Source organism: Camellia sinensis, chromosome 2 (assembly GCF_055761805.1).
Source record: "Camellia sinensis isolate YWXY chromosome 2, ASM5576180v1, whole genome shotgun sequence".
Taxonomy (NCBI): domain Eukaryota; kingdom Viridiplantae; phylum Streptophyta; class Magnoliopsida; order Ericales; family Theaceae; genus Camellia; species Camellia sinensis.
Genome location: NC_138962.1, coordinates 224,427,706 through 224,499,794, shown reverse-complemented (window position 1 = coordinate 224,499,794; position 72,089 = coordinate 224,427,706). Strand labels below are relative to the sequence as shown.

The 72,089-nt window shown below is 36.5% G+C and overlaps 5 protein-coding genes across 8 annotated transcripts; 4 read left to right on the top strand and 1 right to left on the bottom strand.

Annotated features, from left to right (window-relative positions):
• Window positions 1-12,161: 12,161 nt before the first annotated feature.
• LOC114316980 (pathogenesis-related protein 1C) lies at window positions 12,162-12,770 on the top strand. The gene has a single exon (XM_028263689.2). It carries the CDS (start codon window positions 12,162-12,164, stop codon window positions 12,768-12,770), a length of 609 nt encoding a protein of 202 aa, XP_028119490.2.
• Window positions 12,771-14,246: 1,476 nt separating this feature from the next.
• LOC114316964 (uncharacterized) lies at window positions 14,247-16,386 on the top strand. Its single transcript, XM_028263672.2, has 2 exons — window positions 14,247-14,647; window positions 15,332-16,386. The coding sequence occupies exons 1-2, from the start codon at window positions 14,594-14,596 to the stop codon at window positions 16,016-16,018; spliced, it is 741 nt and encodes a 246-aa protein (XP_028119473.1). The 5' UTR covers window positions 14,247-14,593; the 3' UTR covers window positions 16,019-16,386.
• A 2,080-nt stretch (window positions 16,387-18,466) lies between these two features.
• On the top strand, window positions 18,467-23,362 carry LOC114316963 (cytochrome b561 and DOMON domain-containing protein At3g61750). 2 transcript variants are annotated; one of them, XM_028263671.2, is made up of 5 exons: window positions 18,467-18,887; window positions 19,759-20,158; window positions 21,091-21,413; window positions 22,619-22,923; window positions 23,010-23,362. In XM_028263671.2, exons 1-4 carry the CDS (start codon window positions 18,666-18,668, stop codon window positions 22,895-22,897), a joined length of 1,224 nt encoding a protein of 407 aa, XP_028119472.2. In that variant the 5' UTR covers window positions 18,467-18,665; the 3' UTR covers window positions 22,898-22,923; window positions 23,010-23,362. The 2 variants fall into 2 exon arrangements, with proteins under 2 accessions (XP_028119472.2, XP_028119471.2); XM_028263670.2 differs by having other exon boundaries at window positions 22,619-23,362.
• Window positions 23,363-24,456: 1,094 nt separating this feature from the next.
• Window positions 24,457-47,571, bottom strand: LOC114316962 (protein REDUCED CHLOROPLAST COVERAGE 1). 3 transcript variants are annotated; one of them, XM_028263667.2, is made up of 26 exons: window positions 47,326-47,571; window positions 46,428-46,534; window positions 46,259-46,320; window positions 44,572-44,664; window positions 43,777-43,849; window positions 43,349-43,675; window positions 42,135-42,202; window positions 41,909-42,040; window positions 41,110-41,151; window positions 40,456-40,980; window positions 40,186-40,343; window positions 39,559-40,090; window positions 39,397-39,459; window positions 39,198-39,299; window positions 37,727-38,044; window positions 37,075-37,167; window positions 36,858-36,959; window positions 36,612-36,716; window positions 35,498-35,631; window positions 34,620-34,803; window positions 33,675-33,806; window positions 33,116-33,228; window positions 32,899-32,989; window positions 30,071-32,446; window positions 29,720-29,847; window positions 24,457-24,738 (listed from the first exon to the last, which is right to left on the bottom strand). In XM_028263667.2, the coding sequence occupies exons 2-24, from the start codon at window positions 46,486-46,488 to the stop codon at window positions 30,287-30,289; spliced, it is 5,670 nt and encodes a 1,889-aa protein (XP_028119468.2). In that variant the 5' UTR covers window positions 46,489-46,534; window positions 47,326-47,571; the 3' UTR covers window positions 24,457-24,738; window positions 29,720-29,847; window positions 30,071-30,286. The 3 variants fall into 3 exon arrangements, with proteins under 3 accessions (XP_028119468.2, XP_028119470.2, XP_028119469.2); XM_028263669.2 differs by having other exon boundaries at window positions 29,720-29,795; XM_028263668.2 differs by having other exon boundaries at window positions 46,428-46,488; window positions 47,326-47,564.
• A 19,960-nt stretch (window positions 47,572-67,531) lies between these two features.
• LOC145819456 (uncharacterized) lies at window positions 67,532-68,542 on the top strand. Its single transcript, XM_082913454.1, has one exon. The coding sequence runs from the start codon at window positions 67,532-67,534 to the stop codon at window positions 68,540-68,542; it is 1,011 nt and encodes a 336-aa protein (XP_082769580.1).
• The last annotated feature ends 3,547 nt before the right edge of the window (window positions 68,543-72,089 follow it).

Sequence of the window (72,089 nt, the reverse complement as noted above, 5' to 3'; positions counted from 1 at the left end):
AACCATGATACCTAGTTTTGAAAACATTATGCGTTCTTATTCCGGTTATTAGCCTAGATTTACTATGTAATGCGCACAGCATACAAGTATAGACTGGATCGCCTGAATTGGAACAAAACATCTCATGTTTGTTTTGAAAACGGTTTGCTACTCGTAAGTAGGCTTAAAATGCAGATTTTGCCACCCTCGGGTGGGCTTAGAAAACATGGTTTTGCTACTATCTAGTGGGCTTAAAACTCACAGTCAATACATTATTCCAATTCAGATAATCCAACCTTCACCCACAGGCATTCAGGCAGGTATATCACATAAGCACATAGCCTCATGGTAAGCATGCTATCATGGCAGTCACTCACACACATGCAAGGATGCTAAAGCATAAACACTCACCGAGTACTCCAAGCCAAAACAGAAGCTATGTTAGAAATTCATGCATGATCCTAACTATACAGAAATGCCTAATACAACAAATACAAAAATGCAACTACAGTAGGCTCGGCTATTCTAAACATGGCATATGAAATGCAACGGATAACATGTATTCAACTTGGAATTGAAATACGATGCAGTTAGTATGATGCGCCGAGCCCGGTGTATGCAAGACAGATGAATGATGCAAACATGCGAGCATAAGTATGCTAATTGAAACATGCCCTAATCTAACCATCATAAGCTGGTAAATAAAAGGGAGAAAGACGTAGGGTTGGAAGACATGCATCACACACACGCACACTTATTACAGTTATACCCTCGCTCGGAGGGTCTAAATAAATAATACAGTCCGAATAAATAACAGCTACAGCTAATTATTACACAACATTAACTAATTAACAAACTAGCTAAGTAAGCATGTAAACTACATGAATATGACTGCCTCGGCTCTGTTTTGGGTGACGATGGATGCATACATGCTTGAGTCGCCTCGTCGGGAAATTCCATCGCGATGTCTCGTCTCGCCTTTGTTTGCAATTGATTTCCGAAAGTTACACAAGGCTCCAGAAGGCTGAAACTCCACCCTAGGAGGACTGCCGACCAGCTATTGGCTTGGGAAACACCTGCCAACCACCCTTTGTGGTGGATACCAAAAAAAGGTGGTCAGCCTACCAGAAAACCTGGTCGGCCGACCACTTTCTGCCCCTGGATCCTGGTTTTCTGCAACACAAAGCAAGAGAGAGACATGGCAAGGTATTTTCAACAAATGTGTGCACGACCACACTCTCCGTCCTTGCATAAGCTCTAGGGAACGTAGTCCTCGATCCTCGGGCCACCAATCACGCATCTCGATGCATGATGGCCAAGGGACCGAATTGTACGACTTGATATGGAATGAATGCACCAATGAACATAACAAGGCCTAGACTCCATCATGGTTAATCCGGAGTGTCGGCGACCGAGAATTGAGACACGTTTCGTCACTTGGAGTACGGAACGTCCCTCGTTTCCCTTGCTTGGGCTAACTCTTATCCCAAACACAATGCAAATGAGATGGCATACGCAATGCGACTAACATGTAACCTAACATACGCAATGCTATGGACTAAGATGGCATACACAATGCACGTGATGTAACATGGCATACACAATGCTCTAACATACAACTTAACATACGCAATGCTATGGACTGAAATGGCATACACAATGCACGATGGACTTACACCAACATGAGTGCACCTTAGCCACACTCACATCAGTGGCCATATGATGGAAATGAGACAACCGAAACACATGCAAACATGCACGATGCAAGGGATCGATCCTAAGGCATCAAATGCCACTCTACCAAAGCATGGAAAATGATGCAATATGGCATACAAACACACAAATTCCAGCTCTGAAACATGATACAAAATGGTCCCGAAATATGCAAACATGGCACACAATGCAAGCTAGGGGGCCCGGGTACCGAAACTAGTGAAGTGCGTTACTCTAGAGGTACCCAAAACAATGCACTAATGGCAAAATCAACCCCAAACAGACCCTAGGAAGGTCTGAAATAGTGGGAAAATGGCCTAAAATGATGGCTCGGAATGCAAAGGAATGGAGCTCATTCAATGGTCCGAAAACAAGGCATTCATGGACAACTCTCAAGCACACTTAAGGAGTAGAAAACATGGCAATATGGCATTCATGCAAGCTCTGAAATATGATGTGTAATGGACTCGAAACATGAACACACCTCAGTATATGTATGGAATGGACCTCAAATCTCAAAGTTAAGCATGGGTATTGAACTACAAGCATGCAAAACAAACATCATTCAATCATGAGACCCAAAAACAGAGCTAGGGAAGTCCAAAATAAGCACAATATTAGTTTATGACATGGCCAAAAAGTGCTAAAATCAAGGGCCCACAAAGCATGCAAAGAAAGCTAGTGAACCATGAGTTGTTCTACAACTATATGAAGCATATGAAAGCTCATTAAACCAGCCAAAAAAAGATGTATTCCATGCCAAAATATGCCTAAATAACCACTGAAACTCAGTCAATGCATGCAAAAATGATGAGCTCCTTTGGAAGGCCATGCAAGGGGTAACTCTACACCTATATGATGGACACATAAAAGGTCAAAACCACCTCTGGAAATAAGTTATGACAACCTTAAAACTCACCAAATAGGCCCTGGAATTGGTCTAGGAAGCATGCAATGAAAGGTCCCTTTGAAAGGCCTTGAATAGGATTGCTCTACACATGCATCATAGACATAAAATATGGCAAAATGGGTTCCGGATAGAGCTAATGCAGACCATAAAACTCACAAAATAAGTCTTGGAATGTGACTTCACAACATGCAAAATGGAGCTCCTTTGGAAGGCCAACAAAGCTAGTAAAGAGAATGAGGGGTAAGAGGGTCACCCCTCTATGATTTTGGAGCTCAAAGACACATCAAAGCCACTGAAAATCCACTAGATTTCAATGGCTAAGAGACCAAAACAAGGCCAATGCAAATGCTCAAATGCATGCCTCAAAGCATGAAGAAATGAAGCATGCAAGGAAGAAGATGACTCCAAACAGAAAAGTGACCTCAATCAAACTTAAAGAGGAGGTCAAAACAAGACTTTATTCAATTTAGGTTGAAGTCCAAAAATGCTCACAAATAGGGCTAAGATTTGAAGCAAAATAAGCCTTAAAAGAGAGATGGAGCAAACAAGGAGGTAGATGGCCTCAAACAGAAAAGTGTCCTTAAAAAAAGTTCAAGAGGGGCTCAAAATAAGACACTTTTTAGTTCATTCCAAAGCTCGAAAATGCCTGCAAATGGAGCTAAAGTATAGAGCAAAATAGTGCAAAAAAAGGGGTAAATGAAGACTTACCCGTGTAGCACAGCAATGCAGCAACTTCTGGACCAAGAATGTGAGCTCTCAACCTCTGCAAATGACCTCCAAGGTGCTGGAATGGATGGTGGAGGTGGTAGGCTATGAGGTGTAGTGTAAAATGGCCAAGAATATTAGGGTTTGGAGGCTTGAAGTATAGAGATAGAGGGAGTTATATGTATGTTCCAGCCAAAACTTTCTAACCTTCCAAAATGGAGTTGAGAGCTTGTCTTATAGAAGACAAAGGGCCATGGCTTCTCTAGGAAGCCTCAAGTAAAGGGTGCAAGCTTCTAAAGGAAGCTAACCAAAATGGGCAAGCTTCTTGAGGAAGCTAGACCAAAATGGTCAAGCTTCCTCAAGAAGCTTAGCCAAAGGGTCAAGCTTCTTTTAGAAGCTAAGAAAAGGGACCAAAGCTTGCTTAAGAAGAGAAACAAAGGGCTCAAATCTCAGACAATGGGTCAATTACTTCACAGCTGGCACAGTTGGAACACACTCAAAGAGACAAAACAGAAGGTAGCTGGCCGACCAGTTCAAGTGGTCGACTGACCACTTTCCCTGGTCGACTGACCAGGGTTCAAAAGTTTTAAGGCCTAAAGTTGGTCATCCATGAAGCCCTTGAAGTTAGCTTTCCAATGCCGCAAACCTTGCATTAAAATTCCTCCTGTGCAAAAAGTTATGCCTGTTTGGTGAAGCCGCGCAAATTCGGTCCAACCGGACTTCAACCAACCATATCTCCCCCACCCGGACTTGGCTTTAGGATATTTTTGAGTGAAAAATGAAGCCCTGGAAGTCTCCTTTCCAATGGAGATGGCCTCACATCTAAATTCCTCATGTGCAAAGAGTCATGCCAATTTCAGTGAAGCCGCGCAGTTTTGGTCCTCCCAGATTCATGCCGAACCACTTTTGACCACCTGATTTTTCTGGTCTGCCATCAGATTTTCTGGTCGGCCATGTGGCCACATTGAAGCCCCAGAAGTTATCTTTCCAATGGCACCAACCTTGCATAAAAACTCCCCCTGTGTAAAGATTTATGCCCGTTTCGGTGGAGTCGCGCAGTTTCAGTCCTACCCGGATTCATGCCGAACTTCTCCCAAACTAGTTTTCCTCTCTCTTCTCCTCTTTTCTTCAACTCCAAACCCCTAGACAAGGTGTTTTGAAAGTTTTTTCAAAGATTTCATCTCTCTTTCATTCATTTCCACTTTGTCCTTGCTCAGTTTACCGAAAAGCGCTACATTTGACAAAATGCGAGCCTCGGAATATCGTAAAAACTTTATTTCAGAAACGTTTTGAAAGAGAGGGTTTTAAGGTCTAAAATCTTTTGATCAAGAGTGTTTTGGTCCAAAAAGGGGTATGAAGTTGAGATTTGACTCTCTCCTTGCCGAAGAAACGGAACCTTTCCCCTGCACAACTTCCAAAACCATCAGTCGCATCCAAGTCTTAAAGGCGGTCAAAAATGGGGTGTCTACACTGCTACATAGTTTTGTAGGATTGAGTGGTTGCCACTTGAGGATTGCTTTGTTGAGGACTGCTTTGTTGGACTGGTTTTCTTTTGTTCTCTTCTGGACTAGTTTTCTTTTCTTTTGCTCTGTTGGTTTCTCACCAACTAGGAGGTTGGAGCTTTGATCTAGCTCCTAGCCCCTCTTTATTGATGTAATTTTCATACTCCGTATGTTTTCTCTATGACCACAAGCTAATCCGTTTGGTTTGAACCCATTTTGCGAGTATGTCGACGCACTTATTGCCTTCTCGCATGATGCTGCAAATGGTGCAATTGCATCTCCAAATAAGATGCCTCGAGTCTTCAACAGTACTGCGAAATGAGCAGTTTTGTAATGGCCCTTCAGTCAATAGATTTTCACCCAAGGATGAGTCAGTTTCAATGATTACTTCATGCAATCCTTTCTCTAGGACAATCGTCAATCCTCTGTAGAAGCCCCACATCTCAACTTCCAAGCTTGAGTAAGAGTCGAGCTTTCCAATTACGCTAGATACATAGGGTTGTTTGAAAAGTGAAATTTTAGCCTAATTTAGGCTAAAATTCACAAAAGATAAAATAGATTAAAATAGTCAATAAGATAAAATGTCACATCAAATTTATAATCATTTCACTTTTTCTCTCACAAACATCACATCCAACTACAAAAAAAATCTAATAATCTTCCTAAACACAAAAATTTTAGCCTACTAAAATAGTAAAAAACTAAAATAACTTATTAAAATAGTAACTTCCCAAACACCCACATTATTAGGTAATTTTTTTTTTATCAGCAAAAAAACTTTATTGATGAAAACATACATGGTATGGTAGAATACATCAATAAAGAGGAGCTTGGAGCTAACACAAAGCTACAAGCGCCAGTTGGTGAGGAACTAACAAAAAAGAGCAAAAACCAGAAAGAATAAATAAAGAAAAAATAAAAGAAGGACAAATCCTACAATCAGCCCATGCAACTACCTAGCACATCAATAATCAGCCCAACCCAGCAGCCCACCATACATCTCTAACAAGTATCCAGTATCAATGCAGAGCAAAGCAGACCAGAATAAGCCAGAGCAAAGTAGCCAGAGTAACTCAACACCAACCAGAGCAAAACCATAACAAAAGACCATACTAGATCAGCCAGACCAGACCAGACCAGCACAAAAGGCCAGACCAGCACAGACTAGCCAGAGCAGAGCAGACTAGAGCAAAGCACAGCAAAGCAGCCTGGAGTAAAGTAGACCAGCACAATAGACTAGATCCACACTAGATCAGCCACCATGTCTAAGGCAGAATAAGACCTGTTGGAGGTTTGAAACAATGTCGCTAACAGAAAACACCAAAGAGGGTGATGAGGCCTTAACCCACAGTGCTATTCTCACCTTAACAAGATCACAAAGCACCTCCTGGTTAGGTTGAGAGCCATTAAAAACACATTTATTTTGAAGTTTCCAAATAGACCAGAGGACAGCAAGAGGAATAACCAACCAGATTTTCTTTTCTAGTTTTTTTATCTTGCAGCCAGACCACCAGTGCAGTAGGTCAGGCACAGAACTAGGTAAAACCCACTGAAAACCCCACCATCGTATAATGTTAGACCAAATCAGCCAGAAAAATGGGTAGAATAGGAGGATATGATTCGCAGATTCAATCTCACTATGGCAGAAAATACAAGCTTAATTGGCATTTATACTAGGACCCCAATTCTGTAGAGAAAGCTGGCAGTCTTGACCTTGCCATGCCAAGCTAACCATCCAAAAAATTGGGCTTTGTGAGGAGCACAGTTATTCCATAGTATATTGGTGCAGCTCAAAGCATACCCAAGAGAGGATTCCCACCAATTGTAAGTTGAGGACACAATGAAAGAGCTTAAAGGGCCAGCAGTCCAAGATAATATATCTGGTTGGGAACTGCATGAATCAGGCGCAATTCTAAGAAAATCATATAACCTATACACATCTTCTTCCTCTCAAGCCAATAAAGCTCTTCTAAAACCAAGGTTCCAGTCAACAGGACTAACTTTTCTTTGATAGTAGACATCAACCACACCCATCTTATCAATGGATAAGGTGAATAGCCTGGGGAAGACCTCCTTAAGGCAAACATTTCCTGCCCATTTATCCCACCAGAATAGAGACCTCCTACCATCCCCCAACACAATGGTGGAATTATTAATATAAAAGTTATGTAGCTCTGTGTTTTATAGGACAGAGGTTAAAATATCAGACCAGATTCTGGAGCCACTGCCACCCAAACTAGGAGTCCAGCTGCCACTCCTTAAGTTGTATTTGTTATAGATTACTGCTTTCCAAAGAGAGTGATTCTCAGTCCCAAAGCGCCACCACCATTTTAGAAGAAGGCAAACATTCATAATATTAATTCTTCTCACCCCCAAGCCACCAAACCTTTTGTTTAATGTGACCACATCCCACTTGATCAAATGCACCTTTCTTCTTAGATCAGATCCACCCCAGAGGAAAGAGGATTGCAATTTCTCTATCTCCTTAGCTACTCCAGCAAGTACTTTTAATAGAGAAAGATAGTAAGTGGGTAAACTGGGCATGACAGATTTTATTAAGGTCAACCTTCTAGCAAAGGAGAGTAGTCTCTTCTTCCATGAAGCCAATTTCAACTTGAGCTTCTCAAGAACAGGTTTCCAGGTGCTTTTACGGCCTGGATTTGCTTCCAAGGGCAACCCTAAGTATTTAAGAGGTAATTTATGGTGCAGACAATTAAGTCTACTAGCAAAGTTATGCAACATACCCTCCTCCACGCCAATACCACTAATTACACTCTTATGATAATTAATTTTTAAACCCGAGAATATCTCAAAGCATCTTAAAATTCTTTTGATATTCACCACTTCCTCCCAATTAGCTTCACAAATAAAATAGTATCATCCGCAAATTGTAGATGGGATATAGAAAATCCATATGGTCCCACTTGAGCTCCTTTTAAAAAACCCAACTCTTTTGCTTTAGATAACAGAATATTAAGGGCCTCAACTACTATATTGAAAAGGAAAGGTGACAAAGGATCGCCCTGTCTTAAACCCCTTTGCGGATGGAATTCAGAGGTTGGTGAACCATTAACCAGAACTGAAATCCTAGCAGAAGACACACATGTTTTGATTCATTTATCGCCAAACCCAAAATTGGAGAGCATGGAAAATAAGAAGTCCCAATTAACGGAGTCAAACGCTTTTTCAAAGTCCAATTTGAGAATAAGGCCTTTACTTTTCGATTTTCTCCACTCATCAATAATCTCATTTGCAATCAGAACCCCATCAAGTATATTCCGGCCACCCACAAAAGCTGACTAAACCTCACCAATGGTCCTAGGCATAACCAATTTCAATCTATTAGATAACACCTTGGCAAGAATTTTGTAAAGGGAACCAATCAAACTAATTGGCCTAACGTCATTGAAAGAAGAAAGGCTATCCGATTTTGGAATCAAAGCAATGAATGAGCTGCTTGTTCCACCAACAAAACATGTAGTATGATGAAACTCGCTCATGAAATTGGCCACATCGGATTTCACAATGCTCCAGCATTTCTTAAAGAATGCCATGTTAAATTCATCTGGCCCAGTGGCTTTATTACCCTCACAAGTCATGATAACATGTTTGATTTCCTTTTCAGTGAACTCACCCTCTAAATGAGCTACAACTTGTGCACCACCAATGTTCTTAAAGGGGCCAGATAATTTGGGTCTGGATCTCCAAGATTCAGAAAAGAGCCTGGAAAAGTGATTAAAAACTGCAGCCCGAACCTCCTTAGGCTCCTCAATCCGAGAGCCATTCACAAACAGTGAGCCCAAGGTGTTTCTACTATTTCTACTACATGCCATGATGTGAAAAAACCTTATATTTCTCTCCCATTTTAGAGCCCAATTTTGTCTAAATTTCTGCAGCCAAATCCATTCTAACATTTTGTTCAATCTCCAAGTTTCACCCCTAATTTCCTGTCTTCTACATGATTCTGTGGAAAGTAGTGGCTTTTCCTCTGCTAGCAAATCCAGAGCATGAGCTTCCTCCTCAAGACTTTTTAACTTGGATTCAACCCTCCCAAACACCTCCAAATTCCATTATTTTAATACCTGTTTCAGAGCTTTGAATTTCATAAGACATTTATATCCTACCCACCCTTCTACATTCATCTCAAACCAGCTTTGTTTCACAAAAGGTATGAACTTCGGATAGCATTGAGAAATCTAAATGGTCGAGGGCCCCAATCTCTATCATCCTCCATCAAAATAATTGGGCAGTGATCTGATAGTTGTCTAGGAAGACCCCAGAGTTTGAGAGAAAAGTTTTGGATCCATTCATAATGGACTAGGAATCTATCAATTCTACTCCAATTATCCCTATCCTGAGAGTTGTACCAAGTGAATTTCCTCCCAAGCATGGGCATGTCCATTAGATCCATTTGTTCTACCATGGTGTTAAAGTCCCTCATTCCTCTATCCCTACTGGAACACCCAACTCTCTCAGATAAATTCCTAATTTCGTTGAAAACCCCTCTCATATACCAAGGCCCTGGGAAATTAGATTTAAGCTTCACTAAGCTGACCTAGAACTCTTGTCTTTTTGCCACATCATTAGGAGCATATATATTAACAATGACACAAGGGAAACTGAAGAATAATGTACCTGACATCAACAAGAAGCTATGGTTGCAGCAGGAAGCATTAAGTTGGAAGACCTCTGGATTCCAAATGCACAACAGACCCCCAGCTCTACCAACAACATCAACTGCCATAAATTCAAATTGATCACCGGGCCACATGGATCTTATGAGACCTATGCTTGCCTTAGACTTTTTAGTCTCTTGAAGTAAGATAATATCCACTTTTCTTTCAAGAACACTTTTCTTGATCTTTCTTCTTTTCTCTGGTCTGCCAATCCTTCTTATATTCCATGACTGAATCTTTATTTAGACAAATTTACACTCTTGGTTCCCTGACAGCAGTAGCCTGGTTGGCATCCCCTACTCGAGCTCTAACTTTCCCCAGATCGTTATCTTCTAGCTGCTGCAATTTGCTAATAACCTCCTTATCCTTCCCTTCAAAATCAATGCTGAGAGTTTTACCCAAAACCAGGGTAACTTCCGGCTCAGACAAAGTGATCCTCCTTCTACTAGATTTGCTTGCCATTGAGAGTGAAATGGCAGCTGTTGTTGATCTAAAGACAGCCTCCTTTTGCAGGTTCAGTGTCGATTTCCCGAATCTAGAAGATCTAATCTGTAGGATTTTCATTAGCCGATGCTTCTTTCTTGTTTCTTTCCTCTGCACTGGTGAGTCCCAAGATGAGAGCCGTTGATGGTGGTGGGAGGATCGAAGGTGAAATTCAAACTTTTGGATTGATCAAAACTCTGTGTGGGCCTGAAAATATGGGCCGAGGGATTAATTTAGTAGTGGACCTGAAATCGACCCATGAATGTATTGGATTAGATGCGGTTTCAGTCTTGGATCACTCGGCTGTCAGCCCAAGTAGGCTAGCTCCTCTCACTGCTGGGTTTGTCCCTATAGATATATGCAACCAAATTCTTCATACTGCTCCGATAATCCAAAAGCGTAGGGGATTTGGGTCATCTTCATCCTAAGCAAACATGGGGGTTGAGTGTTACTAGCTCACCCCCAAATAGCTCTAGCGGCTCTCCTGACATACGTAGTCGATTTCTTCTGACATGCCTTTCTGCAGATCTGATTCAGCCACCACCAAAGTATCCTTGAGCTGATCATCCTCCACCATGACGTTACTGCTATCATGTGCTTCCACTGTTGCTATTCGATCCATCTCTGCTCTCTTGTCCACCTCATTGCCATCAACGATAGTTACATGATCATCGCCTTCCTCATGCTTACTCCCTCTATCTGCAATCTGATTGCCCACTTTTACAAGATTACCATTTCGGATTCCACCAAAATGCTCTTCAGATGAATTGCTGAGACCAGACATCTTCATATCTTTGATGATAATGATTTGTTCCCCACATTATTAGGCAATGTTGTAAATTTATGGGGAAAGGAGGGAGGGAGTGTGGAGAGGGGTGGAGGAGTGTCGGCAGTGGGAGGGAAAGTGATGGGGGTGGTGGTGAGGGACGGCAAAAGAGGGTAGAAGAAGGGGTTGAGGGCTTTTGCAAAAGGATATGAAGAAATAAGGGCATTTTCACTATTTTCTCCAAATATTATAATTTGTAAAAAGTTCTCGCTGTTAGACTCCTTTTTATTTTTATTTTTTTTTTTTGCAATTTCCTCTTACAAATTATGCCATAAAAAATAATTTTAAAAGACTAAAAAAATTAATTATCCTAAAACTGAATAATATTTGTAAATTTTACTTATAAATCATTTGAGCATAGAACTAATCTTGTATTATTGTATTTGTGGATGATAGACAGCTAGTGCTTTATCCCCCAGAGTGATCACTCACACAACACAACAATGCGCTTCTCAAATTTAGTGCGACCCCTCGAAGAAATTACTTTTTATGGCCATCCATTGGCTTAGCTTGCTCCAAGTTCTTATGGCCAACCACACGTACGTATTTATATTTAAAAATATAATTGTTTTTCTGAATACATAAATCGATTTTAGAATTGAATACAGAATACAAATAAACAAATAAAATTTTACGAAAATTATTAGTAAAATTCATATTTCACAAATATTATCCATCCATATATACATTGATGGTGTAATTAATATCATGTCGGTTTGCAAACATTTTCCCTTATATATAATGTAGGGGCTGATGATTAACTTCCAAAGCTATGTGAACAAGATGACCATTGTTCTATCTGTTGATGAGAGCACTGTTCCAGATCCTCATCAACTGTGTGATGATCTTGAAGAATCGCTCAAGCTCGTCAAGGATGCTGTCCAAGCACGAGGGCTCATCAACGATGATACTGTGGCACAAGATTGAAGCGGGATAAGGATCTTCTGTTATGGTTTTTATTTTTATTTGAATTTTATATTTTGGACTTTAACTTTAAATGTAGGCTGTTAGATTATCATAATAATATCATTGCAGAGAATCCTAATCAAATATCTTGACAACTGCTACCAATTTATTCAATTTGTCACAATGCAAAATTAAAAGATGAAATTATTACAAATAAAATTATTCTTGCAATTTAACACAAGGAGGAAATCACATGGGCTTATTATCCAATTTTTATATCTAAATATAATCATTTTCTATGTACTATGATTTGCAAGATGTATATGAGAGCGCTCAAAAGTTTGTGGCATTCCCTTAAGTTCGTCCAACCACAACCTAACCCCTCTCCCCCTCCTCTTTCAACACACTACCAAAACCTAATCCCAAAAAAAAAAAAAAAAAAGAAAAAAAAAAAAGAAAAAATGAACTTTCCAAATTCCAAACCTAAAATCCTCATAACCTTAATCCTCTCATTTCACTTCTTCACAATTTCAACCTCCCAACAAATCCAACAACCCACAACCCCTAATCTCCAAAATGTATTACTTGATGAAGCTATTGATGATGCTATCAACAAGCCTCAAAAGAATTATAAAGCTCTATTGGAGCAACAAGAATTCCTCTCAGCTCACAACAAGGCTCGTCTCCACATCGGTGAACCTGTCTTCATATGGGACACTTCTCTAGCTCTCTTTGCCACACAATTCACTCGGCAACGTGCCGCTGATTGTGCCCTAATCCACTCCAATGGCCCATATGGTGAAAACATTTTCTGGGGGTCCGGAAACCAGTGGACCCCCACAGATGTGGTGAGGCTATGGATCAAAGAACACAAGTTTTATGACCGTACAAGTAATAGTTGCGCGAATGGGAAGATTTGTGGGCATTATACGCAAATTGTATGGAGGGACAGCGTGCGATTGGGCTGCGCCCGTGTTCAATGCAATAGTGGTGATGTTTTCGCTATTTGTACATATGATCCACCGGGAAATTATGTCGATGAACAACCTCTTGTTGACCATCGTTCATGATGCAAGAAAGCACTTTGTTTTGAAGTTTTTTTTTTTTTTTTTTTTTTTTTTTGAGAATTTAACTGTGCATTCAAGATTAGGTTTGCAATACAAAACCTGACAACATTTAGCAAATGAGAACATAGGAACATGTTTCTGAATTTTTGTGAACAATTTTGTAACAAAATGATGTGATAGTAGTATTTTTTGTATTTAAAAAAAATGTTGATAATGATAGGATCACAACTTAATAAGATCATTTTTTATATGTATTTTATTTTTATTTTAAAGTATGCAATTCATTACATTTTAGTCAACAATTTTTTTAATATTTTTTTTTTTTTGATCGGCAACAATTTTTTTAATATACAATCTATTACATTTAATTCATGGCTTTAGTGCCGTTCAAAATTAATAATGGAAGGATGGAGGAAAAATAAAAAATAAAAAATAGACCTCACCAGCTAAAAGGTCCCCAATCCACCAAACACCACCACCATTACAAAACTAACAAAGTAGAGAACTCACACAAACCAACAAAAGAAGTCTGGCAGAGAAAAGAAGAAAAACAATTATTATACTAGTATAGAAATTAATTACAAAATCAGATACAGAACATCAACTTTAATTTGCTACTACCCTCAATATATTTGACCATATCCATAGTAACAAAGTAAATAGTAATCCCAAAACAAGCTTTTATCCAAAACACAAATCGAAGTTTAATCGAGTGCATTGCGAGCTTTCCATAAGGACCAAATTACAACATAGAAAATAGTCATCCAAAATCATTTTTCAAAATCCCGAAAGGGAATATCAAACCACCAAAGAAAACAAAAGCAATATACCTACATCAAAGGAAATACAATAATATGCTCTCTCCATTTTAAAATCAATAAATTTACCACTATCATACTGTCAACATTTATATCATATTGAACTATTTAATACTTAAATTTTAATTTCGAAACGAGGATCACCTCAAAAAGATAAATTAAAGACATGTCATTAACCTCAATAAAGACAAAACAGTTCAATTTAATGAACAAAATAGACTAAAAATGATGTAGGACAAGGTAACCCTTCAAAGTTGACAGGTTTGGGATGGTTTAAATAAGTACACTTTTTAACTTTTTATGAAATATAAGTTGGGTATGGATTGGGTTTGAAATAATGTGGTAGAGATGTGATATGACTTAAATATGATAGTGATTTTTTGACTTTTTTAAGTTATGACAAACGAGGCCTTAATATGAAATGACCCAATGACTAAAACTCATTACTTTCCTAAGGTCAAAGATTTTCGACCACAAAAAATATATATATATATATATACATATATATCAAAACGGATGTTTTGTAGACATGAATTATTTTCTTTTAAAAAAAAATGTGTCAACCACGTGGCTGTGACAATTACAAATTAGGATGGATATCCTTAAAGCTTTATCTTATTTTACATGATGAACGTTTTTTTTTTAGATAGGTTACATGAAGAACTTTAAAAAATGAAAGAGTAAAAATGACATTTCAAAGGTCAAAATGGCATTTCCATATTGAGAAGTTAGTTTCCGGTGTACTCGGCCACGGTTTCCACACTGTCATCAGACTCATCACCACCTCCAAATATATACAAAGAAACATTGTGTATGTCCAAATATACACAAGACAATTGTGTATGTCCTCAATTGTCTCCCAATTGTAGAAGTAGCATAGAATAGGAAAAACCTTAGAAAAATCCTCTCTCACCAACATCATCATCATCATTCTCTCATTGATGGTTCTTTTTGTTTTTGTTTCTGTTTCAATTCAAGCACTCTTTTGCTAGGTTACAAGTAGAGAGAATGGATTGGTCTCCAGTCTTCGCCAAAAATGCATATCTTGATACCCTTAAACTGGTACGTTTCTCATTTTCATCTTTCTTTCTTTTTTGTTATTCAGCATTTTCATCTTTCTGTCTTTGTTTGTTTGTTTGTTTGTTTTTACACATAGATATGCTAATTTGTCTATGCATATATAAATATATTAGCTTTTGGCAATAACATGTGGGTATGATGAAGAAGGAGAATTTGAAAATGTTTTGAGGAAAGAAAAATGAAATGACTATGCAGATGAATTGTGGGTAACTGTTGAAGAGAGGCATGTGCACAGGGGTGACCCGACCTTAATGAGGCCTAAAGAAAAATCTCATGAATAAAGTACGAAAACTAAAATTATTTAAATAGTTATGAATTATGTTTTTTGGGTAAATGAATAGTGTCACACAGTTTCACTTTGTTATTTGCTTCAAACTGTAATTTTGACTTTAGATAATAGTATAGGTTTGTGTCTATAAAGAATTTTTTTAATTATTTGTATATAAAGATTGTGTATTGTGTTCTAGTTAATTTACCACCACAAAAGAAAAGAGCACATTATGATTGGTTGAAGATTCTTTAAGACATGCTTGTGGGCTTTTTTAGGATTGAAGATAGAAGATTTCTTGAGGCTCACTGTTCTCTCAATTCCAAAGGTTTCTATACATACCCTCCAAGACAATGGAGAGAGGCTAACTCTTCTTTTTTCCTTTTGTATCCTTACAGTGCAGTAAACATGAAGAACAATGCGATTCATGTTCGACATCAGAGCCAGAGAGCAAGGAATTCATATCAGCCTTAGCCGCAGGCATGAATGCAAAGTTCATTGTTGAGGTCACACCAACAGCATCCCCATCAACAATAGCCTTAGCAGCGGCAGCACGACAAACAGGTGGCAAACTTGTCTGTATACTTCCTGAGCCAAGGCTAGGTGAGTCCCAAAAAGTCATCGACGACTCAGGCCTAAATGACATGGTAGAGTTCAAGACTGGTGACCCTGCCGAGCTCTTGTCAAGCTATGAGAACATAGATTTCTCCCTAGTCGACTGCAAGACCGACAACTACACGAATTTGCTAGAGATGTTGGATGTGAATCCGACAAGATCGATGGTGGTGGCTGACAACTTGGTGGAAGGGAGGACAGGGTTGGGAGGGCATGTGAAAGGGATGGAAAATAAAGGGAAAGTTAGGTCAACTAAACATCCTATAGGAAAAGGAATGGAGGTGACTATGATTGGGAAACTTGGTGATGAGTTTGGAAAGAAAAGTCATAGCAAAGGATGCCATTCTAGAGGGAGAGGTGGTGGTGGTGGTGGTGGTTCAGGGAAGAGAAGTGGTAAAAGCGAATGGGTTATCAAGGTTGATGAGAACAGTGGTGAGGAACATTTTTTTAGAATGCCTAAGTCTCTTTAGGGGCTTAAGAGGAAAGTGTTATATTCATACAAAATTTGTTATCAGAATGATGAGGCGATGATATTTTTGTAATTAAATGTCATCTAAATGGGCACCTTAGCTTAAAATGACAAGTCGCAATGCAGCTACATCATTTGTATATAAATTTTCCGTACTTTTTTTTGTTTATATATCACTATAATTCTGAAGATTTGATTGGTGAAAGTGAAAGAAGTGGGTTGCAATCAAGGAAGTGCTCAACATGCCACCATGAGATATTGTTATTGTGTCATACTATGTAAAGAAGTCACTAAGGTTATGTTTGGATTTTACATTTGTGGATGAATTTGTAAAGAGAGGAAAAAAAAAAAATTTAGCTTCTACGTAATTATTTTTGCCATATCCTTGTCCTTTTTCTTTCTTTTCTTTTTGTCATCTTCTTTTCTTTCTATTTTTAAATTATTTTACAAATTCGAGATTCGAATACAAGCTACGAGATTCACTGTGGGGACTCTTTTATGATTAAAAGCCATTGCATTCATCAGCAGACTAATCACCATGTAGTAGCATATCTCTCTACATGAAGGCTTCTACTGTGATCTTCTCAAAATTAAGGGGTTAGTGTTTTTTTCTGTTTTTCTTCCTATGATTGGTATGGAGAAATTCTATTTGCACTCAACAAAAAATATTAGTATACTATACACTATTTGTATAAATTTCTGAACACAATTCAAATGTTCGGACATAAATTTATAAAAAAAAAAAGTAATTATTCAAATATATATTATATTCAATTGTTTATATTTAAACAAATGCTTTTTATTCAGAAACTTATGTATGAATATTTGACTTTTATGTGAAAACTTATAATACAAAGAAATGGGTCTTGAGTATTTGTCACCCATGAATCATATGGGTCACCAGTTTAATCCTTAATTGGCTTTTGAAGTTGTTTGATGTATAAGCCTCTAGGTCTCACTGGTGAGGTGGCCCTTCAAATCACATAAAAATTTATCATATCATATTATGCAAATGCAAGCCCACCAACCAGTTAATTTACAAGTTGTTGAAAGTTGGGAATTTTAATGCAAGTTTTGCAAATATGGCATGAAATTTTATGTGTTCATTTGGGTTGCTTTATTGGGACTAAAATAGTCATGTAAGATAAAATATGTTATTTTAATTAAATAAGACAAAATGTCACATTCAACTCATAATCATTTTATTTTTTCTCACAAAAGTTAAAAAGTCTATCACAAACGAGACTTTTTAACCGCAGGCTAAAATAGCTAAAAAATCAAAATGCCAACATACATCCCAAACGAGCTTTGTCTTAAAACATTCACATCTATTTAATTATATATTAAAACTATTATATTTCAAAATGTTCAATAATTTAAAAATTATGAATCTTTTGAGACATGAGAACTCGAAGATTTGGGGAGGGGATCCTTATCACGCAAAATTGAATCCTTCAACTGTGTGGACTAGAGGTTGCTTTGGAGGTTCATCGTGGATTTCTGTTCGGCAATATGAATCGTTCATTCTATAAGATTTCAAATGTAGATAATTCATAATTATATTGATCCAATAATTATTGTTACATGATTTCTTTATATTTATTTTCAAAAAATAGACAAATAGAATTTTAGAAAGTATCCAATTTTATAGACAAGTATAAAAGAAAATTATATAATCATGAATATTAGATCAAAATGAATAGAACATTTTAGAGTGGAGTTGTGGTGGGCTCACGAATCCCAACACCTTTTTATTCTGAAAAATTATTGTTTAGTTTAGGAACAACACTATATACCACGTCGTTTATGAACACCATCCCAATATCATGTTAGTGAGAGCAGTGACACATTATTGTCAATTCGTCAGACCATCCACCAATATAAAATTGTTAAAGTACTGGCTGGCTTGGTCGTGAACCAACAGATAACTACTCATCTTATCCATATTTTTAATCTAATTTTAAAAAAAAATTAAATAAATTACATAGGAGAGAGACTAATAGGGTGGTTGTTGTATAAATTACACTTTGCTTCCTCTATGTTTAGTTATTTTTTCCCTTTGGTCTTTAAATTTTTTTTTTTTTTTTTTTTGTCTTCAACTCTTCATATTTCAAGTTTTTCTCAATTCCTATACAAAATTAAATGTCATGTTAGTTGCCACATAATATATAAAAAAAATTATTATTATATGTGAGTTATATATAATTAAAAAAAAATCATAGCACATAGTTGTCAATATGTCATTTTCTATCTAATTTTAAACAAGTTAGTTTTAGAAATAAATTAAAAATAATTTATAAATTAAAAATAATTTGAAACATGAAGGACCAAAATGAAAAATAAATAAATAAATAAATTTGAGGACTAAAGTGCAAAAATACGAAACATAGAGGGACAAAAGTGTAATTTACCCAAGTGGCTGTTAATGTGTTAGTTGTAAGGATTTGGCGGGAGGGAGGGATAATTACCCGCCACCTCCAACCACCGATCAATCATCACACATTCTCACACACACTTACTCTCACACAATCTTCAACTTCAAGAAACTAACACCTCTCACCAACCACTTCCAATCCAATAATGGCCTTCTTCACACTTGTTCCTGACCACTCAGTCTCTCAAACCCTGGATCCTTTGCTTCTCTTCCAATGGAGGGTTCAACAAGATTTAGAATTTCACATCTGGGTTTTGCATTGGTGGCTCTTCTTTCAGCCCTGGCTCTTTCATCCACCGTCGCCGACGACAATGGCGGCGCAATCGATGAAATTGCGGCTCGGTGTAACCTAGATCTATCCACCTTTATGCCTCTTCCGTACAGTGACACCTCTAATATGGTCTGTAAACCTGTTTGGAATACTTATGTTCTTCAGGTAAATTCTATCTTGTTCTTCAATTTTCTTGCCCTAATTGTATATCTTGAATATATATATATATATATATATAGATAGATAGGCAGATGAATTCAGCTTGAGTTCAAGTGTCCAACAAACTCTGATTTTGGGTTTTTGTAAGTAGCTATGTTGATTGATAAGGAATCTTATTGTTAGTGTCGAATGGCCTGAACTGCATCGATCAGGGTTCATCCACCACATCCGAAGTGAACAACCATTAATTATAAGGGACTTTATGACATAGAGAAGAGGGCGATTATATCTACATCAAAACTTGACTGATCTAACTTGCATAGCAGCTACTGCTTCTCTAACCACTTCCCTAGTTTGATTGAATGGATAAAGAAAGGCCTGGACCACATTAACAAGTTCTTAACGGGGAGTAAAACATTGTGTATTACTGGCCATACTTCTTATTATTCTTATTGTTAGTGTTGAATTTTGGAATTATGGCTAATAACCATATGCAGAATTTTTTATTTAAAAAAAAAAATGCCATATTCAACAGCACACATAATTTTTATACAGAGCCGCATCACAACATTCCTTGTGATAAATCTGTAGGAGCTGATAGAATCCCCTCCAAAAAGTTTCCACAACAGACCAAGCCATATTACTAGAATAATTCCTGGTTTCTAAATCAATTGAAAATTTGTCCAAGTATGACTATTATTTGAGCCGCCCCAGAAAAAAATATAAGCAAAGGTAAATAAATCCTGAATGGCAATCATGTTTCATGGACCAAAAAACTTTTTTATTTTTTTCTTCAGTGAGTGCATTATGAAACTTACTTACATTGATCATATTGTATTATAATTTTTTCCCTGAAATTACGTACTTTCTCTTGTAGTACTCCCAAAGTAAAGATCATGTTGTCACCATTGTACTATCTGCTGCATATACCACTGGATGGGTAGGAATGGCATTTTCGAAAAATGGGATGATGCTTAATTCCAGTGCCATGGCGGGATGGATTAATAAAGAAGGCCAAGCAAATGCCAAGCAATATTATTTGAAGGGATTTGAGCGATTAGATGTTGTACCAGATAAGGGTGAACTACCACTAACTAAAGTTCCACCATTTGTTGCGGTTCGTGGAGCTACGATCTACATAGCATTTCAGCTGAAATTTGCTGCTCGTCTCACTCACCAACCAATTTTATTGGCTTTTGGGAGTAGATATCCAACAAAGCATCACCACCTACATAAACATGATGACAAAACATCCATAATGTTCGACTTCTCTTCAGGTATCGTCATGTGCTCTGAAGCTAGCTTTAGCAGATGCTTCTTGTTTTGGTTTCATAATCTCGTGAGGAACTACCATGGTTCATCAGAACAATAAGATTAAGAAGAAGGTTGTGCATTTGTTATCATCAGCTATACTTGTTATTTTGTTCAATTGAGATTTTGCACACACAAATCTCCAAGATAGAGAGTATATTCTGGTAAAATCAATGTTTCCTCTGTGGCCTTTGCCTCCTGTTCCTTCTGCTCCTTCGTTCTGTCCCTTGCAATTAAATTGGGCTATATAATTTTATATTATAACCCAAATGGCTAGCTCAATTTATCAGATTGCTGTTTTCCTCAGGACATACGTGGTTGCACTTTTACTACAGTTTTTTTTAAGGCCCTGTGAATTTGGAAGTTTATGGAATCTCACTGGATAAACAAGCACTGTGTCTCAATCAATTGGGGTCAACTACGTGAATCTTTTTTCTCCATTCTGCTCTATCAAGGGCCATGTGCTCAGTTAAATTAAGTAAATTCAAATCTTTCTCACCGTCTTTGTGGAATCTCACTGGATATCATGAATTTTTTTGTCTCCTTTTATTAATAGTTTGCGATTGCACTTCCCAAACTTGTACACCAATTTAGTATTCATAAGGTAAACAATTCCTATGGGAGAAGGTAATTGCACCAATTTAGTAGCCATAGTGATTTGTCCTAGTTCTTGAATGGGTGTCTTCATTTTCGTTACCTGGTTAATCATTCTTACTATATAGTTGATTTTGGTACAGTTGAAACCTGAGGGTTTTAGTTAGTTTTTTTTTTTTCTCCAATAAATAAAAGTGAGAAATATATAAATGAGTTTCCCCCGTTAATTGGGATTAAGATCTTTAGTAGTTTAGTTGTTGAGTTCAATTTTTTTATGTTTTATATTTTTCATTTTTTCTTTCAGGTTCTGTTTATTCTGGTTCTGCTGCATCTTCATCTGCATCTGCATCTGCTGCACCTGATAAAATTGCTCAAACGAAGAGGACCCATGGGATATTAGGTGTCCTTGGATGGGGTCTATTTCTTCCTTATGGGACAATTGCTGCGCGATACTTCAAGCATCATGATCCCTTATGGTTTTACCTTCATGTAGGCATTCAGTTTGTGGGATTTATATTAGGGCTTGCTGGTATCGTAGTTGGATTGTCTCTCTATAACAGAATTCATGCCCATTTTCCTACACACAGAGGCATCGGAATCTTCGTTCTTGTGCTCAGTATTCTCCAGGTTTGTTCCTGATCTGATTCAATCTCATTATTTTATCCACTTATGTGAGTGTTAGGCTAAATTAATGTTTTGAGTATGTCTTGAATTCAATCCGGATTATGCTCATCAACTGTTGGTGGCCCCCATGGCCCAACTAATCAATAGGTCTGACCTGGTATATTGTGTTTGAGTCTATTTGACCCAGTTTGGTAGGGTTATTTCAGAGTTCTAGGATTTTTTTTTTATCCACTTATGTGAGTGTAAGGCTAAATTAATGTTTTGAGTATGTCTTGAATTCAATCCGGATTATGCTCATCAACTGTTGGTGGCCCCCATGGCCCAACTAACCAATAGGTCTGACCGGGTATATTGTGTTTGAGTCTATTTTGACCCAGTTTGGTAGGGTTATTTCAGAGTTCTAGGATTTTATGATCTTGAGAGTTTCTATAGCAGAGGGCTGTGTTGAGCGAGCAGGCTCATTGTATTTTCTACATTCCTATTGGAACTCCTTTGCCTTTTCAACATGGTTCCCATCCACCTCTGCTCCTGTTTTATACTCACTAGGATCCTGATGGGATTGGGATCAAGTTACGGCTCAAGTCTGTCTTGAGGGAGCGCTTACAGTTCCCCTGTCTGTGGCACCCCTGCTTTGCTAGGCCCATATAGGCCCTTCCTTTCTGGCTCCCCAAGGGTAGGGGCTCCCTTGCTCACACCCAAAGAGGATTGCTACTGATAGTTGCCCCCTCCTATGCTTCTTTATCAAGCAAAAACTCATTAGCCTTTCTTTGTCATTGGATGTAGGCTTATAGTCAAATCATGTAAATCCTTGTGTGTTTGTTCTTTCTATTATTTCAAAATTTCTGGTTCCATCATATCAATTAACTTGTGAGCCTTCTTCTGGTATTTAAAAAAGAGAGGGCAAGATTGTAGTCTTGAACCACCTCTTTCATGTTCAGGTCTATGCCTAACCAGGCTAGATTTTTCAAAGCTTTTCAATTTTTGTAACACATTAAAAGAACAAGAAGAGAGAATGCACAAAATCGATGACTACAATTTTTTTTGTCCTATAATGGCTGCTTAGTTTGTCGAGCGTGTATTGATTTTTCATACTTCTAAAAAATGTACAAAGTCCATTTTATTTTTCAGTGAACTCTACACATGAACTGATAAAATCATGACAAAATAAGTGTTGGGAAAGGATAACATTTACTTGTATTGACATTCAGATCGTGGCATTCTTTCTACGACCTGACCAGGACAGCAAAATCCGCAGATACTGGAATTGGTATCACCACTGGGTCGGAAGGATTGCCCTTCTCTTTGGAAATGTGAATATAATAGTGGGAATTCAAATTGGTGACGCGGGAAGTGGATGGAAAGCAGGATATGGATTTCTTCTTGGTACAGTTCTAATTGCAACTATTGTTTTAGAAATATTGTCAAGGATAAAAAGGTCGGAGCATACAGATGTTCGTCCAGCTTTCCAAATGAACTCACTTCAATAAGCGATATTCAAGAACTCCAATCATAGGTCCTCTCTCTCTCATCTTTGTATTGATGTTTTGGATTGCTTTGTTCAGGGTGAGTAAGATGTATAGTACTTTTGCTTGTGATTAGAGATTCAACCTTGCATCCAATGTTTGAACATAGAGATTGAAGCCTTTTTAATGTGTGAATTGCCTCCACGCACATGCAACAAGATCACGAGAAAGCTAATGTGGACCATTGAGTGAGCTCTCCCCCATTCCCATGTGCCATCCTCGCTTCTCTCTCTCTCTCTCTCTCTCTCTCTCTAGACAAACATAGAGATTTGTTTGTGTTCATATTACAAACTTCACAGCTTCGCCTGGTTATGAAGGTTTTTGATTGGATGTATTAGTATTTCGTTGCCTCACAGCATTGTTTTTTCTTCATTAACCCTGTTCTTGTTAAAACTATTTCTTGGAAGAAAAGTATTGATCACTCATCTATACTGCAGGCAGAGTTTGCATATACTTGTGTGCGTGCGCGCGCACGTGCACTGCAAAGATTATGTTGTAGTGAGAGTTCAATGGCCAAAACCTCTCCCTGAGGATGGCAAAATAAGACAACTATGAAAAATCTAATTCTTAGGGGTTCCGTTCAGCTCGGTTTCATTTAGTTTAAGAGAAATTTATTACTCACGGTTTTATAAAATTTGGAATCAAACTAAATTATAAAATCATAAAACTAAATCAAAATGAACCATTGAGACGTGATTCGATTCTGTTTGAAACTATGGTTTCTAGCAACTTGCTATTATTCACAATCTGCTTTTAAAATATTGTTCAATATATCAAACATCAAGTAAAATACAATGGTCATGTTTGATTTATTTTTCAAAACTCAACTCTATTTTTAAATTATGATTTGGATGAAATAGGTTAATCAATCATATTTTTAAAATACAACTCAAAATTACTTTCAATCAATAAATCACTTTTTCTCTCTCCTCTCTCTCCACTCACATTCTCTCATATTCTGTACATCAATTAATCAAAAAATAAAAATAAAAAAATTTACAAATCATCCCAAAACTATTTTTAAAATCATAACCAAACAAATTTTCGCTTTTCAAATCATGATTCAAGAACTCAAAACTCAAAATACAACTTTACACTCAAATAATAATTCTAAAATTAAGCCAAATGAAACATTAAGCAATATGCCATAATTGACATTTAAAATAAAATAATAATAAATAATAAAAAAAGAAAATAAAGAAAAGTGCTCACAAACGAGAGTATTATCAAGCAACCATTGCTCGATAAAACTATCTCAACATATATAGGGTTCTGATTGTGTAATTTATGTGAATGGTAAATAAGTTATATATATATGTGTGTGTGCGCGCGCGCGAGCGCGCATGCGCAGAATCAGTCTAGTTCGGTTCCAAGCTGAAACCATATAGAAATTTCCAAACCTAATATCAGCCCTACTTATCTAAACACCACCATCCGCATCCTCTCTTCTTCTAGCATCAGCTGCATGGTCTATCCCGGTCACGATATCTGTCTTCATGGCATACAAAAATAGACAAACAATATGACACAATGTATAAAAATGATATTAGGATTTTGACCCGAATAATGAAACAGGTTAGTCAACTTGCGGATGGATTATGTCAATAACCAACATGCTATCAAAAAAAGAAAAGATTATTCGATGTCATATACAATTAAATGAAATTGATCATCCGAAATAAAATAACTCAGTTTTTCATTGTCAAGAACAAAAACATCAAAACTTCCTAACTAAACTATGAATCAGAGTCATCCCCGCCTAAAAAGACCTTTCAAATCCCAAAAGTAAATTTTCTGTTGTGAACCTGCACATCAGGCAAACCATGCATCAGCCAACTGCAATATGAAAAGCTAAATTACAAGAAGTAGAAGAGCCAAATGATTTACGTAGCCGTAAAAACAATCAAGGATGTACTGAGCAACAAAAAGAAAAACCAAAAAATCAAGGATGATGTTTTTAGTGCGAGGCAACAATGAAGCAGTTGTTTCTAGCTGACTAGTTTTTGAGGTAATTTTGTGCAATCTAAACTTTGACATGCTACATTCTAAGATTCTATTCAACTCAACACGACTCAACAGAAAGCTTTACTTAGAATTGAGACCATTTTTATCAGATAATTCTATAGGAAACTTGTTAGAATTTATGTATTATTGATTTATTTATATTTTGATGTATTGTATGTACATTATATAGGAGATGGAGATGTGAAGTGGAGGTGGAGTGGTGGAGTAGGTGAAGTGGAGTGTGTAGTGGAGTAGGTGAAGTGGAGGTGGAGTGGTGTAGTAGGTGAAGTGGAGTGTGTAGTGGAGTAGGTTTAGGTGTACATTAACAGCCCCCCTCAAACTCAAGGAGGATAGGAACTAACCAACTTGAGTTTGAAGAGAGTAACAAAACAGGAAAGTAAACTGATAAATAAAATAAAACAGGATAGGAGACACGGTATGGTCGTGTCAGACCGATGTAGCAGACAGTTTATGGGGTCATGTCGGACCGTTGTAGCAGACAGTTTACAGGGTCATGTCGGACCGTTGTAGCAGACACTGTGTGGTCGTGTCAGACCGATGTAGAAGACAGTTTACGGGGTCATGTCGGACCGATGTAGAAGACAGTTTACGGGGTCATGTCGGACCGTTGTAACAGACACTGTTGTGACAGTTGTTGTGACAGTTTACGGAGTCTTGCTGGACCCTTATAGAAACTAACCGGAATCAATGTCGGGACAGTTTACAGAGTCTTGTCGGACCCTTTAAAGGAGCGAACCGGAATCAATGTCGGGACAGTTTACAGAGTCTTGTCGGACCCCTAAAAAGTCGCACCCTCAAAAGGTGTGCCCAATTTTTCAAAAGGCGTGCCATCAAAAGGCGTGCCCAATCCATAAAAAGGCGTGCCATCAAAAGGCGTGCCTATCAAAAGGAGCGCCCATGTTGTCGGCGAGCGCCGAGAGGCGCATGATGCGCGTGTCTACCTCGGCTATTTAACCAAGGTTGAGGCGGAGGCTGTGCAAACCAGTCTGAAACCGCCGAAAGTCCTTTGAAAAAACTCCTCCGTTTCTGAGAAAGAGATTCTGGAACACTCTGTTGCCATTCTGTAACCAACCCTTCTCTGAAACACTCAGCAACCCATAACATGGCCTCATCTTCCCGTTCAGCTACCCAGAATATGGCCTCTTCGTCCCGTGGTCTGCTCACTCTCTTTCCCGACCTCAACGAGTCAACAAGAGAGATAACTGGTGCGGTGGCCAGTGAACCTCAACCAAGCGCCTCTGGTTTTGCTCCGTTGAACTTTCCGATGCGGTCGGTGGAGCAAAAAATGGCGGTGCAAACTGATATTGAGGCCAATCAGTATACTTTGAAGTCATGTGTGGAGACCATGACGGCGGTCACAAACCTGTCGCACCGGCTGCAGAGTAGGACAAATGAGGTGCAGCAGTTAAACACCCAGCTGGCTCTGCTCCAACGCATGTATAAGGATGCGCGAGCAGAGATAAGTGTGCTAAAGGCGGAAAATAAGGAGCTGAAGCGGAAGGCCACCGTTATGTTCCGATTTGGAGGTCCGCCATATGCTGTAGTGGAGGAGCAAGGAGGAGTGATCGTGCCCAGTGGAGTGGGAAACACGGAGGCAACACCGTCAAGGGCCTCCCAGGACGGAGGCAAGAAGAAGAGACATGCAGCAGAGTAGAGAAGAAAAATCCCACTATGGGTGTGGGTGTGTTGTTTGTTTGTTTGTTTGTTTGTTTTTTTTTTTTTTTTTTTTTTTTTTTTTGTGTAAAATTGTGATCGGGGTTGGATCCCTGACAGGAATAAAATGAGGTTAGTGTGCAGTTCTTCTTCTTCTGCTTTTTTTTTTTTTTTTTCGGTAATGGAAAAGAAAAGATAAAATAAAATAAAGAAAACGGAACAACGTGGGTGATGGACGCAGTTGCTTCAGAAGAAAAAGAAAAAGAGGTATGGGTGTCTGCAAAAGTGGACATAGTGGGAGTAGGATATTAGAATAAACATATACATATATATATATATATATTAAAATAAAAGAAAGTGGAAGAGAGTGGGAACACGAGATGGGTAAGTGGAGATAGTGATGGGTGTCTTTGAGTAGAGAGAGAGAGAGTGAGCAGTGTGTTTTCAAACTGCCAAAAGGAAAAGAGAGAGAGAGAGTGGGTTGAGGGACTGAACCTGTGGAAAAAAGAGAGATGATGAGTGTATTTGGAGATTGGGTCGAGAGAGCAGCCTGCGGGTTGGAAAGTTCTTGGTAGCTCTTGTACATCTTCAGATCCACCTTTCGAAGGTAAGGTGCGCCATCCATGGAAACCTTCACAAATGCTACACCGTCACCACTGCTCCTGCTAGTCTTCTCGACCTCCTCGGTGGTGCTTTTCTGATACCATGGTGACGGTGAGGTTGAGGAGGAACCGGAGGTGGCCGATGGAGGAGGAGAGAGTACCGGTGAGGTTTAGGCCGGAGAGGTCGAGGGAGCTCACGTGACGGAAAGCGTCGCACGGGACGCCGGACCATGTGCAGTGGCTGGTGGAGATGTTCCAGCTGGAGAGAGAGGAGAGAGAGTAGGGCAATGTCAACAGAACTTGAGCTACTTGATTGGAAGCACAGCTAAACCAAGCGTCCCAAGCAGAACCGCCATGCCAAAGGAGGTTCTTGACACGGAAAATGGACTGGTCTTCTTCATGCTTGTTGTCTTCTTCCTTGGCACCATCATGTTCTGTCTCGTTGTTGGGGTTGGAGACTATGGCTTCCTCTGCTTGCTTCTAAGGCAACATTGTCTTCGATTTGCTCTAAAATTTTTGGCAGATCTTTCTTTGAGACGTCTCTTTCCGTAACCCAGGTCACTTTTTATTTTGTTTTTTGGAAGCAAAGAAAGGAAAAACAAGATGGGTATTGAATGAGGTATAGCAAAAGCACTGATAGGAATTTTACAGATTTGGCAGAACTAGAAAGAGAGAGAGAAGATTTGGACAAGGATGGGAAGGTATGTGTAGAAAATAAGCGGAATAGATTGAGGTCCGGCGGACGGCTAAGGTGAGGTTGCCGCCCGCCGGTGAAGCGAAAATATTAGGTTCTAAACCTGCTCTGATACCATGTTAGAATTTATGTATTATTGATTTATTTATATTTTGATGTATTGTATGTACATTATATAGGAGATGGAGATGTGAAGTGGAGGTGGAGTGGTGGAGTAGGTGAAGTGGAGTGTGTAGTGGAGTAGGTGAAGTGGAGGTGGAGTGGTGTAGTAGGTGAAGTGGAGTGTGTAGTGGAGTAGGTTTAGGTGTATTACTTGCCTTGTATGTCAGCATAATTGTCAAATCGGGATTCGTATCGTGAATCGAAATAGTCTCGTACCGAATCGCGAATCGAATCGAATCGAATCGAATTGTGAATCGTAAAGATTCAGTAACTTCTTCTAAATTATTTAAAAACATATATTTACACATTTAGATGTTAAATATATCTTATAAATATAAACTTAAATCAATAAAAATGTTATTTTGAATAATAATCACGTAGTTTAATAAGTAAGAAGTTAACAAACGTTCCTATGTAAGATCAACATCTTACCTTTTTTTTCTTTTTTAGATATTTCTTATCAACCATTCTTAATAAAAATAATAACCAAATAGACAAACTATCAATTTCTAAAGTAACAATAATTAACGATATTGATATTTGGACAATAAGCATACATACTTTTCTAAGTAACAGTGAGCAAATAATAAGAAAGAATCATTTAGAATCTTTTTTTTTAAAGTCTAAAATATTTTAAAAAGTATAACTGACCTCATAGATGTAATATTTAATTTAATAAAATAGCAATAGATAATTCATAGTGTAATTTTAATCTTAAACATCTTTAGAAGATATATTACGATTTTTTAAAGGGAAAAAAAAAATGAGAAGAAAAGTTAAAAATATGTTGGGTCTGACTAAATCTAATTAAATCCTATTAAAAACTTCATGATTATTAAAATAACAACAAATCATTTATATATGCTGATTATTTTGGTATTAAACACTATTAGAAGTTGTATAATGTCATTTTTACTAAAAAGATAGAGGAAAAATAGCGTCGAAAATATGTCGGACACAATAATTTTAAAAATTGCATGAATCGTAAAAAATGAATCGAATCGTGAATCGATTGTGAGCCATGCGATTCACTAGAGATTCACTTCAAAAATAGATTCACCCTTAGATTCGTCCTTAGATTCGTATCGATTTTGCAAAAATTGCAAATCAAATCGTAAATCAAATCGCGAATCGTAAGATTCTGATAATAGGGTATGTCAGTATTAACTAGGATAAGGTACACATTGGATGACCAAGCCTTTTATGCTGTTTGGTGCAACTTTTCCTACGTTGAAAGTTGATAATCACAAAGAAAAAACTAAAAACACCCGTCCTCTAACTTCTAGATAATCAACTTTTTTCAGCTTATTTAAACTAAATTCTAAATGTAAGTAGAAGTGACACCAAACACCAATGATTTTCAAAATAAAACAAGAAAAAGAGCTATAAGCAGTTCCAATAAGCTACAACCAACAGAGCCTTTAATCCATCTGAAGAGACAAAGAAAGTTCCTAGATAGGGAAGAAAGAGGGCGAAAGAGAGAAATAAGACAGAAACATGCCAAGTGAGGAAAGATAGCAAAGGTAACAGTTTACATCCACTTACTTTATATGAAATTATAAAATCACCTCTTAATTATGTATTTTCTTATTATTTTCTGGGATATTTACTGGAGAAAAATACTGGAGTGGAATACCAATATAGTAGTACCTGATGTTAAAAAGACAGTCCAGAGTTCCTCCATTGACAGTTTATTTGCAGTGAGAAATTTTTGTACATTGTGCAGCTGCATGTTGGTCATGATATGTTGGTATAGTAGGTTAGGAGATCATAGTATTCTGCAATAAAGTTCTATTGTTATTATTCTCTTCTCATAACTAACATTAGTGATGGACATTCTAGTGCTTTTGAATTTTTCACTATTTTTCACCAAATTAGTTTTTAGTGTTTTTCAGAAAATAGATTTGGAAAACGAAAACAAACAGAAAATTGTTTCCTTAAGAATAGAAGAAAACATTTAAAACAATATTAAGGAATAGGCTTTGCTTGTAGGGAACTAACCTGCATTTGTCCATGAAGTGGTGTAACATATCAAGGAAATTTGAAACTAGTTGAATGCTGGAAACTAGAAGGTACTATCATCTTAACTGTATACAATAAAGGAGTATATCTTCGACTCTCTCTTGACCATCCTGATATTCTTAACCGGTAACAGCAAAAAAAATTGCCCTACTTGGCACTAGCTGTACTGTTTTCATTTGAAGAAAAGCTGGAAAACTAGCGAGCTTCGCTCTCTCGGACCACTCTGCTATATACAACTTTGAAAGGCTGTGAACTGTACGGTCTCTTGAGCAAACTTATTGGCATTCGCAAGGTCTGCTTTCGGTTTCTTCTTCCCTTGATCAAAATGTTGAGGGTTTTCTCGCTATCAATTTTCCAAGGGTGTCTTGACACCTGATTATTGCAACTGCTTCCAGAATTATCATCAAGAGTGTTACAGTGATTCAGTTCATTCCCAGAACTTAGAACGCTAATTGAATTTGAACCAACAATTTCTTTCTTGTTTTCTGATATAATCAGAGCCACTTCATTTGTGTTTTCCACTGCCTCTGATGCTGGAAGATTCAATTCTTTCTTAGCTTCATCCCCATTGGTAACATCCACTGGTAAGGTTGGAGCCAAACTCGGGTTCTCAGAATTGTCAAATTGTTCCTTTGCCTCCAAAATGGGATTAGCAATTGGTTCAACAACAGTTGGCGAGACAGGGAACTCCATTCGGTGGAGGCCAGGCCAAACAGTACTAGGCATGTATTCATTAGGGTTCATATTACATTGCCAAGCAAAATGATTGGGATGAAATGGACTGCTAGTCATAGGAAAGGTAGTGGGAGGCACAGCTTGGGGTTGAGTATAGGGAGGGTACAAAAATGGCAATGAGTGTATCATGTTTGGGGTTGGTGGAGGTGACGGGTATGGGTGATGTGGGGAGGAGCACATTGGACTAACAGTGGGTAAGACCGTAGGAGTTCCAGGGTGAAGAGTCATGTTCATCGGTGGCCAAGGGCCAACAGCTTGAACAGCACCGGGGCGAGAAGGGAGCGTAATGTTCATTGCCACCGGTGCGGCACGTACAACACAGGGTGATGGGTTGAATGGAGCGGCCGATGCCGACAACTTCTTGTTGGGAAATTCCCGAGGATCGCCTGATCTTTCCTTTAACTCCTCAAATACATGCAGGGCAGAATTTGAATTATTGTCAGATTTGGGGCCACTAGATGCATTGTTTTCACATATCTCAACTTTGGGAACATCAATTGAATTTGGAATGTCATCGGCTTGAATGCTCTCATGAACCACTTGATCAAGTGGTTGATCAACCACTTCAGCAATCACTTGAACCACTTCCTCACTTGCAGACTCAATCTCCGAATCTTTATCCCCCACCACATTGTTCAACTCATTTTCTTCCTTCTTGTGAACAGATTCAACTCCACCGCTCGAGTCATCTTTGGAATCTAACTCCAAATTCTCAAATTTCTCTTCTGTTATATTTTCAGCCTCTCTTATTGTGTTGGCATTTTCTTTTGCTTCATTTGTTTCCAACCCACGTTTTACAACACTCAGCTCTTTGTTGTCGGGAATATCGTTCTGGGACTCCCTAACTTGCAACATAGAAATAGTACCTGGTGGGGCCAGCGCAACTTCCTTGTACGAAGGAGATTTTCCAAGGCTAACTATCGAACTTTTCTGGGATGTTTGTCCAACTTCCTTTGTTGCAGATACCGGACCAGGTTCCGATTGAGATCTGAATGCCTCGCCTACATTTCTGGAGACCTCTGTTGCAGCATCTTTAGTAGATGAAGGTACGGACTTGACTCTATATGTTACAGTTTTGACTATTCTTCTCCCAAATTTGGTACTCGGGGAGGGACTCTTCGCTGTGTGGTAATCTGCATAATTTCCCGGAGACACCGTTCGCTTCTTTAGAAGGTAATACCTAGTATTTTGGTAGTTACTCTTCAGTTTAGCATAATCCGATTCAGAAACGACATCATTTTTTGGATAACCATAGACCTTGCTGACCGTTGCTAGGCGCTGCCTTAGTCGTCGCCCATATGAGCCTGCCGATCTTGGTTTTTGAACAGGCTGCCACCCATCTTCTCCTTCAGCATGTGGCTCGGCTAAAACATTATCGGCAACTATGGGATTTTCTGCAGCAGTTTCATCCATCACAAGCTGTTTGAACTGAACTGGCTTCTTCTCAGTAGTTTCTTCGTCCACGTGCTTAACTGGTGGACAGGCAGTTTCATCATTCACATTTGTGTCACCTTTGGGTTCGGGAATTAGTTTCTTTTCATCTGAAGAATCTTCGAGGGTATCTTTTGGAGATTCCTCAGAACTCAAAAAGCTGAAGTTTTGGTAAGATTTCTCCTTCATCTGCAAACAAAAATTTGATTAGTTTCACATATTTATGGTAGATGTGGCGTGGGCACACCCTAGTGTGTGTGAAATTTAAAACAGATATGGCAGCTATTTAAAACAATATAGATGTAAGAGAATTGAAGCAGTTTAGATCATGGTAGTTATCATGTTCTGGGTATTTTGGGAAAACCAAAAATCGTGAAAAGCTATAAAAACTCAGGTGTAGGCTTTTATATAACAGTACATACATATATATATATATATATATGTTTATATATATTTAAATTTAGCATCAAACAATTGAATAGGCCATAAGAAAGCTTCAAAAGCAGATGGAAAATACTTTACACCACCACATTATTATTGAAAACTGAAAAGAAACCAATTATTGTATCCCCTATCTCATAGTCAGATGTTAATCTTGCCCTTAAACAATTTCAGTAAACCATAGAGATGAATGAGCATACCTTCATAATATAGGATTTCCTCCTTATGGCCACAGCATCTTTGCCTTTGGCATCATGACTTGGATTGATGTAGTCAAGCAAATCTGGCACACTGCCAAAACACATAAATGTGCAGCAAAAAGAAATATGTAAGAACTAAACTTAGTCATAAAGATAGCCCAGTACCACTGGCCTTGTAGGCCAAGAGGTTCATGTTGTCAGGAGAGTGTTGGTATACCTTAGATGTCCTTTGCTGGCTATGGATGCATCAGGCTTTCGAGTCCCATTCCGTGCAGCTTCTTGCTGTTCAAAAGCCTTGGACTCAAAGTACTCAAGCCAAGCAGCGGCATCCTGTGACATTCAGATGCAAAGTTCACATTTTTTTTTTTTTTTGCAGACAGTAGAAAACTGAATAAAACAAAATTAAAAAAATTTTAACTCAGTTGAAAATAAAAAATGAAACAGAAAAAAAATATACAATATTATCCTTGCCAACCATTTGGTGCACAAAGTCTTTGATTCAAGACATTCACTTGATGAAACCCAAGCTAAACATCAAAGTGATGCTAATGATATCAACTAACCAAGATCTAGCTAATTGTAATTCTTCATACTTCCATGTTTTTATCAAGACAATGGAAAACATTAATGTGGGATAGCTAGCACCATCAAGTTATGATTTACGGGTTTATAGCCACATATGATCGATGATAACTTGCATTGCAAAATAGCCAAGAGGGAAATAGAAGTAAATAATCAATATTTTGGTTTGTGTTGGACCAATGAAAAAGGAATACCTGCGTTCGCAGATCATCTGGACCCAGCTTAGCTCGGAGAATTTGCAAGGTTGTCTGCTCATGCTGAACACTCAAAGGGTAAGCTTCCATCAATGAGAGTGCAATTGCTATAGCATGGTAACTTGCGGCTGTCTGGAAAGAAGTAAAATAGAAAGAATTAGGTCTCAATTGTATAAAAAAAATTAAAAACTCCTATCAGTCCTCATGGATATTGTAATAGCTAGATAGCCTTTACAACAAAGAATGCAAGTTGATAATCAGAGTGATGTAAACCAAAATTAGCAAGCATTATCATGCTTTCCAAGCACAATTGGCATCCTCCAAACTGTCTAACTTTGGTTAAAGATTTCAAGCTAGATTCCATTAATCTGATTATTTAAAAAAATAAATAAATAAATTTGTGATAGTAACTCTGCCACTGATAAAATGCTAGGATGCCAGAAAGTTAAAATTAGGAATGCAGAACCAGGACCTTAGTAACTTGGGCAAACAAATGTTCAAATTCAGCTATTTGTCCCAAAAAAAGGGGGGGAAGTTTTTGAAAATGCCTACATCTGCTACAAGGCAAATCATCAAATAATATTACAGTAAAACCATGCACCACCATATTTATGTGGTCAGCATGTGCCTCTCAGGGCAGTGCCACAGTTGTGTGTGTTTTAAAGATAAAATTTATTTTTATGCTCGACAGGTTGAAGAGAACATTTACTACATGAGAAATTGATATATTAATCAACAAAGTGAATACTACCAACTCTAATCAGACCACAATCTAGAATTTGTGCATTTGCAGTGTATCCTAGTTTACAGAATAGAGAAGCAACCTGTGTTCTAAGTTAGTTCTAGTTCAATATCTCATCTCGTTGCACAATCAACTCATAGCTAAAATTGTATATCAAATACTTGTATAAAATTAGTAAAGGGAGATCAGCAATATAGAAAAACCTGAATGTGGTCTGGGCCAAGTAACTTTTGGTTACACTTCAGAGCTTTGTGGAGATATCTAAGAGCAATATGCACATTTCCCAGGCCTTCCTCCATCATAGCGACATTGATGTATGTTGCAGCAGTGTTCGGATGTGATGGGCCACATGTGAGATGTAACAGATAGAGTGCACGCTTTACATATCTGAAAATGACAACAAAAATTTTCATTCAGTAGAAGCATGAAAACATCTTGATGACAAACAGGCAAGGATCAACATGAATAACATTTTAATCTTGGCATCTCATATCAAACCTTTGCCGAAAGCATTCACAAAATTAAAATTAAAACTCAAAAAATATATCCATATTCAACTCAACAAAGTTTGCAATGGGCTACAAGCCCATAGATGCTTCAGCACATTCAAAAGACTAATATTGGTGCTTATTAGTACTTGGAAGAACATGTGATTTTTCATAGATTGGAGGAGCCTGAGGACAGAGAAAAAAAGCCTTGAGAAAGTTATATATATGCTTAGAGGAAAAAAAGAACAACAGATGATTGATGTGGAGGATCATGCGGCAAAACCAAAACTTGATAAGGAAATCAGAATTTTAATGTCGAACCACAGCTAAGAGTTCATTTACTCTACCATATTGTGCAATTTCAGATAAGAGGTTAAATAAGCTTATTGGAAAAGCACATTTCTTGGGGTTGGCAGCATAATCCACCTCATGTATCAAGTACAATAAATACACAACCTGATTTATTGCAGCAAAAATAGCAACATAAACGGTAAACAATACGACCTAAATAATTATACACAAATGTGAAAATTTCATGAAGACTTCATGTAAATTTTAAACGCAATGCTACAAGATACAAGACAAAAACGTACTTAAGAGCTAGCTCTGTATGCTGAAGTCTGTAATAGAACACAGCAAGATCCCCATAGCTCTTCATTGTATCTGGATGATCAAGTCCTAATTCTCTCTCATTAATATCCAAGGCTTTTTGCTGATAAATTGTGGCCTGTAATTGGGACTACATGAATTAACTATATCTTGATATATCTACTTTAATAAAATACAAAAAGTCAAAACTATAGAAGTATTTGAAGTTTGTATGCCTAGGCAGGAAATATAAATCTAGGCAGCAAATCTAGTAGGTAAATTTTCTAGAAATGGTTCATAACACAAGTGATTTTGATGCAGATCATGTGGGTTGAGGAACAACAATATGAGAAGCCACACTACTGGTATCAGCTGATAATCGGCTTGTGGGGTCACTGGGTGTGTGTTTTTTTAGTTGCTTTGGAGTCTTAATTAGTGTTCTATTTGCATATTGAATAATTAATTATAGTCTTGAGTCATTTGAGTTTAGGGTAGATTGGTCATTTAATTATCTTTTATTTCGCTAGACAAAACAGTAGTCTGCTGATTTAAATAAAGGCTTCATCCCTTTTTTAGTGCAACCCTATTTTAGTGCAACCCTAGTATCTTTTAAAAAGGTTCTTCTAGCTTGTATTCAACAGTTTTTTTTCCTCCCTTATGTATTCAACGACTTTTAGACTCTACAGAAGCTTTCTCCCTCTCCCTTTTCTTTTTTTGATATGAAAATTTTTAATATGAAAACACCACAAAAATTTACCCCTACTCAGATTATCAATAGTTAAAATAACTTCATGTGCAGTCGTCCAAGCAAAGAATACCACTTTTTTGGGGGGAGCTCTCTCTCTCTTTCTCTCTTAGCTATTTATTTTTTTGGCTGACGAGCTACATTTTAGCTTACTCACTCTCGGATTCCCCTTCTTGTCATTTTAATCTTCTTTTCCTTAGAGGATTGCATTATATTTTCTCCTCTACAAGAGATGTTCAATTAACATTAAAATTAAAATGGACAGCAGTTACAATTCCCAGAAATGGGCCAATAGTATTATGATAAAGTTGGCAAATACTTCATTCTGTTTCAAAGATGGCCAGCAACACCAAAAACAAGAATGGATGAAAAACCTGATTGAAGTCTCCCGTGTGATACAAAACCACAGCAAGAAGGCTATAAGCTCCTGCTGTCATTCGATGGTAGGGACCACAAACTGCTACCAGCTTTGCAAGAGCCTGAAAACATCATAGAAGTACAGCCACATAATATACCAATTTACCCAGATGATAGGCCACAGGAACAGATTTGTTGAAGGACCTAAATACTTTTTGATATACCCAAAGGGAATAGATCACATGATTTTGGATATCAAATACCTTTGCCCCATAACTGACTGCATCTTCAAGTTTTCCCTTATCTAAAGCTGTTTTTGATGATTCCAAGAGCTGTCGTCCATCTGCAGATGAGCATGCTGCTTGCTGCAAAGAAACGGAGAATGCAAAAGTTTATACTGAAGCAGTGCCAAATTCATAGATGACAAATTAGACTAGAATGTGTCATTATTCTACCAAGTGACATGGTGTACTGCATCACCTTATGCACTGGTACTAGACTGACAATGTCGACTTTCCGGAAAGGCTTTGGAGAATTCATGTCATAGTCTCTGGGAACCAGTTCAATACCCACCTATTACAGAAACAAAAAGCAATTTGTCATTGTTTATGTTCCATTAACTACTACAGGACCTACAATATCATACAAAAATTCTTTTACACATAAAAATAGTCAATAAATACATCAGTTTCTTTGCATATATTTACAATTTTTCCAAATGAGAGCTCTTCTCAAAAGGAGTCACGGACAATGATGAGTACTCCATGCTATCAAGAAATATGTGATATGTCCATTGCTAACTGTTAACAAGGAGATCTGACTGGCCTAAATTAATTTGATTGGATAGACAAAGCATGCGATGTGAAGATCTTAACACACAATTCAAAGGCCACTTAACTAAAAAAATGAGACAATTCTCAGTTTAACCAGTTGAATGGCAGCCTCCAACAGTCTACCTTTCAAACCATCTTAAATGTATTTCTTGACGAGGCACTAGTCATGGTTATTAATAGAGATTTATGTGTCTCAAAAATGGGTGAGGATAACTTCTTTTAAAAATGCATTGAAATCAGCAAAAAAAAATGCAGGCCATTACCAAAAGTTTGGAACTTAAGAGGCCAATTTCAAGTACCTTATGGCATAAGCCACGGAGAATTGCAAATTTCCTCACATCTTTGTAGTTTAAGCTGCTGAGATCCCATTCATATCTCTTCTTCAAAAATACTTCCAGCCATCTCCAGACAAGAGAATGAATGTTACAGGATTGATTTAATTGCCCATTTTCAGGAACTCCAAGCATCAGATTTAATGTAGCAGCAATGGCCACAGCAATTTCCTCAGTATTAACAACAGCGGCAATCACTGTCTGCAGAATGTGCTTAAAAGCTCGTACTATCATCTCATGAATACAGAGAGACTGCACATGTGATAACTTGTCTGAAAGCTTAACCTGGCCAAGCAAAAAGGAAATACCAATGATCAATCAATTTGGAATGACCAACATGTAGTACATTTTGTAGTTTCAAATTATAGTTCTTATTTTCTCAGCTCATAACTAAGAATCATATAATCCTAACCAATTAATGAAGGATACATTGTAAGTTGACTAGTTGCAATGGGAAAAGAAAGCTGAAAGTTATGTGAACAGAGCAACCAAGAGAAGCACTAAAATCCTATGCTTTGCACTTCTCAGTTGAAGACATTGACTTAACAGGCTGATAAATTGACAAAAACTATATGTTATCATTTTCAGAAAATATCCTTGAAATTTTACCAATGTAAAGAAAAATTGAAATAGATAATGTAGTAGATCTTTAGAAAAATAAAATGAACCGACAATCAATGATTGCATCTTTTTTAAATAAAATACAACATTATCTAGATTATTGTGGATGTTTATGTTAAAAAACACCGGAAAGGAATTACAGGAGTTATTTTATGCTTATACATAAGGAGGACTTACGTATAGGTCCTAATAGGTGGACTTATTATCCAATAGATCTTGTGATAATTAACGGTGTTTTCCATCAAACACTATTAAAAAACATTTGTTAATTTTTAGCAACAGTTTGAAAAACTTGTCACAAAAAAATATCACTAATTTTCAACTTTCAGTGACAGATTGAAAAATTCATCACAAAAAAGTCACTGATTATAAGTTTTAGCAACAATTTATAAAAAAATGTGACCAAAAAAAATCACTAATTGTTAATTTTTAGCGACATGTAAAAAATCGTCACAAAAATTTATTTTTAGCAACAATTTTACTAAGACTAACTTTCAATAGGACTTAATGGAAATTAAGTCCAACTATTAGGGACCTATTAGTAATTTATCCTATAAATAAACATGGGTGATGATGACACTACATGGTTTTGATGTTAGCCTTATCTGGTAACTTCGGTCAACATGGACGGATAAAAGACGCTTTACAAACAGAGGAATATTACCATGGGTACATACACAAGTGTCAAACTTTGAACAAATGATGTATCCAACAGATTATAAGATAGAAATGTCGCCTATGTTACGTGGATAGCAGATAAAAATGTACATGACACGTATAAAGGAATTAAAAGCCTGTATAACCATAAGGTAATTACCACTTGTCCCAAGGAACGCATTCGAAGTCCTCTGGTATGCATGAAATCAGTCAGAGTCCGACCATCAACTGGTGAGAGTTCCAAGGAACCAAAATCTGCAACCTGCATCAAATAATCAAATGCTAGAAATTGCATCATAAAATTGAAATGTGCATGTATCAGATGGATCAGAATTTTGATCAAAGTGTTTTTTAATTACCAGTTTTGGAAGAGCAACTTCATTGTAATATTTCTGAGACAAGTCAGTTAGCTCTTGGACAGACTATCAATAAAACGCGCTAGGTCAGTATGAGCTACACTGCAAGGGGAGAGAGAGAGAGAGGGAGAATCCTGAACCTCAATGATAATTACAAAACACTACCTTGCAATGAAGACTAGTTTCCGAATTTTTTAAACGAGTAAAAGCAGCATCAGACAACAACCTCCTTAGGACAAGTTCATTTTCATTGGCATTTGTCTCTAGCTGAGATTGTAGAGAAGGTGATATGGCATTTTCTGCTTCCCCATTGACAACAACTACAGCAGAATTTGAGCTATCGGACTGTAGTTTCATATTACTTCCATCTGAATTCTTCTTGCTGTTCTTAAGGGATTTAAGAGGTGTTCCAAGTCCCTCAACCTTCATCTCTTTTTTGGGCTTCTCACTCGATGGTTTCTTATCCTTTTCCGTGTTTTTTTGATCTTGCAAATGTTGAATCCAGCAGGCTCCAAGTTCCCACCTCACAAATATGTCCCCTTCTACTTCCTCTTCCTGAAGCTTAGCAAGACTTTTTTCCAATAATCTCTCCACAAAAACTTGGGAAGAATTGAGCTCTTCACATTCCAAAGTTTGTGAATTTGGTGCTGCTCTGATGTCTTCTGAAACTGCTTGTTTGTGAAGAAGAAATCTTAAACTGTAAAACACAAGGATATAAGAATAATTTAGTCAAGAAACAGAAAAGAAAAGAAAAAAATCAAAAGAGCATGTACTAAGCTCCACAATGAAAACCTGTTAATATTGAGGGCATTGGCACCGCCTTCTGGCTGATCAAGAAATTCAGAGCTTTGTGATGGAGAACTCATTTTGACATTGTCTTCCCCCTCAACTTTAACTACAGCAATGTAACCACAGTATCTCACATTAACAACACCTAGAGTGGCAATGTCCTGCACTCAAATTGTTTAATGTTCTTCAACCATGTTAGCGTAAACCAATTCAATATGAATAGAAGACGGTCCAAATTTTGGATAAAATCTCATTTTTTGTATGCTGTCTTACCTGGGCAGCAGTGTTTTCATCTGCAGTGATTCCTTTCAGTAGGTTTCTTTCTACTAAATTCTTTTCATCTGATACAATTGCTTGAATTCCATCTATCTTAGTATCTACTTTAGAACTTGCACTTGAAGAATCTTTCATGACAGTGACGCTCAAGTCCCCTATTTTCTCACTATAAATGATTTCACAGTTTGCGACTGGATGGGTCAATTCTGATCTTCCCATTACATGCCGCACAGCTGAAATTGCTCTGAAAATGGCAACATCTACAAATAGGCTGTGAAGAAGGAAAGCTTTTCTATCTCTGATCTGCCTCTCCTCTGCTGTCTTACAAGGCATAGATGAAAGAGACCAAAACTCGTTAGCCCAAGGTAATAACTCGCTTTTGCCATCTCGGCCCAGGCCACCGCCATTTCCTCCCCATGCTTCATCCTCGACAGGAAGAAGAGGGAATATCGATGGTGATTGTGCTGCAATGGGAGGGATGAGCCATGTGTTGGCTCTGAAGCCGTAGGGAAGATTCCCAAACTGCAGCAAGATACAAAGAAATTGGTTAAAATGTATAAAATCCAAGAATTCAGAAGAATTAACTTATGGAAATTTAGGTTTTTAATGAAGTTTGGGTTGGAAAATAAATTCATGGCAATGGTTGTTTACCTTGTTTCGTTCTGAGAATGCTTTCATGAGGTCGTCATAGGCCTGAAATGAGAAATAAGTAGCGTTAAACCTTCAACAAGATTTTTGACAAATCAACGGAGGGCATGAGGCTAGAAGGGAATGTTGAGAAGTATATCTTATGTTCTGGTTCTGAATGATAAAACAGGTTAATAAACCCAAAATGAATTTCTTTGCTTATACAACTAATTAACTTCACATGCAGGATGTATATATCAATAATTCATCAATTGCATTCACATATTACACATTAAATTTTGCCGAAGCAGCTAAGAAATCAACATAGCATCTGCCAAAGATCCTACCACCATCACCAATTTCCACTTTGAAAAAGGTTGCATATCTCGATGAGGAAGACCAACACTTGCATCTCAAACACACGTAGCGGAAAATCTAATGTAGTATTGGTTTATTGGAATGGAGGTGGAATGGAATGATCATTCCATTAGAATGTCCATTCTCATGCTTAGATCACTACAAAAATGATGAAAAATACATGGCAAATTCAATCATCATTCACCATTGTAAATAAATTGTTATTCAGTAAAGAGATTAAGGAATGAGCAATCCATTTCATTCTAATGAAGTAAACATAGCATGAGTTTTAATAGTACTTGATTCCAGCAAACAACCAAAGAAACCATGTTTATCATGCTTTTAAATAAAGCATCAATCAAGTTGCGGCATGTGAAAAATGTAAGCAATCCAAGATGTAATGGAACAATATCAACAAACACAAAACAAGATATGAACCCAAAATGAACGTGTCTGCAAATCTCACATTATCAAAAGCTCTACTAAGTTGTCGTAACAAATCAACAAGGTTGTGACAAAGAATCTGCTGCTTCCCAACACTATAGAATCCTTTTCTGCACGCTTCAACAAGAAACAGCTTTCCATTGCAGAGCTTCACCTGCCCATCAACAGCGCATCTCACCGTGATTTAAAAGACACTACATGTCATATTAATAGCAAATACAGAACAAAATAGTTCTAGAGGCTCTTACTTCGAGGGAGAAAAGATGATCATCCACTAAAATCTCATCATCATGTTGTCTTGTTGATCTCCTTATAACTACAACATTCGGATGTCCAATAAGTGCACACCTTTATTTCTAGCACAAATTTCCTCATTCAAAAAGAATATGAAACTAGAAGTAATTCTTTTACGCTATGTTTGGTTTGAGGATTTAGAAAGGAATTTGGAAAAAGTAGCTAAAATGTGAACAAACACTTTTTCCTTTTCCCTTTTCCTTTCCAAATCCTTTCTCAAATCTCTCAACCAAATGCACCGTTAGTTTTCACCTGATTTATGTTTTTCAATAAATTTGATGCATTAAAACCCATGTTTACAATTATATGATGTCAAACATTCTTACTCGGCCTCGTTGGGGAATAGATTTTTTTAATAATTTTTTAATTTTTTGGCTGTAATATGATATAAAAAAAGCTAATATGTTTAGGATGACTTTTTAATTTTTTACGAAAAGATATGCAAAAAGTAGAGAGAAAATGAAATCTTTGACTTTTTTATATAAATTGTTAGCTTTTTTGATTTTTTTTAGTGACATTTTGACTTTTTTACTAAAATCATCACTTGTCAGACGAAGAATCACAACTAGAGTGTAAAACGAACCAAACTAAGACCGACTCGTATTCAGCTTGTTAAAAACGCTTTAATATTAACTTGTTACATAAACAAATCAAGTTTGCATACATTTTAAAATCATTAAAGTTTTTAAACTAAATTTGAATAATTTATTACCCATAGCCATTTTAAAAAGAATAAAGATTGAGAGTACTAATTTTAGAACTTTAAAACGGGCTCTGGCGATGTGGTAAAGAGTAAAGCCCACATGTGATGTGAGGTATGTACCTGTGATTTTGTTTTTTTTATTTTTTTTTTTATTCTCTTGTCACATAATTAGAGTTCTATTTAGAGTTACAAAATTAGAACTCTACTATCATTGTTTTTATAAAAATCAACCTAATCAAGCTCGGCCTGTGATCGGCTCAATTAAAGCTTGACAAGGATGAACAAATTTTGAAACTCGTTAAGGTTTCAAATAAAGGTTGAACAAACTACAATTTGATTTGACTCGGCTCGTTTAAAACTCTAATCACACCACACAATCACCTGAATCAAATATAGATTGATTATAAAACTCACAATTAACTGAAACTGGCTAATGTAACCTAGAGAGCGAGAGAGAGAGATTACATTGGAGAGGGGGTGTGAGATGAGAGAGAGAGAAGAACTCGTAGAAGCTACCCAGCTTAGGGCACGAATTGCTCATCTCTCCCTCTCCCTCCACCGACACATCTTTCGGAGACTGCGGCGGCGTTGACGGTGGCGATGATGACTTCTTGTTGTTCGCCGGAGACTTGCCGGACTTCTTCGCCGCCTTGGTATCCTGCGCACCCCGCGCATTCTTACCGGACTCGGCATTAGATTCCTTGATCGCCGACGGACCGAAGCTCGTCGTGCAAGCCACAATGTCCAGCACCCTTCTAACGTGCGCCGTGGCGCTCTCTTCATCGTAGTCCTCTGCTCAGAGAATAAGCAAAAAGATTGAGGGTATAAATGAGATTTCACACTATTGTCGTAGTACAGAAGATAAACGATGTCGTATTGAGGGTTGGATATACCTTCTATTAGAGCGAGCACGTATGGTTTGAGTGCGGCGACATCGACCGTATCTTTTAATCGCGGTCCTCTTATCTGTTTTGGTAAATTGGGCAAAATAAGAAGGGTAAATTTGGGAATTAAAATTAAATGATAGCAATAAATGAAAAAATCACAAAAAAATTAAATAAATATAGGGGTTTGATCCTTTTTTTTATTAATTTAAACTCTAATTTTTTTAATTTGTTTCAATTTAAATTATTTGTGTATTTTCATTAAATAAAATCAATGAAAAAAATGATATTTTAATAATTAAATTCAAATAGTATTTTAGAGATTATATGTATGCCTATATTGAGTTTAACAGTTAAAATATCATTTTTTTCATCGTTTTACTTAAAGAGACAACAAATGATTTAGATTAAAAAAAATTATAATTTAAATTGATAAAATTAAAAATTTATTTTGTTACAGTGATCAAAGTCTAAGATTTGTTCTTGTAATTTCTCCAAAATAAATTTAGTGCTTCCAAATAATTTTTTTTAATGATATTCTCCAAAAATGATAAAAAGAACTAGTTAAAAAATTAGGCATTTGTTAAAGAAAAATGATTTGTGAACAATTTTATTAATATAAAAGTATGATAATGTTATTTTTATAATTCTAAGTCAACATAATTAATGTTTTGACTTAAAATGAAATTATATTATTTCATATAATTTTTTTTTTTTTTTAGATAGAAATTTTATTTCTATAACATTATCCTTTGCTAAATTATTGAAAAAGCATAGATAATTCGACATTATTACTAGAATTACCTCATGGGATAATGAAAAATTGGTGATACTACAAGTAATTGTGTTCACAGACAATAGCCGACGAACATCAATGATCCTGTCTGTTGATATTCCCTGTCCAAAGTCACAATTGTGTCACATTCAACATAGTATTTAATTGTATCACATTATGGTCCTTAATTGTTTAAGGCCACTTTTAGAAATATGGTTAAAAATCAAAAGCCAACTTTTAATTTATTTTACATTGTATCATTTCTCTACACATTATTTTTTTTAAAAATAAAAAAAAAATAAAAAAAAAAATTAATTTTTAACCAACCTCTTAAAATAACCCTGAATAATAAAAAACACTAATACACAACATTAATTATGGGTGTGTTCGGCCAACGGTGTTCGGTCGTGGAGGGTGATGTTTTGGTCATGGGAGTGTTCGATGTTTCAACCCCTCGGCCATGGAAGGCGACAGGCGTGGCAGACACAACGTTGTGCCTTGGGAGATATGGGCAAGGCATGGGAGACAAGTAGTGTGGAGATTTATTAACTTTGGAGTTTCTTAGCATTGAGTGTAGTGTAATTAAGAATTACTTTTAACTTTTTTTCTTTTATTATTTATAATTTAAAAATCGTAAGATTAAGAGGTTGGTTGTGTGGATGCGAATAGCAGTAGAGATAGATCGTATTTTCCAAATCTCTCTCGATGCATTTTGTCTTCTTGTAACTTTAATTTCATATTTTTATAAAAAATTTCACTTTATGATAAAAAAAAATTAGAAGGTAAGCTCTATATTTTCCCATATGCTATTAATGATTTTTTATTTTCAATTTTTTTAAATATATATATATATATATATATATGAAAGAATAATAAGAATAATAATTTTCAACTCAACAAAGTTTGGATTCCAAACATATGAAAAAATAGAAACGATTATAAAAATATGACAATTTCAATTGTCAATAATTTTAAAATTTGACCAATTACTGGTCTCTTACGCAATTATTAATGACCACTCAATTGCATAGTGTGTACCATATGCACCAATTTGATACCAAAACATGTTGACAATGTGAAAGACACGACGCAAGTTAGATTTTTATTTTTACAATTAAATAAACTTTGACAAATAGTGTGTACCATATGCACCAATTTGATACCAAAACATGTTGACAATGTGAAAGACACGACGCAAGTTAGATTTTTATTTTTACAATTAAATAAACTTTGACAATTGCCTTGCATTGGTTCATCAAAACAATTCATATTCTACTGCTCCTAACTTTGTTGTTTTCTCCACCACAATCAATTTGAGCCAACAAGAAGACTTTGAATAGTAGAAGAAAGTGAAAGATGAAGTATGCAAAAGGATATAAAGCATAAAAATGCCATAAAAAATTGAAGTAGTTAAAAAAAAAATTAAAATTAAAAAGAAGTGAAAATGCACACAATAAGTCCACAAACCACTCTTTGCAAGATATAGCAAGCATTACTAGAAAAAAATATGAATATATTGCTTCAAGTTTGTCTTAATGTTTTAGGAAAAACAATTCACAAAATAACCCACTTTTTTCAAGAAATTATTTTTAAAAATTATTTCCACACAAAAAATAGAAAGTATATGAAAATGATGAATGTTTTTTTAATATTTCGGTTGTTTTGTTTTCTGAAAACAAGAAAATGAAAAAGAGCAATGAATTCAGAGTGCCAGACCTTCAAAACAACATGAGTCTCATCCGGAAGCTTCACAGTTACATCAATTACGAGGGGAAGAACTGCAAATTCATGAAGCAAAGAAATTAAAAAGTAGTTATACAAGAACATCAATGGTATAAATATTGAATATTCATCAAAAAGATTGTTCTCAATCACAAAGCCATACCCTTCTCCTCTTTCTTCTTCTTATCCGCTTTTGACTTCCCACGGCCATTCTTTGGTGCCATCTGTAGCTCGATGAAGTGAGTTAAAACTTCAAGAGCTCAACTATGTCTATTTCAGAAGGGAAAAAAAAATGTTAAGTCACATTAATTTTTGAAATTATGCATGATAAGATTTGCACAAGCAAAACAAAATTGTTTCTTAAGCATAAGCATAGCCGCCCCTTGGGGTCACTCAGAACTCGTGTTCCGTAATTACTTGATATGTGAGAGATAGAAAACTGTATGTACTTGAAGAACTGACCGGGGTATTATATTAATGAAAACACAATTTTAGCATAGCCCCTATTGGGACCACCCTCAGGACGTGTATATGGTAATTACAATAATGTTTGAAAATTCTAATTTAAAAGTTCTAATACAGTTCTAACGACGTGAAGAGTGTCCATGTGAAGAGAAAGCTCTTTTTCTATATCTCTCTCTTTCACCTCATTAGAATTCCTATTAGAACTACTATTTTATAAATATGTATGACTACTCCGGTAATTATCTAGTATGTTGGAAATGGAAAATTGTATGTAACTGAAGTACCCAAAGCTCCAGATACCCAAGTTACCAAAAAGTACAATTTTTAGGCATAGCCTAGATATTGTATCTAGTTGGGGAAAAAGAAAAATTAAAGGCTTAAAATCCAATACCCAAGATTAGCGGCTCCGCTTTTCCACATCTTTAGGAGTCGACTAAAATATAAACTGTATTTCGAATACTCAAAAAAATACCCAGAAAAACAAAGGTGTAAAGACTCTGAACCACACTAAATGAATAAAAGAAAGGTCCAAGAATGCAAAGAAAAAGCATCAAAATGACAAGAGAAGACTAGTAGTACTACTTCAGAAGAATTACCAGAGAACTCCAATAATAATGAAGGATTGATAGAGAAGGATCTTTAATGCTGCATTAAATATGAGCCAAACATATAAAGATGTATGAGAGAGAGAGAGAGTTCAGAGAGTCGATAAGGAAGAGAACTTGTTCACCATTAAAGAGGATTGAATTGAAGCTCTCTCTCTATTCTCTCTCATAATCCACCAGAAATAGAGAAAGATAGAGATATGGAGGAGGGAGGTGGTACGATAAGGAAGGAAGGGTGGAGATTTAGTAGAGAACTCAGACTTATATGACATTTTGTGGCATTTTCTGCCCTTATACAGTAATTATCTTCTTCAAGATATTTAAAAATACTTATATAAATAAATAATATTTTCACACATAAATACAAACATATGAGTTTTATATGCTGCTCCACAGCATAACTGCAGGTAAATAGAGATTGTGTAGGGGACCACTTGTTGATCTCTCAATCACAAACTTTATCATACAATTTTTTTTATTACGTTACTTGTGATTTTGTTTTTTGTTTTATTTTTTAAAACAACCCCGCTACGTAGCTTGAATCTGTGGCTCAAATCTGTGGCTCAACACCAAAACGACGTTGTTTTGGTGTCTTTGTTTTTTTTTTTTTTTTCTTTTTCCTGTGTTTTTGTTGTAGAAGGAAGACAAAGAAGAAGGGTGGAGAAGAAGAGAAGGAGAAGAGAAAGGAGGAGGAGGAGGAGGACTGGAGGGGGCATATTCACAAGGGGAGGAGGAGGCGGAGGTGGGGCCGGAGGCGACGGCGGTGGTGCTGCGACGACCGGCAGCGGCGAGGCGACGGCGGTGGTGATCTCCTCTCCTCCTCTCTCTTTCTCCCTCTCTCCTCCTCTTTCTCTTCTTCCTCTCTTCTCTCCCTCTTCCCTCTTCCTCTTTTCTCCTTTCTCTCTGTCTCTGTCTTCGAATTCGAGCCATTTTTCGAGCCACAGATTCGAGCTACCAATCTTTTTCCTTTTTAAAAATATACAAATAATAATAATAATTTTTTGGCTACTTGTTTTTGATAAAATTTTCTAAAAGTTACTAAGCTATGTTCGTTCTGGTGGAAAACGTTTTCAAAAAATATTTTTGGTAAAATTAAAATTGTTTTCCTATATTTGATTGGGACCTTAAAATTAATGTTTTAGTAGTTGTGGTACTGGTGGTGAGATACCGGTTGCAACGGTTGGTGTGGTGGTAGTGGTGGTTGGGGGATGGTAATATAGTGGTGGTAGTGTTGATGGGGGGAATGGTATGGTGGTGTTAGTAAGACTATCGTCTAAAAAATATTCTTTTATTTTTCAAAATCAAAAAACATTTTCTACCTAAATAAACTTATTTTTTTGTTGATCATCTAAAACATTTTCTATTGTAGTAAATGTAAGAAAATGCAAAAAAAAACATTTTCTGCCAAAATAAAGGAATCGCTGGAAGCATCACAATCTTATTTTTGAATTTTTAAAAATTGCTCACAGAATAATGAGCATGATATAAAACTAATGGATATTTATAAATTTTTAATATTTACTAGTGTTCAAGGATGGATCTATATATATAGTCCTAGATATAGTATTACTATGTTAAAATATTCTCTCGAGTGTCAACCACTAATTTAATCAAGAGTAAAGACAACAACAAAGTGAAATTCTCATTCAATTCCTAATTAACTATGATTTTGTTTTTTAATCTCATAAATAAGAGTTTTTCAACGTCTCCATTTTATTTACTAATCAACACCTTACACATTATCTCTTAAATGAATAATTATTAATTTGAAATACAATTTAAACTTATTTCAATAACATTGAATAATTTCTTCGAGAATTGCCTTATCGTATAAAAACATTAGTTTAATATAGCTTTATATATCATTGAAGGAATTGTAACATAACAGTGCAATCCACGTTTGAGTGTAAAGCTCAATGGAACTCATATAAATACTCGTATGATTGAGAAGTAGCTAGAAAAGGCAAATGATTCAATTGCTTGTCTAATGATGGCCTCTAAGATTTTGGGAGGTGTTCCTTAACCAATTAAACCTTGTTGGTCAACTTCGTTAACTTCTTTATTTGAGAACAATATTAGATTAAAACATTCATAACTTTTTTTTATTCTAATGAGGGACCTTTTAAGAAAGAGTTATATTAGATTTATTGTTATAAAGTAACTATCAAAAATTCACAAATCACGTATATAAATAACATCATAATGAAATAAGACTAAACGGATCAGATTGATGATTCATAACAATATAAGTCTTTTTATTCCTATATACTAATCACGCAGATTCAGGACAGAGGTTTGCCATAGCCTAGGGTGGCCATGGCCCCCCAAAATTCTTCAAAATTATATTATTACTCATCAATTCTAGGAATTTTCAATAATGTATATGAAATGGCCCTCTTATGTTTTTAAAAACTTCTTTTATTGACCTCCATTTTAATGATATTTTTGCAATATATATAGGATGAACCCTCTAATTTGGTAAGAAATTCTTCTATTACCCCTCTATTACAAAAGTAGTCTAGCAATGCATAGGAAATGATCTTTAATCATTTTACATATTATGTAATACCATCAGTTGTGTTGATTTGATTTTAAATGGCATAGGTTCAAATTACGAAACCAATCTCTCCACACAAGGATAAAGTTGTACATATTTGACACTTTTCGAATCCTATAACGTTGTGAATTTTGTGTGAGAATTGCCTTATTTTATATTTATTTTGCCCCCGGTAAACATATTTTATGGCTCCATCCTTGCATAGATTAAACCCGTATAACCTATTACACTAAGGGCATGTTTGTTTGGATGGACTGGATAAGAAGGGATTGTAATCCACCGGACTGTTAGTCCTGTGATACATTGTCCCCAGACTATTTGGTTGGATTAGGTTTGCATCCTATGTTAGTTTAGTCATGGGTTTAAATGTCTGGATTGGACTATTCTATTAAATCCTATATTTGTTTGGGATGTTATGGAGAATAATAAATACTCAAAAGACTATTTTTGAATTATTTACTAAATAATATAAATATTAAATCTGAATTATACATTTTATTTTATTTTTTTACTAGAACTTTTAAAAAATTAAATAAATAGAATATTAATAAAAATTACATAAATTTATTTTAATTTGTAGTTGAGATTTTTAAATTTTATTTTAAATTTTATTTTACTTTACTAAGTATAATTAATACCATATTATTAAAATAAATAATTTAATAAAGTATAAATAAATTGATAAATAAATTTTATTAAGTACAAATAAATTTATTAAGTATAAATAATTTATTAAGTATAATAGTATAAATAATTTAATAAATAAATTTTATTTTTAAAAAGATATTAAATAGTAGAGGTTCAAAAATGTAATTTCACACCTAATCTCATGCGATGAGTTATCTTATGGATTGTGTCTCACCCCCTTGGATAGAATAATCCCATTGATTTAGGATTCATAGTCCGAATGGACTATTAGTCCGGTACAAAAAATTTCAATCAAACAACGAACTATTAATCCGAATGGACTATTAATCATATATCACATGCTTAAATCCTTCCAAACAAACACCACTTAAAACTATTAGGTTGTATTTTATTCATTGGATTGACACCACGTATACCAATTAAGACAAAGAGCAACACCAAAATGAGACAAACCTAAAGCGGTTCAAGTTTATGATTCCTCCCAAGATAAATCTTTTTATTGGGTTAAACCCCAATAATCCATTACACTTAAAACTTATGTGGTATTTTATTCATTGGATTGAGCTAAAATATAATGGAAATTCTAGTTATAATACATTTTTTATTATTTTAATACGACTTTTTGCAACTAAAATGTTTTAGCTATTAAATAGATTAGTCGCAGTAATTATATATTTAGCAACGAAAAATTTAATCAACAAATGGAACTTTTTCCTGATTAATTTTTTTTTAATTGCTAATTATTTTCCGCGACCCTCAATTGGCAACCAAAGTGGCGACCAAAAAAATTAGTTACGGATAACTTTTACCGATTAAAAATAAACTTTTGCCGCCTAAATTTTTAGTCGGCAAAAGTATAAATTCCGGTAGTGTAAACATAAAAATAAATATTATAATAAAATAATCACTTTATTCTAATAAATCAAACATTGCTTTAATTTTAGCGTCTATCGCTTCATTTTCCCTTTACTTTCTCACCACAAAAGCGTGGTCAACATGGTCTTCCCATGACAAACCCACGACCATCAACAATGGTGTAATGCACTTGTAAATTAGTCCCTCAAGAGAGAGAGAGAAAGAGAGAGACAATTGAGAGAAATGGCCTAATTGTGCAAGCCAAGGTTGATTTGAGATTCAAGATGTTCATTTTATGTCCCTTGTGGGGTGGATAACCCGACAATTGAGAAAAATGGCCTAATTGTGCAAGTCATGGTTGATTTGAGATTCAAGAGGTTCATTTTATGTCCCTTGTGGGGTGGATAACCCACCACCACATTCCTTGAAAATGATGTTTGATGGATAACTTGCTATGCACCACCCATTTGTTTGGCACCTTACACTCAACTACTTCTCTTTTAACCAAAATACCTTCATATTAGAAGTCATTTGATTGAAGCATGTTCAAGTTCAAATCATCAATTAGCTGAGTAGTAAATTGTTCAAATTTAGTTTGATAATTTAATAAATTTTAAAATGTATATAATTTATTTTGTTAATTTTTTAAACTAATCTTAAAAGAGTTTTTATATCATCTAATGTAACCGAACTTAAGGGAAAGGGATGAGTTAAGGATATATGGCTATGCTTACACTAAATAAATCCTCAATTTTTTTTTTTTTTTTTTTTTTGTTACAGGAAAATCCTCCCACTCTCCCGCAGGTCCAAGGCAGCGCCCCTTGAGGAGATCACCAGGGTGTCCTGTTGCCCGTTCCGAGTAAGAGACTATAACCTGGAAGCTTGTCCCGACCTCTCAAGGCAAGCTCCGCTTAAGTCAGGATTCGCACAGCGGGGGAGAATTAAACCCACACCAAGTAGCTGATAAGGCATCCTTGAGGTCAACCTCCTAATCAACTGTGCTACGCCCAGGAGATTGGCCCAAAGGGGAGTTGAACCCAGGACCTAGAGGCTTAAACCCCAAGCCCTTACCAGATTGCCACTCAAATCCTCAATTTTAGCTGACAAAAGCACACATTTTCCATTGGGTTACATACGCTGACAAAGCTCCAATCTTGATGCTCTCATTATTTAACAATTTATTATTGTTAAGTGACCCTACATCATGGCTATGCTTATACCAAATACCAAAATGCTTATATTATAATACAATTTTTTTATTTATCTTTTGAAAAAAATTGTTGGTCTCGATTGGTGAATATAGTGAATTAAACCAGAGTTTTAGTATAGTTCAAGCATAACTTAGTTTCATAATATTTTTGTGTTACTTTTACTCTTGAATTTGTTATGTAGATTCAATTATCCAAGTTAATTGTACAAAATGCAACAAAAATGATCATCAATCAGATGTACATAACATGATCTAAAATAAATCAGATTTTTAGTTTTAATACATCGGCAATGGCAATGGCAATGGCAATAGCAATAACAACTTGATTTTGGCAAAGAACAAACACTCATGATGAGGCAAACATATTTAATTTATAGTAAACATAACCCACATATTATACCATTTAACTTTTCAATTACTTTTTTTCCCTTCAAAATTTTGATGTCTTATTGATTGCTAAGCAACAACTTAACAAGGAGACTTTGATCGATAAAACCCGTCATGCATTTCATGCATTTTTATTTATTTATTTTCGTACGTTCAACAATAATATAAAAGAATACTCAAAGTAATTCACAACCCGTAAAGTTGTGTGAGTAATTATTCAGTAATGCGTGAGCATTAATTCATCATATTGATATAATAATCTTGGACCAATAAGAGTGATAGTTATTATTGTACAAATTGTATATTTAAATGAAAAAATAAACAGATTAATATTTGATAATTTAAATTACATATTAAGAAATCATGAATTAAACAACATGATGAACAGAAATATATATCAAATTAAAATATTGAAATAGGACAAGAAAGCAAACCGAAACCTGTGTGATACCACAGTCTCCTCAAAACAGGTTTGCCACCTCACCGTAGGTGCTAGAAGTATGTCGGCGTCTGTCTCGCAAGACACGATGGTTAAGAGCCCACTAACGCAAAAGCACCTTCTGTTTAGTTTCAGCGAACTGATAGCATTTGTTTCCCAAGACACGACGGTTAAGAACCCGCTAACGCAAAAGCACCTTTTGTTTAGCTTTGGTGAACTAACAACAGCAACACTTTCTCATACAAGAAGAATAATGTTATAGGAGCAGACTGACTATAATACGAGAGCAAAAAATTTGTGTGTTGACACACAAAAAAGTTGATCTTCTTCTATATATAAAGGAGGAGAGAGAATGAGCCTCTCTGTAACAAATGCATAATTCAATTCTGCAAAATTGAAACACTAATACAAGGAAAACCTAACCCATTCTAGCAAGTCTCAAGCCTTAAGCCCAAGCCCCAAGATCCATGACCCACAACCCACGAACCACGAACTCGGACCCAAGCCTCAAGCCCAAGCCCCAAGATCCACAGACTTGGCTCAGTCCGGTCCGAGCAAGTGGGCGGCACGCACTTATGTGGCAATTTTTACATAACTAATTTGGATCATAATTTTAGCTCAAGCCCAATTTGGAAAATTTGAACTCAGACCCGAGCCTTAAGCCCAAGCCCCAGCCCTAAGATCCAAAAACTTGGCTCGGTCTGGTCTAGGCAAGCGGGCGGCGCGCACGTATGTGGCAATTTTTGCATAACCAATTTGGACTATAGTTTTAGCTCAAACTCATCCTTAAAGCATCCATAACTCCCTTCCTCCCCAAAGGGCTCATGCCCTTATTCAAAACTTGGAATTTAAATACCCATCAATATTTTCATTTACAATTAATGTGGGATAAGTGGTTAGACACCATTCCTAATACCTCATTCATAATGCCAATTTTATGAGACAATTTCTTATTCAATTTTTAATGATTTTTTGTCATTCTTTTTGTGGTGTAAATATCTTTTTACAAAGAATCTAAACTCATTTGATCTCACCTCTACCAATAGTTGAGACCTATTTTAATTTCACATTAAAATCACTATAAAACTATTTTTTCCAACAGTTATAAGATAAGATATAGGTAAACTCAACCCAATCTATTTCTTTTTGTGAGACCTCATCAATTAAGAGCACCACATACACATGTTATAGTGATATTGTGAGACTAAATAATTTTTCAAGCCACAACATGCCCTATCCATCCACTAGACCAAATGCCTCACTCATGTCTCAGATTGTATGCTACGAGTGCATTATTTTGTGTAACAAGATATCACAATATTAAATGCCCTTTTCTCATTAGAAACTTAAAAGAGTAAATATCAATATAAGTAATGTTAGGGATACTAAATTTTCTATTAAATAAATGACCAAATGTCTCACATGAATATGAGTTCCGCAATCCCACACCTACATGAGATATTTAGTCATTTATTTGATAAGAAATTTAAGATCTATAACATTTTCCTATCAATATATATATCAATCTATTACACAAAATATTCATTATTCCTATTACGAGAGCGCTTGCATAAATAAGCACTCATAAACACATAAATACACAACAATTAAGTCAACTTAGTGGCCACTAATGACATGAATTTCCAGGAGCATCTCTCACCCACTTAAAACCAGAATGGGTGGGGCGGTATCATCATGTGTTTTTTTTGTTTTTTTTTTTTTTTAATTATATTTATATATTTACAATGCTCTGGACTAAAATAAAAGTTCTTTTAGGCAAATTCATCATAAACAATGCTAGTGTCTAGTTGTTTCTCATGTAAACATTGGCCTAAAATGTGTGTTCAAAGCTTTTCAACATCAAGATATGATAGGCTTAAACAAACTAATCATCATAAGCCAACATAATCCCAAACACATTTTTAAAACTATATATTTAAATTATGAATTTAAGTGAAAATTTTGAAAAAGGAAGCAAAAAAAGAGATAAAAATATAAACTACTTTTTCTTTTCCTTTTCATTCACAAATTTGTACTCAAATTCAAGGTCCAACAACATTCAATATAGCCTAAATGTTTTTTAGTCGTAAGAAAACACATTGGTTAAGGAAACACAATGTTTTTTAGAATTATGTTTGAAATTGACTTGATGCGTAACCAAACTAAATTTGCATACATTTTAATACTCATTAAGTTTTTAAGCAAAACATAAAACTTACTACTGAACATGATAAGCATACATACACTATGTAAAACTAAACTATTCGAGCACAACATATATTACGCTCGTTAAAAAACAAGCTAACTTATACAGCCTATTCCTAAGCTCAAATCCGCTCACTTGCAACCATAGCATTGACAAAGGTTCAATCTGAATCTAATTCATCAAATCCTTAATCCAAAGACAACCATAATCCATTAGAGAGCACCAATTGCTGGCTTGCGGGAATGGTAAAATAAAAGTTCATTTAGGCAATACATCATACACACAGCTGATAAATAGTGCAGATATGTGCTTAGTTTTTTTGTTTGATTTTTTTCATCTTTAGAGAATTTTTTTTTTAAATTTACAATTTCATATTCTACTCGACTAAAAAAACCAAAAAAATAAAAGAAAAATTAAATTTTAGAAAAACCTAGAAAGGACAAACAAAAAAAAAACCAAAAAATAGTTTATTTTTTTGGTTTTTGTTCGCTGATGATATTAAAAATAAAAAATAAGATTTGTTTAAAAAAAATTCCTTTTTAAAATTGTATATACAAAACGGACCTGAAAAGTTTGAAAAAAAAAAATTAACGTAATTTTAAAAAAATCACTAAATATAAAAAATAAATAAATAATTTTTTAATTATATGCCAAACTGTCTGTCTTTCCATAGTATTCCACACGTGTCTATTAGTTGCTTCTCAAGCTAGTAGTATTCCATACGAGCCTATTAGGTTATTGGCACAAAAAGTGTGTCAAAAGTGATCAACTTCCACAGATGATAAACAAGCCAATCAGAAGCCAACATAGCCCCAAACATTCAACCAATAAGAGGCTCCCAATTGCACGATTGTAGAAAATATTAATACAATACTTTTAATTGCATAGAAATTAATCAGAAAATCTAATACAACCCACATTCCACTTTTCTATTAATTAGAAAATCCAATACAACCCTCATTCCATTTTTTTTTTATAAATTCTGTATCCATGTGAGATGTAATATTCACCTCATGTGCAATAATTGTATTTAACTTTGCGATTAATTTCTTTACAACCCGTAACTCAAAAAACCGGTTTGCACACCTACTTTTTAACGAAAATTACCAGCAATTGTTTGGGACACCTACTTTTGTAACCATGAGAGAGTTAATAAATTTAATGAGCAAAAATGTCTGAAAAATATCCAATTAGTCTTTTCCAAAAAAAAAAATATAAACATACAAATAATTATATATAATAAACGACCTTTTTTTTTAGATTGGTAATAAACAACCTTAGATATTAAAATATTAGGTAAATTATAAATACCCACTAAAATATATTTAAAATACGTATTGTACCTTACAATTTGAAAAATTACAAATATTCTGTTACCAAAAATAATTATTTAACAAAATTACCAAAAAACTAAAAATTTTAACTAATGTTTTATAAAACAATAAAATTATTTAAATTATTAATAAAAATATATTTCTAACGTTATTAATTGATTAGATAATTTGATAATGGTCATTAGAAACATAAAAGAATGAAATGTGTAATTTTCAAAAACACAAAATAATTCATATTTAAACAAATCTTAAATAATGTATTTGTAATTTATCCTAAAAACTTTTATCTTAAAAATCAATTAATCAAATCCCTTGAATGAATGCTCACAAATATTATTAGATGGTGGCTCATCATTGGATTGTGTGTACAATTGAGGTGAATATTGGATGTATTCTACCAATCAAATTCTAACATGCATTTTCTGCACCTTCCCTGCATAATCTTCCTCCATAGAGTGAAAAACATTCTTCGTGAAACACAAAATTTAGTATTTTACCATGTGGTTACAAACATACAATTCATACAAAAAATTTGACCGAACTCCCAAATCAAAGTACATAAAATCAAATCAGTCTAAACAGTTCAAAGATTGAAACATTTATCGGTCCAAGTTCTGATTCAGGCAACCCATTGGAATCAAACAATAGGGAACCGATGTCTATTTAAAGATTCTATAGAACATGTAGTTAAAACCAACCACCCATGAGAATAGTCACCACAAATGTTTTTAAAAACAAACCAAATAGAACTAACCTTGCAATCCCTAAATAAATTTTTTTTTTTTTTTCTTTTGTTTAAAACAAGCTGGTTTGAGAGAACATCTTCAAACCTTTCACAACCTCCCAATTGAAGAAAATCAATAATAAATCAATAAAAGCTAGCTAACAGAAGCATTGAATCACTGATCAAAAAGAGCGAATACATAAAAAGTCAACATCATCAAAGCTATCAAACCGATGTTAGATCAACATCACAAATTCTCTATCTACTAATTAATCCATAAAAACGTCTTAAAAAGAATTCTAAAAGGAACATCACAATTACATTTAGCATAGTCAACAATCGGATAACCAATAACTAAATATAAAAGAAAAAACAAAACATCGAATAAAAATAAAAACATCAAGATAGTTTGATGTTTATGACAAAAAAAGAAAATAATTAGCACCTGATATACAACAAGAAAGAGTAATCAATGCCTCAAAAATAAAAAAATAAAAATAAAAATAAAAAAACATCTAAACTAAAGCATAACTCATGTAGAGTTCTAAAGCCAGCTTTGGAGGATCAAGCCTATTGAGTCAAACAACTAATACAACATATTAATACACTAACATGGTGACAAACGGGCAAAAAACATATCAACTATGTACAGAAGATTCAAAGAAAAGGCAAAATATAAACAAGCTTATTATAAATCATGTATTATTGATTTATATTGATTTGTTGTATTGAATTGTGTATATTACAAGGATTTATATAGGAGAGGATTTGGGAGTAGGTGAAGGTGGTAGTGGAGGTGGTAGGTGGAGTGGGAGTGGTAATTTACATTTACTTTTACAATTTACATTAACAGCCCCCCTCAAACTCAAGGAGGATAGATACTAGCCAACTTGAGTTTGGAGAGAGTAACAAAATAGAAAAAATAAGCTGACAAATAAAATTAAAAATGGGATAGGAGACACTGTATGGTTGTGTCAGACCGTTGTAGAAGACACGGTATGGTCGTGTCGGACCGTTGTAGCAGACAGTTTACGGGGTCATGTCGGACCGTTGTAGCAGACACTGTGTGGTCGTGTCAGACCGATGTAGAAGACAGTTTACGGGGTCATGTCGGACCGTTGTAGCAGGACAGTTTACGGGGTCATGTCGGACCGTTGTAGAAGACAGTTTACGGGGTCATGTCAGACCGATGTAGCAGCTGACTGGAATCAATGTCGGGACAGTTTACGGGGTCATGTCGAACCATTGTAGCAAACACTGTGTGGTCGTGTCAGACCGATGTAGCAGGACAGTTTACGGGGTCATGTCGGACCGTTGTAGCAGACAGTTTACGGGGTCATGTCGGACCGTTGTAGCAGAGGTTGTGGTGATGCACAATGCGCCATGAGCGACTTATACATGATACTGTGTATAACCCCCCCTCAAACTCAAATAGGTGTGAAGATAAAAACCTATTTGAGGTTGAAAAGGGATTGATAAAGCGGACCGGTATAGAAGACACTGTATGAGTGTGTATATAGGCTGCCCAAAAGATATACATGGATGTAGATATCGAGCCCTCAAAAGTCGTGCCCTTAAAAGGTGTGCCCGCACCCTCAAAAGGCGTGCCATCAAAAGGCGTGCCCAAATGCATCAAAAGGCGTGCCATGAAAAGGCGTGCCAGGTTGTCGGCGAGCGTCGAGCGGCGCAGGATGCGCGTGCCTGCCTTGGCTATATAACCAAGACGAAGGCAGAGGCTGAGGCAGAGACTGAGACAAAAAAAAAAAAAACTGAGAGAAACATCTGAAAAACTCTTCGTGTTCTGAGAGATTCATGTTCTGAGAGAGAAACTCTGTAATATTCTGTAACACTCTGTTGCCCAGAAAATGGCCTCCTCGTCCCGCCCTCTGCTTACTCTCTTTCCCGACCTCAACGAGTCCACAAGAGAGATAACTGGTGCGGTGTCCCGTGAACCTCAACCAAACACCACTGGGTTTGCTCCGTTGAACTTTCTCATGCAGTCGGTGGAGCAAAAAATGGCAGTGCAAACGGATGTGGAGGCTAATCAGTATACTTTGAAGGCATGTGTGGAGTCCATGACGGCGGTCACAAACTTGTCGCATCGGCTGCAGAGTAGGACAAATGAGGTGCAGCAATTAAACGCCCAACTGGCTCTGCTCCAACGCATGTATAAGGATGCGCGAGCAGAGATAAGCGTGCTAAGGGCAGAAAATAAGGAGCTGAAGCGGAAGGCCACCATGATGTTCCGATTTGGAGGTCCGCCATATGCTGCAGTGGAGGAGCAGGGAGTAGTGATCATGCCCAGTGGAGTGGGAAACACGGAGGCAACACCGTCAAGGGCCGTCCAGGACGGAGGCAAGAAGAAAAGACCAGCGGCAGAGTAGAGAAGGGAGATGGAAAAAAGTCCCGCCTGTAGGTGGGTGTTTGTGGGTGATGTTGGTTTTTGTTTCTTTTTTTTTTTTTTTTTGTGTAAAATGGTGATCGGGGTTGAGCCCAGAGATGAATAAAATATGGGTGTTGTGCAAATATGGAAATTGTTTGTTTTTTTTTTTTTTTTTTTTTTTTTTTTTGTGTGGGTGTGGGTGTGAAAAACAAGGGAATCGAACAATAAAAAAAAAAAATATGAAGATGGTGATGATGAATATGGAATAATGAATAAAAAAAAAGGAGCACTAAGGTTTATAATAAAAAAATAAGATTTGGGCGGTGGATGGGTTTGAAAAAAAAAAGAAAGGTAAAAGAAATAAAAAAAAGAGAAAAAATGCAAAGTGGAGACAAATTGAGTAGAATTCGGTGGAAAAAAATGAGAAATCACGATTATAATTGGCTTTGGCTAGTGGTAGGGCCCCCCAGCACCGTCGCCTGACGTCTCGCCGGCCTACTCCTCTCCGTCCTCCTCCGCAGACAAGGCATCTTCCTCTTCGCTCCGCTTCTTTACATCTCCGGCATGCTCTTCTCCATGGGACCTGTCTCCTTCGACGTTGTTCCGATCATCAATCACCGTCCTGCTCCGGGCTCCGTCTACCGGAGTCCCCAGCTCTATGTGAAGCTCCGTCCCGAAATGGATGCGGACAATTCAACCTCCGATGCGATATCTACTATATGGAAACGCCTTGCGCCGGAGAGAACCGCCCTCCCTTCGACCGGCTGTGCCGGAGCCTCGGCGAGCGCAGCGGCGACGACGGGCTGGTATGGCCGCTGCTCGGCAGCCTGTTGTATGCCATAACCTCTCTTTTAAACGTTTCAGAGAGAGAGTTTGCATGATCTCCAACTCCACAAGAGTTGCTGAGGTGTTCTCGAGGAGTGATCATAAGTTTGATATGATGTATGCGAAGAGGGCTTTTGTGCACTGGTATGTGGGTGAATAGTATGGAGGAAGGAGAGAGAGAATTAGAAAATTGGGTTTGTCCGGCGGACGGCCAAGGCGAGGCTGCCGTCCGCCGGTGAAACGGAATCACTAAATTTTTTTTTTTTAACCTTGCTCTGATACCATATTATAAATCATGTATTATTGATTTATATTGATTTGTTGTATTGAATTGTGTATATTACAAGGATTTATATAGGAGAGGATTTGGGAGTAGGTGAAGGTGGTAGTGGAGGTGGTAGGTGGAGTGGGAGTGGTAATTTACATTTACTTTTACAATTTACATTAACATCTAATAGGAAAACACCATCCTAGTGGTCAAACCAATAGGGCAAAAATTGGTGTTTATTGGCACAGGTAGTAGGAAAACCAATAGGAAAACATTAAACCAACAAGCAAAAAATTCATCCCGGTAAGCAAACCAATAGGGAAACAAAAACAACTTTTCACAAAGACAACAAGGATAACCAAGAAAATGGAGAGAGGTATTCAACATGGAAATGGAGGATCGCAGCCAGTCGTACGTAGACAAGGAGAAAGGGGGGTGTGGAGCAGAAGGGAGGAAGCAACTATTCACTCTGTTTTTGTGGATAATATATCAAAATCCATGGGCTCAAAGGGTTGCATACAATATTTTCCAACTATGGTGTAGTTACGGATACTTTTATCCTAAACAAGAGAAGAAAGATGATGCAATCTCGCTTTGGCTTTGTAAGATATAACTACTCTGTTGCGGCAGATATGGCAGTTCAAAAAGCAAATGGGCTTTGGTGTGAAAACTGAGTACTGAAAGTCAAAATGGCAGAGTTTGGGAAAGATGGTGATGTAAAGCACAAAATGGTACATGTACCACAGATTAGGAAGACAATGGAGGCCAATCATACGTACAATGCTTTCTACAGAGAGAAAAAGTCATTTGCTGAGGTAGTGAGAGGCAAGGGTGTAGAACCAATTGCAAACAGAACCATTAAGGTATATCAGGAATTGCTGGCTATATGAAAGTACAATAGTGAGACTCAAATCATCATCTTCCGTGGATGATTTTAGGAAGGAAATTGTAAGGAGAGGTTTTGGGGAAATCAAAGTGAGACTTGAAAGTGGAAGAAATATGGTTCTTTCTTTTTAATCAGTAACAGTTATGAAGAAACAACTTGTGTTACTGAAGGAGTGGCTCTATGACTGGTGCGAATCAGTTCTAGAATGGAGACAAGGGATGGCCATTGAGCAAGAAAGGTACGTTTGGCTTAGTTGCTATGCAGTCCCATTGAACTTGTGGAGTAACACTACATTCAGTAGCATTGGGAAAGTTTGGGAAGTAGTGATTAGTATGGATGATGATACTAGTAGACTATTTTCTCTCCATTGTGGGAAAATGAAGATAGCCACAAGATGTATGGAGTCCATTAACCAAATCATCAACTTAGAGTGCAAAGGTATAATATACCCAGTTAGGGTATGTGAAGAGCAAATCATAGTTTGTAATGTTATGAAGGATTAGTGTGTCTGCAAATTGAATGAATAGAAGACTGGTGACATTTATCTTTCCGAGGAGGTTGAAGAGGATCGGTGTACAGACAAAGGTAGTAGGCAGAAGAAAGATGATGATGATGTGGCAGTCCATACTGGTGAGGATGTGGGCAAAAAGAGTGATGTGGATGGAGTGGATAAAGTGGCTCCACATGCTAGTGAAAATAGCATGGAGGGGGGGATAGGTTAAGGGATATCTCTGTGGTGGCTGAAACAGAAATGATGAAGGTAGTGTTAAAGGATGAAGGCGCATGTGAGGGTGACTCTGCAGAGTTAGGGATGAGTTCCAAGTTTATTAATGATAGTGGTAGACGTAAGATAGATGGGAAAATCTGCACACTTGGGTTTATTAGAAGCTTGAATGGCTCAGCAGGGAATAGGCTTGGAATTCAAATTAAAGTGACTCTTGATAAGGCCCATTTTCTTTTTGATGGGTCGGACCCAGGAGAGGTGGGGCTGGCCCATATTAGAAATAGTGGGTTATCTTCGTTTAAGGAAAATCCAAGCCAAGTGGTGGGTCTTCTCAACCACAAAGACCGAAGAGCGGGTTAAGATACAATCTCAGTCCCAACAAGAAAGGCTATTTTGAAGTAAAAAGGACAGGAGAGCAGAAGAAAACAAATGAAGAAGAAGAAGGGGAAGTTTGTAACTACTAGGAAATTGGGAGAATCATCACTGAATTTGAGAAAGGGAGCTATTTTCAAGTCAGCTGTAGCTACCATTTCATTATCAATGACTAGTGGAACCAACAGAGGAAGGAGAGTGTTGTCAGAGACTGAAGCTTCACTTCAAATTGGCAAACCTCTTGGTCTTGATTGTGAAGGGAAAGAAAAGGAGATGATTAGCAAATTGAATGAACTTGAAGCCAAAAACAAAGAGAAAGTAAGGCAAAGGGAGGGAGATGCTATCTAGACTAGCAATCCCAGGTGAGTAAGAGTGTTCTAGTGTGTTAATGAAGATACAATCATGGAATATGAGGGGGTTAGGAAGACCAGCGAAAAAAAGGAAGATAAAGAAAAGCATTGCTGATAGAAAAGTGGACATTATTCTCCTTCAAGAAACTTAGATCTCCGCAATCAATTCTAATTTGGTAAAATCTATGTGGCTTAGGGATCAAATTGAGTTTATGGTCGTAGGTGGGGTTGGAAGAGCTGGAAGATTGCTGTGTATCTGGAAACCTGAAGTGTTTCAATTGAATGTTTGTTGTTGTAATCACAATTTCATCCTGCTTTCAGGTACAATGTTCTATAGCTTTGATTGTGTCATTATTAATGTATATGGTCCTAATGAGGTAGCGAAAAGAAAAGAGTTGTGGGGTTTTTTTAGTAAGATTGAAGTTCAATTTTCTGGGGCCATGGTGCTTGGGAGTGATTTCAATAAAATAAATATTATATCAGAAAGAATTGGGTGCTCGAGAAGGTATAGAGGGATAAAAGACTTCAATGATATGATTGAACAACTTGAGCTGATAGACATGCCTATGCTTGGGAGGAAGTTTACTTGGTGCGATTCCCAAGATAGGTAGAAATGGAGTAGACTAGACAGATTTCTACTCAATCATGAATGGGTGCAGAATTTTAATTTCAAACTTTGGGGCCACCCAGACTGTTATCTGGTTATAGTCCTATCATCTGAATGGAGAATGCTAGGGATTAGGGGCCTAGGCCTTTTAAGTTCCTCAATGCTTGGTTACTTCATCCTAACTTCTTACCTTTTGTGCAGCAAAGTTGGTCTGGTTTTGTAGTGGAGGGTTGGGTTGGTTATAAGTGTCACATGAAATTTAAAGCCGTGAAACAAGCTTTAAAACAGTGGGATGTGGAGGTATTTGGGAAGGTGGAAAATAAGCTTAAGAGTGTTGAAGAAGAAGCTCATGTTCTTGATATACTAGAGGACAGACCTTTGCTTTATACAGAACTGATTAGAAGAAAGGAAATGAACGGTGAAGTATGAGGTTTAGTAAATGTTGGAGTGGATCTGGCTGTAGAAATCCAGAGTGAATTGGGCACTTAAAGTGTGACACCCTGAATGTTTAATTAAATACCACATAAATATTTATAACTATATATATATATATATATAATTATGGTTGTATGTGATAATATCTTATTAAAACAATAAATAACTAAATAAATAATTAAGTAAATAAATAAATAGTACATAATTATTTGAAGAATCGGACCAAAGTAAAATGACACCAAAAGTTAAATAAATATATATATAAAAGTAATAATCATAATAATAATAATAAAATATGGAATGGTATGAGGGTATGTGATAAAGTGTAATTTAATTAAGGGGTTACAAAACAAAGTGATATAAAGCTAAGAAAAGCAAAAGACTATTTAAAATAAATATTAGTCTTAATGGATACAAATATTTGAGATCAGGGATAAAGATTTAGGAACAACGTGTCTTAGCAGGGCAATACGACCTGGCACACCTAGTAAATGAGAGAAGTGAGTCATTAGGGAGGGTAATAATGAAATAGGGTGAATCACCACTACCTTCGGGTATATAAGGTGTGCATGGTTAACCATCGGAGCAACAAAGAGAGAGAAATATATATATATATATATATGTAACATAGTTTCACGAACAGTTAGGGAGAAGGGCAATCAAGAGTAAAAATCTAAACGTTAAAAGTCAATATTAAGATGAGTTATATTATACCTTGAGTCACCATAATATATTTTACGTATGTTTTGAATTATCATAATTTATTTTATACAAGTTATGTTTTATAACTAATATTTATATTGCAATTACGTTAATTATTTTCTAAACTCCATTTGCTTATATTGAAACCTATAGATATGTCTGTTTAAATTTTAGAAATTATTTGACAATGATTTTGTAAATAATTATTTCTATAAATACCACCATGAGAGTCCTATGCCTTGGGGGACTTAAATAACCATTAACTTCTGTTTGGCCACTTTGTGGTCCTCTGTTTGTCATGAATCTATTAACCTCTATTCTGATTGTCACTCCCGTGACCTCTGTTCTGTTCTGTTGTGTACCATGGTTATGGTTATTTATTTACATAATTTCCATATTTCAGTTTCTACCACTTTAAATAATTTGTTTATTCAAATTAAGTTATGTAAATGTTTTAGCTTAACTAACAATCTGTGGTTATTTTGTGTTCCCTATACTCTTGGCATAATATTTCTCACTCTACTGTGTGCTTATAGCTGTTACTATTTCAGGTGACGAGATATAAGGAAGACCCGTAACCTCATGTAGTGGAACCCGTACAAGAATTTGATATTGATCCGTTGTTTTGTTTTCCTTTCCTTTTCTTCCTTTTGTTTTTTTATTGAGGGCCGGTCACTAAATAAAAATAAATAAATAAATAAAAGTCCTATAGATGTACTTTCTTTTATCGAAATAGCCGAATGAAGTTAATTTTCTGTTTAATTATTTTCTTATTTTCATTTTGCCTCCGCGTGCACCACTTAATTTGTTACAATTAGAAATTATTTAGTAAGTTATGATTCCAGCCCTAAACCCTTAGAGTTGGGTCGTGACAATGTGGTATCAGAGCAATGGTTAGAAATAATAAATAAAATAAACTAAGAAACAAATATTTACCTGCGACATTAGTTCTTTTCAGTAAAATCTCACGTTTGTTCTGGTGATGTAAGAATGTCCAAGACTAACCTTGATGAGGCATTTTGGGAGGAGCTTGGGGCTATTAATTTGGAGGATATTTTAGCAGAGCACCCTGCCCCTGCCTCACCAGAAGGATTGGGAGACTTGGAGGATATAGTTAGGAGACTACATCCAGGCTTTGCCAAATTGATAGGTCGGCCAATATATATACAGACCAATCTTACTGATGTACCATACTTATTGTGGAGGCAGAGCCGTGCCTACACGCTCAGACGCTTTCTCGGACCCACCCGTGTCGTCGGCCTTGCCCCAGGATATGACCGCTCGCACTACATCATTGGCCCTTTGCCCCCAGCTTGTACCCCGAGGACTACATCTTCACCAATGTCCTTAATTCATTGGAAATTATTGATATTCAAAATTTTGATTTTAGTAATAACCTATCATACATTGAGCGACCTAGATGAATTGTCAATCGAGCGTTTTGGGGCTACATACAGTCTGTACCCGTTTACACAGTCCAGGCCGCATAGGTTTGTTTTGAGGTGATACAGTTAGGATGGGAATTTGAGCTTTTTTTGCAATATTACTTTACGCGGTTGTTTGACCTGTTTGACCCACCACTCTAGATTTTGGAGAAGAAAATTCTTTTGTACGCTAACCATGATGCATTCTAATCCCTTTTTTTGTTGTTTTTTTGTTTTTTATTTTTTTGTTGTACCACAGGGATGAGACAGTAACATATTTTGACTTTTGAACAATGATGTAATATTAATTGTAAAAATAGTAAAGTTAGTATTTTATATATATTGCGTTATATATGCTTATATATATGTTGCGTTATGGATGTAATGCCTCATTTATTACTTTGTAGAATGGATAATAATGGTAACGGAAGTGAGTCATCAGTCAATGGCACTGAATCGATGGAAAGAATCATGGAAAGAGCGGTTACTAGCTTTTTGCAAGCCTTGCAGACCAACATAAACAATGGAATGCCAGAACGGTGAGAAGAGCCAGTTACCATAAAATAATTCCAAGATCTGAAACCCACCATATTTACCGGGAGTCTAGACCCAATGGTAGCAGACGCTTGGGTTAAAGACATGGAAAATATTTTTCGCGCTTTACCCTGCACCGAAAGACAGAAAGTAACTTTTGCCACTTTCACTTTTAAAGATAATGCGCAGGAATGGTAGCTTCTTACTCTGGTGAAAGAAGAAATTGCAACTTGGGTAAGATTCTTAGAAGTATTTTATGAAAAATACTTCCCAGATTCATTGTGAAAATAGAAGGCATCGGAATTCATACATCTAAACTAAGGAACCATGACGGTGACCAAATACAAGAGCAAGTTCACACAATTCGCTCGATTTGCGACATATGTCATCCCCACCGAAGCTCGAAAAGCAAAGAAATTCAAAGCAGGATTGGATACTGAAATCAAAGATATGCTTGAGGTTTTGAAACTACTAACCTATGCAGAAGTGGTAGACCGAGCATACATTGCAGAAAAAGGAATTAAAGCCTCTCGTTCCGGGGAACCAAGCCAAAAGAAGCGATTCTGGGAAAGAGACAACAGAAGATCCGGTGTTGCGCATCCCAAGAGGGTGAATACAGACACAACCAGCTCAAGCAATCAAGGTTCTACTAACCCCAGAGGTGACACCATTCCAACTTGCCCTACATGTGGAAGGGCTCATTGGGGACAATGCCATCGAGATATGGAAGCATGCTTTAAATGCAGTCAAGTTAGCCACTTGCTGAGGGATTGTCCAAAGCTTATCAATCTTACAGCCAGGCCCTCAGGACCAGTCAAAAAACCAGCAGGACCTGGAGGAGAGAGGAAGGACCAAAAAGGCCAAGGAAGGGCTTTTGCCTTGGTACTTGGAAAACCAGAAGTTACCAAAAACGTTATATTAGGTACACTTTCTGTCTGTGGTCATTTAGCGCATGTTCTCATTGATTCTGATTCAACTCATTCTTTTGTTACACCACCATTTGCTGCCAAGCTAGCTTCAACACCCGAACCCCTAGGATATATATTGTCTGTGTCTTTTCCTTTTAGTAATTCTACCTGTAGTATTGATGTGCACAGATCATGTATTATATCCTTAAAAGGCAAAACCGTATACGTAGACTTGATTTCCCTCCGTATTGGGAACTTTGATGTGATCTTAGGGATGGATTGGCTGGCTTCCAACCACACCTCTATTGATTGTAAAGCCAAACAAGTCTCCCTTCGGTTACCAAACCAACTCGAACTTGTCTTTGATGGAACTGGAGTTTCCAACCCTCCTTGTCTTATATCCTTCATGACAGCCCAACAACTTCTATGAAATGGTTGTTGTAGTTATATTTGTTATGTGATTGATACACAAAAAGAGGCCCCCACTGTTGATACAATCCCTGCGATTAGAGAATTCACAGATGTCTTTTCTGAAGATCTGCCTAGTATCCCAATTGACCAGGAAATCAAATTCACCATTGAAACTCAACCTGGCACACAACCTATATCGAAGGCTCCTTATCGTATGTTGATGACAGAATTGGAAGAGCTGAAGACTCAACTCCAGGAACTACTAAACAAAGGCTTCATTCAACCTAGTACCTCGCCCTAGAGAGCTCCAACATTGTTCGTAAAGAAAAATAATGGCACAATGAGATTATGCATTGATTACTGGGAGCTGAACAAGGTCACTATCAAGAATCGGTACCTTCTGCCACGAATCGATGACTTGTTCGATCAACTTCAAGGCGCCTAAGTATTCTCGAAAATTAACTTGCGTTCCGGCTACCATTAACCAAAAGTTAAAACAGAAAGCATCGAAAAGGCTGCCTTCAGAACCCGTTACGGGAGCTACGAGTTTTTCATCATACCATTTGGCGTCACCAATGCTCCAGCAACCTTCATGGATCTCATGAACCGAGTATTCAAACCTTATCTCGATGAGTTCGTTATAGTCTTCATTGATGACATTCTCATATACTCTAAGTCACCGAAAGATCATGAGCAGCACTTGCGAACGGTTTTACAAACACTACATGATCACAAACTCTATGTTAAGTTGAAGAAATACGAATTATGGATCACTAGTGTACATTTCCTCGGTCACGTCATTAACAAAGATGGCATCTTGGTTAACCCCAAAAACGTTATAACAATCATGGACTGGCCACAACCTACTAATGTGTCAGAAATACGAAGTTTCTTGGATGTAGCTGGCTATTATCTACGCTTCGTGCAAGATTTCACAAAGATAGTATCACCCTTGACCCAACGAACTCAGAAAAACACACCCTTTGAATAGACTGACAAACAACAGTGTTGCTTCTAAGAGTTAAAAAGTAGACTGGTGTCAGCTCCTATATTAGCACTCCCGTGGGAACAGAGGGGTTTGTCATTTATAGTGATACTTCATATGATGGTTTGGGTTGCGTTCTTATGCAAAACGGAAAATTCATTGCTTATGTCTCGCGACAATTAAAGACTCACAAGAGAAACTACCCAACCCATAATCTAGAATTGGCTATGGTGATCTTCGCTCTCAAGATCTGGCGTTATTATCTCTATGGTGCAACCTACGAGATTTACACTGATCACAAAAGTCTTAAATATCTATTTATACAGAAGGAACTGAATATGAGGCAACGGTGGTAGTTAGAATTTATGAAAGACTACGATGTAAATATCCATCACTATCCAGGCAAAGCTAACATGGTGATAGATGCACTGAGCCGAAAGACGACTAGAAGTTTGGCATGTACCATCGTTCCTTGCAAGATCAATGGACTACTCGCCAATATAACCGTGGAACCCGCATTGATTGAAGAATTTAAATCGCGTCACTGTAAAGATAAACTTTTGAAGAAAAAGTATGAGGAGCAAAAGAGTACGTCTGATCCTGATTTCACTATAAGAAATGGGATACTAAAATTTTGAAATCGAATTTGCGTACCCGACATTCCGAAATTCAAGAAGAAGATATTGGAAGAAGCTCATAGCTCGAGGTTTGCGGTCCACCCTGGCAATACGAAAATGTATCATGATCTGAAAGAACATTACTGGTGGACAGAAATGAAAAGAGACATAGCAAGTCATGTCTCCAAATGCCTACATTGTCAGTGTGTTAAAACAGAACATTAGAGACTTGCAGAACTGTTGTAACCACTCCCTATACCTGAGTGGAAATGGGAACACATCACTATGGACTTCATAGTCGGGCTACCACACTCAGTTTCGAAAAATGATGCAATATGGGTTATAGTAGATCGATTGATGAAGTCGGCGCATTTTCTGCCAATCAAAATCACATACTCCCTTGATAAGTTTGCCACTTTATACATCAAAGAAATCATTTAGTTACATGGTACTCCAGTTTCAATTGTATCTGACCGAGACCCTCGATTTGTGTCTCACTTCTGGAATAAATTGCAAGAGACTTTGAGGACTACATTGAAGTTTAGCACTACTTATCGTCCACAAACTGATGGGCAATCCTTTGGAAGACATGCTATGTGTGTGCGTATTGGACCTCAAGGGTAATTGGGATGAACACCTACCTTTAAAGGAATTCGCTTATAACAACAATTACCAAGCAAGCATTGGAATGGCACCATACGAAGCACTGTATGGAAGGAGGTGTCGATCACCTCTATATTGGACAGAAGTCGGAGATAGGAGGTTATTAGGCCCTGAGATCGTACAGATAACGAATGATAAAATTCAACTCATCCAGCAGCGAATTTGCACTGCCTAGGGTGCCAGGAAAGTTATACAGATACACGGAAACGGGACTTGGAATTCCAAGTAGGGGTCATGTGTTTCTCAAGATCTAACCAAGAGGAGTCATCCTATTTGGAAAGCGAGGAAAGTTAAACCCACGTTACATCGGACCATCCAAGATACTAAAAATGATTGGTCCTGTTGTATATCACCTTGCACTGCCACCTAAACTGTCCAATGTCCACAATGTGTTCCACGTTTTGATGCTCCGACGGTACCTCCAAGATCCAGAACATGTCGTCGACTATGAGAACTTGGAAGTTCAAGAGGACCTCTCTTATGAAGAGCAACCAGTACAGATTCTCAATCATCGTGATCAAGTTCTCTGAAACAAGACTATACCTCTTGTAAAAGTCTTGTGGAGAAATAATCAAGCCGAAGAAGCTACGTGCAAAACGGAGAATCAAATGCGAGCCAAATACCCACACCTCTTCGAAAACTAAGGTACATCAAGTTTAGGGGCAAACTTTTATTTATGAGGAGAGAAATGTAACACCCTGAATGTTTAATTAAATACCACATAAATATTTATAGCTATGTATATCTATATATATAACTATGGTTGTATGTGATAATATCTTATTAAAACAATAAATAACTAAATACATAAATAAGTAAATAAATAAATAGTATATAATTATTTGAAAAATTGGACCAAAGTAAAATGACACCAAAAGTTAAATAAATAAAAAGTGATATAAAGCTAAGTAAAGCAAAAAACTATTTAAGATAAATATTAGTCTTAGTGGATACAAATATGTAATGACCCTCACTCTACTCTAGTCATGCTTGCATATATTACATGATCTTGTCTTGATATGTTGCATTTTGCAAACCTTGATTTGATTTGCTTAAGAGTTTCTTCCATGTTTTGTACCCTGCGTGGTGTGAGTTTAGCCGAGGTCATCTTTAGTCTAGAACTTCCTTGGAACCACTTTGTTGAACCTCCACATTCGCTCTGACATATTGGCCGAGATGTCATTATTTAAGCCGAGGTGTTCATCACCAAGGCCGAGATGTGTATTATCTGGGCCGAGATGTCACCTTTGCACCTAAGTGATCTTGTCCTGGAGTAGTGTAACCTAGACCAAGGTGTGGCA

Excerpts from the sequence above, each read along its gene's own strand:
- LOC114316980 (XM_028263689.2), top strand. The coding sequence starts at position 12,162 with ATGAACTTTCCAAATTCCAAACCTAAAATCCTCATAACCTTAATCCTC.
- LOC114316964 (XM_028263672.2), top strand. The coding sequence starts at position 14,594 with ATGGATTGGTCTCCAGTCTTCGCCAAAAATGCATATCTTGATACCCTT. Across the intron at positions 14,648-15,331 it reads ATCTTGATACCCTTAAACTG|TGCAGTAAACATGAAGAACA; the intron begins GTACGTTTCTCA and ends GTATCCTTACAG.
- LOC114316963 (XM_028263671.2), top strand. The coding sequence starts at position 18,666 with ATGGAGGGTTCAACAAGATTTAGAATTTCACATCTGGGTTTTGCATTG. Across the intron at positions 20,159-21,090 it reads AATGTTCGACTTCTCTTCAG|GTTCTGTTTATTCTGGTTCT; the intron begins GTATCGTCATGT and ends TTTTTCTTTCAG. Across the intron at positions 21,414-22,618 it reads TTGTGCTCAGTATTCTCCAG|ATCGTGGCATTCTTTCTACG; the intron begins GTTTGTTCCTGA and ends ATTGACATTCAG.
- LOC114316962 (XM_028263667.2), bottom strand. The coding sequence starts at position 46,488 with ATGGCACCAAAGAATGGCCGTGGGAAGTCAAAAGCGGATAAGAAGAAG. Across the intron at positions 41,152-41,908 it reads TTAGTAGAGCTTTTGATAAT|GCCTATGACGACCTCATGAA; the intron begins GTGAGATTTGCA and ends TTCTCATTTCAG. Across the intron at positions 39,460-39,558 it reads AAACTAGTCTTCATTGCAAG|TCTGTCCAAGAGCTAACTGA; the intron begins GTAGTGTTTTGT and ends TTTTATTGATAG.
- LOC145819456 (XM_082913454.1), top strand. The coding sequence starts at position 67,532 with ATGACGGTGACCAAATACAAGAGCAAGTTCACACAATTCGCTCGATTT.